General features: G+C 37.8%; 1 protein-coding gene across 2 annotated transcripts; it reads right to left on the bottom strand.

Annotated features, from left to right (window-relative positions):
• Nucleotides 1-28,134: 28,134 nt before the first annotated feature.
• On the bottom strand, nucleotides 28,135-63,156 carry ZNF366 (zinc finger protein 366). Of its 2 annotated transcripts, none has more exons than XM_066988094.1 (6): nucleotides 62,973-63,156; nucleotides 45,474-45,544; nucleotides 41,582-42,904; nucleotides 39,184-39,375; nucleotides 33,112-33,286; nucleotides 28,135-30,446 (listed from the first exon to the last, which is right to left on the bottom strand). In XM_066988094.1, the coding sequence occupies exons 3-6, from the start codon at nucleotides 42,878-42,880 to the stop codon at nucleotides 29,911-29,913; spliced, it is 2,202 nt and encodes a 733-aa protein (XP_066844195.1). In that variant the 5' UTR covers nucleotides 42,881-42,904; nucleotides 45,474-45,544; nucleotides 62,973-63,156; the 3' UTR covers nucleotides 28,135-29,910. The 2 variants fall into 2 exon arrangements, with proteins under 2 accessions (XP_066844195.1, XP_066844196.1); XM_066988095.1 differs by lacking the exon at nucleotides 62,973-63,156 and adding an exon at nucleotides 61,690-61,875.
• Nucleotides 63,157-64,287: the final 1,131 nt, after the last annotated feature.

Raw genomic sequence — 64,287 nt, 5'->3', positions numbered from 1 at the left:
AGTTTGCTCAGCCTTAAGGATTACCAGATGAAGCTAGGGTTGGTACAACAAGTGAGGTGGCCTGGGGAACCTAATAGTCAGCAAGGATCCAGTAGCCTTCCTGAATAGGCATGAATCATCTTTTCATTAGTTCTTTATAGAACTTTAGTTATATGATCAAATATTACTCTCTTTTGGTGGTAAACAACTCTTAAGACCAAATGCCCAAGATTCTCTTGGGTATTTGAAATGAGTTCAGGAACATTATCAGATTCTTTCTTTTACATTGGAACAGAAGTTTTTGTTCTGTTTCCACAATGAGTCTAATTCAGATTATAAAATCCAAGATTGAACAGGTTATTATCAACATTGTGTTGCTACTTGGATTGTTCTAGATATGACTATTGTCCTCAGCCTTTGATTCCTTAGTTGCCAGATTCTCCATTTAGATCCAGAATTATTGCTATTTCTCTGGTTTGTTTGAGTATGACATTGCTCCTAGTATTTTGGCTTGAGATGCTGGTACAAACATTTCACAGACAGCTCGTATATAATCTCTTCATTTCACTTATTATCAGCCTTTACTTGTCTTCTGAAACTTCAGAATTTGCCAGGGTAAAAAAAATATACATCTCCAGTGTGCCTTTCTTTGGTGCTTCAGTAAAAGCAGGCCATTAGAGCAGTGGTCTTAATGTTTCTTGCTATATTTGGAGTAATTTAAGGGGAAGACTACTTTTCACAGGCGATATCAAAGCAGATAACGATGTGGACTAATACCATATTACCAGCAATCTGTGCTTATTTTCTTACTAACTAGCCACAGCTCTATGTGCAAGTCACACTCTGTAACTGCTTCAGGAATGAGGCTGAATAAGTGCACTCACCTCCATTGAACACAAAGGTTTGACTTAGCTGCTTGGTAGCATGCTTGGACAGGCAACACAACTGCTGTTTGTCTGAAACAGCTGAAGTTTTTTGTTCCTGTTATCTCAAGGGGATGGGTGCTTGCAATGAATATAGAACATGCATTTTTCTACTCCAGAAGAAAAAATATCCTCTTAGTTCCCATTAAAGTGTGTTTTTTTGTTTTGTTTTTTTTTTTTCTCATGGCTTTGTACTGAAGGTAGATTGTAGGAAGTGCCCTTCATGTCCAATTTCCTAAATCCTGAACTGTTCTCTATTTTCAATTTCTATGCACTTAGAGGAAGTTTGTGGGTTCTCAGTCCCATTGGCCTTTATGAGATGCTTGAAGGAAGATTCAGACCTCAGCCATATCCAGCAGAAACTGCAACATCGAAATAAAATAGAAAATTACGCAGTTCCAGTCTTGCCTGTGCTAGGTAATTCAGGCTAAATACCATATAAGAAATTACCATATTTACTTTATGAACAGGAACTGTCTTGTATCAGGAGACTTGGCAGCAGCAATCTTAATGGAAAATTTTAGAAAAGAATAATGGAAAGGGTAACTTAATAGTAATATTTGGAGTATTTGAAAGTGCACTGTGAATTCCTAGCTAGCAACTTCTTGGAAATTCCTCAATGTATAACTACTTACCAGTGCTGCAGCACTTTAATCTTTATGTCAGAAAGTGGGCCCTGCTCTGGATGGCAGGATTTTAATAATGATTCTTTTCATGTCACTGGCTTAACTGTTAGAGAAAGGTCCTGCATTCCTTTGAGGCACCGGGTGCTACAGAAATGGTGCTAGTCCAGCATAGAATAGGAAAAGTAATCAGTTCACAATTTCATTTCATCTAATGCAAAAGCCCTAAATGTATCATTAAACATTACCAAAACTGCTTGAGAAACTTCTCCTCCCCATTCTCTATACCATCAGTAGGGGAGGGGTAAGAGGAAGGGAGGAAAAAAAGGAGAAATAGAAGGTAGAGGCATTGTCGAGAACTTCTTCTTTATGTTTGAAGTTTTATCAGTTCTCACATCAGAATGACAGAAAAAGAGAACTGTGATGGAGAAAGGATGATACATCTACAAAATTGCCCTAGTGGTTAAGTACTTTCAGGGGAAATTCAGACCACAGAATCTGCTCTGCAGCACTTTTACTACCCTTTGGAAGGGTTTAAGATTTGTAAGCACTGGCAAATGAAAGCTTTGAAGCTGTATGCCTCACAAAATGCAAAAGCAAGTACATGCTTGATTTTAGAAAAGAACCTGTGGTGGCTGTTACCCTCATACAGCTCTCTGTGGCCCGCCACACAGATGAAAAGATTAGCATGACTAATTTCTGGCCTGAAGGTTTACGTGCACCTTTTCGTGTCAGGCTACAAGGTCAGGCTACAAGGCACTTCTCCCTCAAGTTATTTTTGGACCTATCACTGTTGTGTCTGTGCAGACAAGGTATATTGTTAACTGGAAGAATGTGATGGAGTCTTGTCATATTTGCATTACCAAAACCATTTTTAGATTTTATTTTTCCTTACATATATTTGTAACCAGGTTACTGGCACCTATGTCTTGGGTTGATATTTTTATCTTGAAAACAAATCATGGAACCATAGAATAACTGTTTTTGGAAGGGGCTTCTGGAGGTCTTCTTGTCCCACTTCCATTACATATCAGCAGAGAATAGCACTGAAATGTTAAGTCAGAGAAAGGAAACCAAAATCCTTGCCTGTTTAACTGTGTAACTGTAGCCATATGGGTGAAGCTCCCTTTTTCTCCAGTGAAACCAAAACCATTCTTTCACTTTTTATTCACTTTTAGGAGCCATAAATTTTCACTGAATTGTCTTGTTTCATAAATGGTTATAGTTATCTCTTGTTCCTGTCTACTCCTAAAATGACTGCTTCAGACTCAGAAGAGTGTTTTAAGCACAGATTGAGAAACTCCCTGAATCAGGACCTGTACCAGTAGCTAGCTTTTATTATTTTCTTCCTAAGCAGAGGTGCATAAAAATGTTCTCTGATCTTCCAGAGACTGGAGCAAAGAAATGTTCTTCTATTGTCAGATCATTTGAAATATCTCACTGCTATGGCACTGCTTTTTTTCTGCCCAGTCCATTTCTTACCCGCTGGCTAGATATATTTGGTCATCTTCTACTACAAGGGAATCCTTCCTACCCATTAACATATGATTAAAAGTCCCATTTATTTCACTAACATTCTTTTTATATTTACAATGTTCTTTTAAATACTTTTTCTTTAGGGTCAGAGTGGACGTACAACTTCCTGAAGCAAATCAGCACTTCCCATGTCAGCTGTTTAATAGACTACCTATACAATTAGCCTGTAATTCCTAGGGATGGGGGTGCTAGTGAAATTTTTCCCAAGTACAGTTGTCTAAAGACCTCTTGCCAAATCCTGCTGACATACCTAAAAGAAGAAATGTCCATTTCCATGAAATGAAATCATGGAAATGGCTTGCATATTGCCAAAAGAGCAGCAATAAAACAATGTCCCAGTATGGCCATGATTATTCCTGTGTGAGATGTATGTTGAGTATAGGGCTTATGAGTGATAGGACTTGCTGTGCTGTCTGTTCTCCCTCACTCAGATTTGGATGTCAAACCCAAAGAAAAAGCTCTTTTCTTCCCAAAGTGACATTCAGCAGTCAGACGTTTTCTGTGGTCCTGAGATGATGTCACCATATGTTTCTTTTCCTTTGTTATGCACCTATATAGAGCCAGCTGTGGGGTTTTTGTTTGTTTGTTTGTTTTCCATTGTGTTCTGCTTGCTTCTATTCTTTACCTGTCATTTAGCAAGAGGTATAACATCTTGTGCTTGCTTTGCCAATGAGATTATCATACATGTTATTATAACGTTTTGCTTGCATAAATGCTAAGTCTTCCTGTTAGCTGCAGGGAATAATTTACATATGTGGTTTTTGTCTTATAAATATTCAAGGTCAGTCTTATAATACTGAGTCAGGCTATTAGTGTGTGTTTTGAGCAAGACTGCTCATTTAATTAGTCTGGACATTTATTCAGACATCCTGGGAGCTGCAAGTTATGGTAGTACTGTGCTGGTCTTCTGTTTTGTTTCGTGCATTTCTTTCCTTAAACTTGTACACCAGAAAGGAGACCCATGAAAATGGAGTGGCAGGGAAGAGGAAGTGAGAATTGCCTCTCTCTGTGTTGGAAAAAAATTACATCAGTGGGTGTGTTCACTTCACTGGAGCTGTTTTCCTATTCTGGAAGCAGCCACAATTCTTGATGTGAATTATGGCAAATCAGTGCAGAAACAAATCATCTGGTTGACAGGTATGCTGAGAATGTTACCTACTTGTTTCAATACCCATGATATCCTATTAAATAACTCATTATCCTTCTGGTTAGTGTATTCTTAAAGGAAAATTCATTGAAAATGAGTACTGCTGAGTAATTGATTCAGTTTCACTGGCAGTGTGATAGCTTAGAAAATTTGTTGTGAATGGCACAAGGTAGTGACATCTCTCTCTGATCCTTAGCATAAGTAAGGATATATCCCTTGTGTGCCACCGCTATCATAAACAACAATTTATGAGAAGAGAAATCTGTTCCTTAGGAGCACATGAGGGAATTCAGGTGACCTTTTTAATGTTTTGCTAACCAGAAAGACTGAGGGGCTAGTTAGTAACATTTATAATGGGATTATTCCATTTACTTTATAGACAGATACCTACTGATAACCAAATTTTGGTATTTGCCTCGGTTTTGGAGAGACTGTGTCTCTGGAAATGTTGGGACTAACCTTTCAGATGCTGTTCCACATGGATCATGTGCTGGCTGTCAGCTTGGAAGGTCAGGTGTAACGTAAGACATCCTAAAAAGGAGGCACCCCACACTGGATGTCTTTGTAAAAGTGCTGCTGACAGTTTCTGCAGGTAGTTACATGGAATCTGAGTGACTTTCAGCTGCCAGTAGGGTTTAATAGGGTGGTGAGGCACCGGAACAGGTTGCCCAGAGAGGTTGTGGTTGCCCCATCCCTGGAGGTGTTCAAGACCAGGTTAGATGAGGCCCTGAGCAACCTGATCTAGCGGATGGCATCCCTGCCTATGGCCAGGGCTGGAACTAGATGATCTTTAAGATTTCTTGCAAACTGAGCTATTCTGTGATTCTAATAGCTCCACGTGCCCACCACGTCCCCAGTCTAAATGTTTTTAACTATGCTATTTTACTTCCAAACCACTTCTCAGTGCCAGAAATAGAGATGCAGTTAGATGCTGGGCAGGTATGTGATCACGTAGTACATGACTACATGTGGTCATGCAGTTTTCCTACACTCCTTGCAAACCTAAAGATCCTGAAATCTTGACAGTTTCTAAATTCCAGCCCAATTTACCTGCAAACTTTGTAAAACCCAAGGTGTTGATTGTCTTGCAGTATAACTATTTTTGTGTTACAGCATCCCAACTGGCTTCATTCAGATATGTGAAGCTCACAGAATTCTGTAGAAACACAAGAAAATACAGAAGCTGAACCTCTTCTGGTGTAAATTGTTGCATATCACATTGCTTCAGTTGAGCTCTGCTTATTCTGCTACTAGAGGATTTTTCGTTAGGTTCCAACATCAAAAACTCAGTGTGTAGATTTTGTAAATGTGGTTAAAAGGGCAACTCAGAGAATGCTGTCGTTTAAACAATGAGCAGAAACATAATGAGAATGCTTCCTGTTTCCCTAAATGACCTTAAGGGAAAAAATGAAGGTATACATCAAAGAATATCAGGCATTTTAAGAAAGCACTTTTTTTTGGTAATACAGTCGAACTCAGCCCAGAAGTGTAGGAAAAACTAGTGGTAGATTTTCAGTTTATTACACAAAGCTAATTTTGGAACTAATTGAGCATTTTTTCTTCATTGTATAAGGGAATAAACTCCCAGATTTTTTGTATGATTTGTGCCTTATCATTAACAAGGTTATTTCAGTATTCCCTAGCCTGCAAGCAAGCCATTTTCCATTATTGATCTTAATCCGTGAAGGTAGTTTTCTCTTTCTCTGTTGGGCCAGTGTAACATAAACTTAATAAATAATAAATAAATATAAATATATTTACGTAATATATGAAATCCAGCTTTAAATTCATCATTCTACAGCAAAATGGTTGCAAAGATGCCTTGCCAAATCTGGACCCACGTACATCATGTTTGTGAATTGCAGTGAGACTGAATCTTTTTTACCGATGGATTCAAACATTCAACAACTATGAACTTGTAAGTAAGGCCAAAGGGCTTTCTGAGGAACAGAAATGTTCTCCTTGCATTCCCCACTGAAAGCCAGCTGGTGTTTTGTGCACTTCCTCTCTCTGATGATAGATGTGATACTGCACTTCTGGCATAAAACAACTTTTTGTGTGTGTAAACTATATATCATAGTTCTTTGCTATAAATTTCAGCAGCACAGACAGAAACTGGGCAAATACACAGAACACTATTTTGCTGTTTCATGGAACCAGCTAGTCACACATGTGCTTTAAGGCATGGGAGATGAAATAATATGAGATTGGCTCACAGTATTACAAAGCATTTACTGCTGGAATCAGACCTGATATTATAGATATCATCAAGTTGAATCAGCTACAGCCAAAGGCAAATGAAGGCAGGATGAAGTAAGAATTGTTAAAGCACTGAAAAAAAAAAAAGTATGTCAAATTCCCATATGTCAAATATACAGCCAAAATTTCAAGCAGGTTCTAGGTATGCAGCAGATATCTGCACCTCGGGATCCATAGAGCAAGAGAGAGTTTTCCTGGCTCCTCTTAATAATAATAATAATAACAATAATCTATGAAAATACTGCAAAAGGATTCAGTATATTGCTAGGAGACAGTGTTTCACCTAAGCAAGTTACTTAAAATTTACTGATCCCATAGTAATGGTACATGAAATAAACAAATTCCTTATGTGCTGTACATGTAAAGGACTAAACAGATAGTGTTTCTGATGTATTACGAGGACAGCTGCAAGTTTCTCATTGACTCCATAAGCACTGTTGCCTAAGTTTAACCACTTGCTGTATTTTAAATATTTTCAACATAGTTCTGTTCTGTGTTTTATATCTATATGAAAAAAATTGACAGATTCTTTGTAAGTGCATATGAGTTTCGATTCATATTGCATACCTGCTGAATTCTGTGCTAAGTGATATTCTATTATAGAACAGGCATCTACTGGCTACATTGACCTTGCAAATAGGAGATGCATTGCTTTTACATCACCACCATCTTTGCAACTTCAGTTGACTATAACCCTAGTTTCAACTATCAAAAGGCATAACACCGAGGGAATATCTTGTGTAAAAAGTTTTGTTCACAGAATTAAAATTTGTCTTACCATGACACTGCAACAATAAGAAATATGCCCTCTATCATTTTCAGCATGAGATACTAACTCTCAAGAGCTTCCCAAACTATACTTCTATCAAAGTGATTGTGTCTTTGGAATAGTTTCAAAGAGTAATGGAAGTAAAAAATAATGTCAAAGTTATTTATGTATGGTTTTAAGAAAACCCCAGAGATTGTAGTGACCTTCATCCATCCACATCTACACATAAAAGAACAATTAGAAGGACTTTGTGGTCAAAGATATTTTCTGATCTTGACTTACATATAATATATTGTTAAATCAAAACCAAATCACTAAATCAAAACCAAATATCCCATCATACTTACTGAACATGACGGACTTTTCTATTCTAAATATACATTTTGTTGCTTTATGTTGGTACTCAACTCTTTTCCAACACTTTTCCAGCATTTGTATCCCTGACTCTCAGTAGCTTGAATTGTAGTAATACGTAAACAACACTATATTTAGAAACAACTCCTGAAATGTGTGAAAAATGCCCACATTCTGCATCAAAGCATACCAGTGGAACACAACAGATACTTAGCTTAACTAAATGCTAAACCATGAAGTCAGTTACCTATTCTTGCACCCTGTCTCTGCATCTAAAAATCATGTCACTGTAGTTATGCAAGTTTAATCACTGAAAGTTTACTCTCTCCTTGTCTTCTCTCTGAGATCTTACATCATAGTATGAAAAGGTTATTTCCATTATGCTGCAGATGCTCCACCATGAGGGATGGTGTTGTGTGAAATGTGCATCTTGTCCCAGACAAGTGTTGGACTTCTCACATGTCACCACCTACAGCCGTGACTGCACAATAACGAGCTTAGCCATTCCAGCCATTTTTTACCAATACTCATCTTATGTATTGTGAACAAGGTAAGTAAATTTTGTCTTAAGTTGTCTGTGAGCCATGGAAAACTACAAAGTTGTATCACCTTGCCAAGGCCAGTAGCTATTTATTCTGAATCTCATCACATCTATATGCACTTTATTTATTTCTGTTATGTAATTGCTGAGTACTAAAATGACATTAAGGTAGGACGGAGTCTGGGAGACATAGAGCTAATGATTTTTTCTTTCTTTCAAGAAAGGAAGGTTATGTACTACTGAACAATAAGTGCAGTGAAGGATTTTGTTCAAATGAGGTAAGGTGATAAGGAAAACCCTTGTTTTTGGTGAAGACTGACCTTTCTTTGTGCTCATGCTTGACAATCTGAAATCACATGCCAGAAACATTATTTTTTTATTGCTCATTTGTCCATCTGAAATAAAGGTTTTCAAATGTGTCCTCTTAAAACTATTCCTCTGGAGCATGGTTTGGATGGAAGATGGTTTCACTGAAAATAAGCAGCTATGCAAAATAGGTGTCCTTTTCAAATTGGGGCAAATAGAGATAAAGACTTGTGGACTGAATGTTTCTGCTTGCCTCCGCAGCAGCAAATGATGGAATTTGTCATTATATCATAAACATCTTTAAGTAACCCTCATTATACTCCCAAACTTGTAATTTTCTGAGCTTTATTCTAGCATCAAGCTTTGCTGTTGGCTGTTTATCTATTATAATATTTGGTAAAGATCATTAAGAATAATATCAGTTCTTTTGTATCTAATCAATAACATTCTTCTCTAACATATCCTTCAGGTTTGGTTTTATTGATGGGGTTAAAGCAGACAAACTTCAGATCAATTTAGCTCACAGAAGTGAAGAAATATGGGCTGGAGGGGACTCTCAAGGGCCAGAGTTTTAGTCCAGTACCATACCTGAAGTAAGACTATTTTTATAAATCACATCAGCCACATTTTTTTCTAGCCTAGTCTTGAGAAACCTTAATGGACCAAGAGACCTCCATGGGCAACTTCTACTGATTTAAAGCTACTCCTATTCATGTGGTATATAATCACAGAATCATAGAATCATTTAGGTTGGAAAAGGCTTCCAAGATCACCAAGTCCAACCTTCAACTTAGCACTGCCAAGTCCATCATTAAACCATGCCACTAAGCTCTACATCTACAAGTTTTTTGGAGACCTCCAGGGATGGTGACTCAACTACTTCCCTGGACAGCTTGTTCGCATACTTCACAACACTTTCAGTGAATAAATGTTTCCTAACATCCAACCTAAACTTCCCCTGGTGCAACTTAAGGCCATTTCCTAGTGTGTTATCACTTAGTGCTTGGGAGAAGAGACCAGTCCTCACCTCACTATAGCTTCTTTTCAGGTAATTGTAGAGCATGGAAAGGTCTCCCCAGAGCCTCCTCTTCTCCAGACTAAACGACCCCAGTGCCCTCAGCTTCTCCTCATAAGGCTGGTTCTCCAGACTCCTTACCAACTTCGTAGCCCTTCTCTGGACAAGCTCCAGGGCCTCAATGTCCATCTTGTAGTGAGGGGCCCAAAGCTGAACACAGTACTCGAGGTGCTGACTCACCAGAGCTGAGTACAAGGGAGACAATCACTTCCCTGCTCCTGCTGCCCACGCTATTTCTGATACAAGTCAGGAGGATGCTGTTGGCCTTCTTGGTCACTGGGGTACACAGCTGGCTCATAACCAGCCAGCTATTGACCAATACCTCCAGGTCCCTTTCCACCTGGCAGCTTTCCAGCCACTCTTCCCCCAGCCTGTACGCTACATGGGGTTGTTGTGCCCCAGGTGCAGGACCCAGCACTTGGCCTTGTTGAACTTCATACAGTCGGCCTCGGCCCATCGGTCCAGCCTATCCAGATCCCTCTGCAGAGCCCTCTTACCTTCGAGCAGATCAACACTCACGCCTAACTTGGTGTCATCTGCAAACTTACTGAGGGTGCACTCAATCCCCTTGTTCATATAATTGATGAAGATATTGAAGAGAACTGGCCCCAATATGGAGCCCTGGGGGACACCTCTTCGGACTAGCCTCCACCTGGTTAACCCCATTCACCATGACCTTTTGGGCCTGGCCACACAGCAAGTTTATAACCTAGCTAAGTGTACACCCATCCAAGCCATGAGCAGACGGTTTCTAGAGGAGAATGCTGTGGGAAACAATGTCAAAATACACGGGGAGATTAAAAAAAATAAAAATTAAAAATTAAAAATTAAAAATTAAAAAAAAAAAAGGAAAGTACAAGTCATTTGTCCTCTTGCTCTTCACAGGTTTTGTCAGTGCTGGAGAAAGAAAACAAATTACCCAATTCCTGTTAAGCTATTGAGTGAAATAGGAATTGGATGTAGAGTACAGGCAAAAAAGAATAAATGCTTTTAATTTATAGGAAAAAAAAAAAAGGCTTTTGATACTAAGGGTTGGACTTTTTCTGTAGCAAACTCATGCACTTGCTAGCCCATTTATTACAAGTATGACTTTCCAATATATATTAATGTAATTTCCTTTACAGTTTGCACACTCTGGAACTCCTTTACTTTTCCTATATGGGAGAACAATACAAGGAAGGAGAAATATGTGTGGATTATTTAAACTGAGGAAGGGACAGGTGCAAAATTTAGTGACTTCTAGTTTAATAGCACAAAATGTTTACACAAATTCAGATGGGAACCACTACGATATCTGCTAGGAAGATATTTGCAAGAACTGATGTCATGCAAGGATAATGATACATGAGCTACTATTCTAACACTTTTACAGCAAGGTACAAGGAAGTAGTTACAATATCCTGACAAAGAATGTAATGGAGATTTGTTAAAGCACATCAGGCGTTTATGAGGTCACATGGATGTTGGGAACAGGAGAAAAAACTCTGAGGTCTGAAGAAGCAGAGATATTGGGCAACTATTTTATTGGGTTCCCCTAATATCACATGACCATTTTAACATTTGTAAATCTGTGCCGTTATCCTTCATTATTGGAATATTATAAGGAAAAAAAAAAAGACTATCCACACTATGCTACATATTTGGTATGAATAATAAATTGTGTCACCAAGATTGGTGTTGTTATGTGCATAGCTTAGGTATTCAAACATACATTTGAAATGTCCATATGAATAATTTCAACATATGTTTGAATAGAGGCTTGCAGGCAGGCATTTTATTCTTAGAGCAACTTGGGGGATTTTACAACAGGTATATATGTGTGTCATTAGTTCTGTCTTTTCTTTTAAATGACAGGGCTTAATTTTCAGCTAGGTTCCAGTGACTCACCACACCTACCCTGAGCTGACAGATTGGAAATATTTTCTAACCTGCTCTTCAGTAAAAAAACTAAGTTTTTGATTATTTTTTCTCCACAGATTTTTAGTTTATGATGAAAAAGAACAAACTTCTTTTTTTTTTCTTTTTTTTTTTCCAAATCATGGAATTCTTCTAAATCAATAAAGTTTTTTGTTTGTTTGTTTGTTTGTTTTTGTGACTGAAGTTTAATGTATTTCAAGTAATATTAAAGACTGTTTTTTCTGAATGCCTTCTTCACAAAGTGTTGTCTATCAGCAATGACTAAACTGCATCTTCTATCATACATTTTAGCTATGCAAGCACAATACGTAATCTTACTTTTCAGAGAAGGAGAAGATATAGTGCTTTCCCAGAGTCTTCAGCTAGCCAGGGATCTTGGCCAGTAGAGAAAAAAAAGCATTTTGTCTAAAAAATCTGGGTCAAACACAACCATGGTGTACGGCCTATCAGGAGACATAAGATTGTGCAGGTCTTCCTTCAAGGACTCCTATTCCCCGCTTCAATCATTTGACATGATCTTCAAGTTGTCAGACAGTACCAGGTCAACTGACAACAGAAAGAAAAATTAACTGAGTATTAATAACAGGGTCAGAATGACTGGATGAAAAGAAACAGTCAAAAATCAATGAATCTTTAGTAGCACAAAACTGGTTATGTGTGTTCCTCACAGACAAATAATAAGAACCATACTGTTTAACATCTTTGACAATGATCTGGATGATAGGAAGTTCACCCTCAGCAAGCCTGCAGTTAATACCAAACTGGTAGAGTGGTTGATATGCTGGAGGACATGCCGAGAAGTGCTAGAAATTCTCAACAGGCTGGAGAAATCCAATGAGTGAAATCTCTTGAAGGTTAACAAGGACAAGTTCAAAGTCCTAATACAGAATAACCTAATGCAACACTACAAAGTGACTAAAAATTAGATTTGCAGAGAATATCCTTGTACTGTCTGTGACTGCCTCACTTGGAAGATATAGAGAAGAGAGAGCCTGACTCCTCTTGGAAGTGCACAGTGACAGGACAGAAGGCAACAGAAACAAGCTGGAACATGGAAATAAGAAAAAATTTCATTGGTGGTCAATCACTGGAACAGGTTGCTCAGAGAGACTGTGGAGTCTTCATCCTTGGGATATACTCAGAACTTAAGCATTCAATGTACTGAGCAATTTGAAATAGTTGGACCCATTCTGAAGTGTGGTCTGGAGAAGATGACTTTCAGAAGTACCTTCCAACCTCAGTTATTTAACCATCTCTTGTTCTACTTTTATTGTGTCCTCTTCATCTGCTGAAATTAATACAACAAATCTATTTTCCTTTGTCAGTCACCCAAGTTGCAATTTCCATGGTAACAAGGGGAATTCCTCTGTCAATTTTTTGTACTTGTTAGAATAATTACCATACATTAAGAAGGAAGACTTAATTGAATATAGAGAAATTACGGATTACCAAGGGGTTATCTTTTTTTTTTTTCACCATACCATATTATTCAGTTACTCTATCAGACGGAGAAATTGGAAGACAACGTTCAGCAAGTTGTCTGCACAGTGATGGTTGCTGCCAGTAAAATATGTGGAGAGACGTTTCATCTGCATGGTGCTTATAGCACAGAAGTAGCCAAAGAAAAGCACTCTCAACTGCTTTACCAGTGTCTGATTAGCAGCTTCTCATGTCAGAACAGCCTGACTTCAAATGAGTTATTCCTGGTTTACACCATAAGAAAGCAATCAAGTTGTATTCCTGGGTTTTAAACAACTAATAACAACTGATAAATAGTTAAACATTTAAGACATCTTGCTGCGGAGAGGAGCAATTAGGTTTTAGACATCTACTGAAATCTCTTACCCTGTTGCTCTGACTTTGTCTTGCTTTCTAACTGACTTAAAGAGACACCCAATTTCAGTAGTGTCTGCTGTGCTGTAAAATGAAGGCTTCACTAACTGTTATTTACTTTAATAGTTTTCAGATTGCATCCCACATGGCTACAAAAAGGGAACCGTCAGCTATATTTACAATGTCAAGAAAGACAACTTTTTTTTTCATTAAGCTTTCATCTTGTTTGCTCCCTTAAAAACACTGAAAATGAATAGAAAAGAATTTCCTGGGGAAAACTCTGAAACACTTAGATAAAATAGAAGGAAATGACAGTGAAAGAGAATGACAGGCCTGTGTGTCATGGATGGGGGTGGGAAACTTCAAATTATGAAGCAGAGGGTAAGAAGCAAAGTGTTTCTTAGTAGTCAGTGTCTAAAAAGTCATGACATTATTAATCATTCGTATAGGACAAGAAATGTGCATGGCTCTGTACTGTGAAAGATAAACAAATAGATGGATCTGTCATGAGTTTACGTTTTAAAGGAAGGGGAAAAGTCAAAGGAACACAGTACAACACATATAACCATCTGAGCTTTCAAGTTTCAGAGAACAGTTAAAGTTTTTATTAGGCCAGAAGTGACTACAGTTGATAAAATTCCTGAATAACTTGTCAGAGAAATGTGTTTCAAATCAACCTATTTCTATCCTACAAAGCTGTATTGATTTCAATTAAATTTTTTGTAGTCAGAAATATTTTTACTTCAGAAAAGATGAAAATTTGTTTTTGTAATCTACTCTAAAAAAAAAAAACCAAACTATTGTTTGATATTATTAGATGATATTACATAAGTAATGTACATATGTACATTGTTCATTTTAGTGTTTCTGGGCACCTGTTACATTGTGCTTCTTGCCACCTCTTAGCTCTTAATTTTTCTAGAGTAAAACATGACTTAGGTTTTTCTTTATTTTTAAACGCTTTGGGGAAAGGAGGTTGTATTTATGCTACCTACCTTTATCCAGGTAAGTTAGCTGCTCGTTGGGAAGCCAGTTTCCTTGCATAGCCAGCGAAGAGATGTATGCGTATTTGTTTTCTTTGATGTCAATGGATGGTGATTCACAAGAACAGGAAGAATAAATTTGGAGGCTGAGACAATTACTGTCCTCCACCTGCTAAAAGGGGATCCCACAAAAGTGTGAGTGCAGAAAGGGCTTTTCTAAGGCAATTTTCAGTGACATAAACAGGGCTTGTTATCCTGTTGTTACTGATCATATCAGTACTGAGCAGACCTCATTCATTTTTAGACTGAAGACAGGGTATTTCACTAAAAATGATGTGAAAATACGTCAATGGAATCATCCATGAAGTGAATAAGTGTAAAAAAATATAATTATGAAGTAATTTCAGAAAAAATCAGAATCTGAAAAACATGGAAATGTTTTTGTTTGTTTGTTTGTTTGTTTTTCAGTACCAAGATTCCTAGGGTTTCTAATTCCACAAATATTCATTTTCCTTCAGATTAATAATAATAAAAATCAAATGATATTCCCATTAAACTGGATTTCTAAGCTTCAGCCAGCTTTAGGAACAATCAAGCAGCATGCTCATGCCACTTTCCCATTGATGAATTAAGCAAACTCTTTGATTCCTAAACTAGACTAGCTAGTGACGTGTCACCCTCCCAAGTGACAAAGCATTTACTAAATTGCAGTGCTCATGAGTTGTATCTATCAACCACTGCTGCTAAGAGCAAATTTGGCAGAGGGATTGTATTGTTAAACCCTTCTGTTCTGTATATCACCAGCTGGAGTTATTTTTCAGAACAATGCTGAGCGCATATTGCATATTGCTTCAAGCATGTCAGCACATATTAATATTACACTGACCAGTCGTATTTCATTTTCATGGATGTAATGAAAGGAGTCAGGGAGGTAATATTTATGTTTTTGACATGCAAGGTGACCCTCAAGGCTTTGAAACTAAATTAATTTTAAAGTAGATGAGTTAAACTGTGTTTTATTCCTATTTTTACATTGTTTTTCAGAATTAATTTTTCTGCATCTTAATTCAAATTCAAAGGGAAATTAATCAAATTCAAGCTATCTGACTACATAACAACCTAAAGCAGTAAAAGTGTTGCACTTTAAATGCACCTGTTTGGTTAATCCAGATCCCTCTTCTCAATTCTGATATTCAGCCTGTCAGTTGAGTTCCTGCGTACATTAAGTTGTTTTCTTACAATAAATACAACAACGTTAGACCGGAGGGTGCTGGGTGCTCCCAGAGCTCATAACTGAAATATTGATGGTCTCAGTTCTCAGGATAGCTGACTGACTGGCTAGTAGTCTCACATAAAGTCACTGAGAAAATAATCAAGTACTCTTTTGTTTAGCAAAAAATGAAACACTAGAAACTGCTACATGAATCAAAGCCAGCGAGGTTCTAAGGAAAAGCTGGACTATACCAGTCAAAAAGCTTTCTCTGGGACATTCTGCAAAAGTAGGTGATGTGTTCCATCTCAATTCAATTGCAAAGGTGCATAAGCGTGAGTGAGAAGTGAACGTAACAAAAAGGCAGTCAAAAAAAGCCAGAGCCAGCCAAGGAAGTACCAGTAACATGGACCTGGAAGAAATCCAAAGAGGGAGAGAAAGGACTAATTTTGGACAGAATGCTGGCATAAAACTGGTTTGATTTTCTGAACAAAGAAACTGCCTCTTGTTGTTTGTCTCTATCATATTCAAGGAGACAGAATTCTGCGTATGTTCTTTGTAAATAGAGCACAACACACCCTTAAATCCCCAGATCTCCCATTGTAATTTGTCTTACATCAAGAGTCCTGGCTGAATGCAGAAATATATGCCCAGGGTACTTGATATTCTCATCATAGCTACATTTTTTTCTAAAATCTGTTGCCTTCATTAACTCTACTCATCAGATTCTTTGCACAGATCCAAGCGATTATAGATCTTTCTCAGAAAAAAATGGTCTGTTAAGAATCTGAGCGCTGCTTGTTTTTCCTCCTAGCATATCCTGCATTGCTGTGAATAGCAAAATAGGTCACCGTATCTCATATCTTTCACTCCCTGTACAACTCTCGGGTGACATGGACCTCCCCTACAGAATAATGTGGTTAACACAAAGATCTCGCTTCTGGGAGAAGCTCCCCGTGTGCTGGCCTCTGTGACCTGGGCTCTTTTCAGCTGGTGTGAGCTAACATATTTCCATGAGCACAGCAGCTTTCAGAGCATGCTGCTTGCCTGAGCTCACCTCTCCATCTTCTGGGGAACTAAGGGAGATGATCAGCAAGAGGTGAAAGATGCTCATGGGAACCTGACTTAAAAACACCACCGTCACTATGATGAAGAATCTTGGGAGAAAAGTTACTGTATGAAGAACATTCTTCTATGAATACTCTTAAATTATTCCTGCTGTAGATTTCTTACCTGGCTGACTTAGAGAAATACTCTGTACACCACAGAGCATACAATCAGATAACAACCAAGCTTCAGTGCTTTTAATTTCCTTAAGCACTTCTACTAGGTCTTATCACTGACTTTGATTTCCCATTACTCAGCTTGCATTCAGGGGTTGGAATGTAAACCAGTCCTACAGATACATTTATGATACAATACTGTAACAAATAGAATGAGTAAAACTTATGGGAGCCTGATGATATGAGCTGTTAAAAAACATTCTTGTTTCAGTTAGGAACTAAAATACAGGATTCCCATTTCTTTCCTTCTACTCCAAGCCTTTCCTTTCCCCTTAAGATAAGGAGATAAGGAGAGCCTTATGTGGCTCTCTTGGAACAAAACTTACATTTGGTGCCTTGCTGTTTTTCCCTCTCCTCTCCTCTCCTCTCCTCTCCTCTCCTCTCCTCTCCTCTCCTCTCCTCTCCTCTCCTCTCCTCTCCTCTCCTCTCCTCTCCTCTCCTCTCCTCTCCTCTCCTCTCCTCTCCTCTCCTCTCCTCTCCTCTCCTCTCCTCTCCTCTCCTCTCCTCTCCTCTCCTCTCCTCTCCTCTCCTCTCCTCTCCTCTCCTCTCCTCTCCTCTCCTCTCCTCTCCTCTCCTCTCCTCTCCTCTCCTCTCCTCTCCTCTCCTCTCCTCTCCTCTCCTCTCCTCTCCTCTCCTCTCCTCTCCTCTCCTCTCCTCTCCTCTCCTCTCCTCTCCTCTCCTCTCCTCTCCTCTCCTCTCCTCTCCTCTCCTCTCCTCTCCTCTCCTCTCCAGCATGACGAGTTTCCATGAGGAGGGAAAGGGAGAAGAAAGTGATCTCACATTAGCAGCTTAATGCTCTGATGGTGAAGCCTTATCCAGTACATTAGTATTCTAGAAACAAGGTGAATGTAATCAAAGCTGCAGTAGCACCTTGAATTCTGATGGAGATTGCAGTGGCCCATTTCATTTACCAGGGATTTCTAGATCACACATTTACACCTGAGTGTGGGGTGAGCGCTGTTACAGAAGTTATAACAGAAATTCAAGTCCATTGCAAGGAAAAATGTTTTCTGTCTTTCCAGGATCTGCCATGAGTAATGATGGGTTTTGCTGCACAGTGAAGCTGAAGTACAGCCTTGGGTCAAGACCCATATCTTTACAGTCAAATTGCTCTTTATCTAACACAGCATCTTTGACTGCCTGCACTGCTGCTCAGACAGCAGAAGAAGGAAGTTTGCATGTCAGGAAGATTGCTTCCTATTGCAGCATGAATAACCCAACTGGTAGCAAATTGGCTGGGTGCCATTCAAAATTGAACAGCCAAGTCAAACTGGGTCAGGTTTGCACTTCACGGGGGTAATGCTGTCTGGTCACACACTGGCGCAGGAACGTTCTCAGATCAGAGCCTGTTCAGCTGTGGGAGGAGGAAGAGAGAGCAAAGGAAGTTTGGCTGTCAGAAACCTTGTTTTATCTTTTATTGTAAATAGCCAACTGGCAGCTGGTCAGCCATTCAAAGTTGAAAGGTCTAGTGACACCTGTTTTAGGTACATCCCTTCCTCAGTTAATGGGCTGAAAGAATAAGCACTGGGCAGCAGCCTGAACTGATAGCTAAAGGCATTTTCCATTTCAGCTGTGCAGTGGACTACATCGATCCATAAGATCTGCATGTATTTCTCATCTATGGGCGCACAGCTCAGGTTAGTATTGTCATCTCCAGCGGATGAAGCAACTGCTGTTCTAGCTGCCAGGCCTAATCCACTGCCCATTCAAGACAGGGAACAGATCTGGGATGCTGTTCATTCATGCTGAACTGTCTCGATGAAATTCTCTTTACCCTCAAATGTGTTAAAAATGGTTTGTGGTAAAGTGAAAAACGTTCCTGTGGATCATGGTTTTAAAACATACTTTTTTTAAAACAACAGCCCTAAGATGTCCAAAGATGAGAGAATATTTAAAGGTGGAAAGGATAATTGCATCCACCATAAATAAGAAGCAGCTATTATTTTCTTGCACAATGAACCCTAACATGCTTCAGCTGCATGGTTAGGGCAGCATGCAGTTTTGATCTCTATTTTCATCCAGCTTTAGAGTTTGACTTACATAACCACCTACTGATTCCTGCCTGAAGAGAGGATGTTGCAGTTGCCTCTGCCTAGAGGAAAGACAAATAAAGAAGTAAAGAGACGCCTTAGGAGGAGAGGACACGGATGCAGGGAAAGGGAGGTGTGGTTGCTCTTCTGCCTTGCATCTGAATCTATTCCTGCCTAGCTACTTCAGAAAGCTGTGGAAGGATCAGTAATATGAATATGCAATATAAAAACAAACAAACAAACAAAACAACAACAAACAAACAAAAAGAGTAAGGCTTGAAAAGCTACATATTTAATGAAATGCTTTTTAAGAGTCTACAGGTCTGAACAGTGTAGGATTAACTTATTCAGCAGCTAAGCCTTGTCTCCATTTTAATATCATAAAGCTCTAAAGCAAAAGAGATGTTAGAAATGTTTTATAAACAGTTTGGAAGGTGTTTAACGTTGGTAAGAAGGCCTATTTTTATCAACCTATATCTCTAAAATGTTTATGCTGTCTTCCCCACCCCCCAATATTTTTGTATGACTCACGGTTATTCAAATTGAGATTCTAAAGTCAAAAGTTAAAAACAGTTCAAAAAGTAAAATGGGGACAATTTTCTGATGTATAAGCAAACGCTTCTCTCCCTTTGACAAAACTGTTCTTGATGTTCTTGAGCTGCAGAAAAGATAAGGTGGCAGATTATTTTTGGCAAAAAGGTCTTTACCTGCGGAATCGCAAACCAACACGCACATTTGCACAACAGAAAATTTAAGTTTGCTGACTGTGTTGCTTTACAAAGCTGTTCTTTTGCTTTGATATGAACTGGATGATATCACCCTTCATAAACCTCATTGGCAGGATTTTATGGTTGTTGTCAATTCAAAGGGATTTTTTTGCTCTGGTCCCTTTGAAAAAATTCGTATATGGAAATAATTGCATTATAAATATATTCTGTCTGACTAGACTGTTAATTCACAGAATATAAACATGTAAAGATGAAAAAGATATTAACAATCTTTGTCCAGTATGTGTGTATTGATATGTTTCCCCTGTCTATTACTCAGACATTCAGTCTGTAATCTGGAAAACAAACTAACAAACCCACTGAGATCTCTCTTCTCTTCTCTCTTCTCTTCTCTTCTCCTCTTCTCTTCTCTTCTCTTCTCTTCTCTTCTCTTCTCTTCTCTTCTCTTCTCTTCTCTTCTCTTCTCTTCTCTTCTCTTCTCTTCTCTTCTCTTCTCTTCTCTTCTCTTCTCTTCTCTTCTCTTCTCTTCTCTTCTCTTCTCTTCTCTTCTCTTCTTCTTCTCTTCTCTTCTCTTCTCTTCTCTTCTCTTCTCTTCTCTTCTCTTCTCTTCTCTTCTCTTCTCTTCTCTTCTCTTCTCTTCTCTTCTCTTCTCTTCTCTTCTCTTCTCTTCTCTTCTCTTCTCTTCTCTTCTCTTCTCTTCTCAAAATACTTAAATCTGTTTAACAAGCCTAGAAGTTAGGACTAAATGCCATATCTGGCATTTGCAAATAATATGGACACCCAATTTTTGTCATTCTTTCTGCTTGCCAGTGATGCTGGGGTATTCTTTTTTTCTTTCAAGCGTTTCATAAGAATGGAAATGGCACTGCAGCAGTGGACTTAGACTAAGTCACTCTAAACAGTTAGGGTCTTTTGCAGAAAGCTGATCACTCTGTACTATACTCCTGAAGAGTTAACCAGAGAAAATAAAATGGAAAAAGGAAGAAACATTTTAAAAAATACAAAAGAAAAAGGAGAAGCATAAGAAAATATAATTTGCTTGTGACACCATCTGTCAAGAATGCATGCAAGTAATCACTTACACGTGATCTCCTCAGGATACACAGTATAATACATGTAAAATTGGTTCTACATGGAAAAACAAAACAAAACAAAAAGCAAACAAATAAATGAAGAACAACAACGACAACAGCAACAACAACAAAACAGTATTAGAGCCTTGGAAAAATTTACCTGGAAGCATGTGATTACAAGAAACTGAGGAAACAAATCAATTTATCTACAAGGTTATTAAACTCACACAGTGAGAATACTGGGACAATGGAAATGCAAAAGTCTTAAGAGTATGAGTAGCTGGGTGGGTTCATGCTGCAGAGGGTTTGGATCTGTTGCTACAGTTCAGATAGAAGGACCACTGACCACACTGCCGAAATCAAGAGTGTGAAGAGATGTCCTCGTCAGATGGTCATTGGTAAAGTCTTAGAATAAAACAAAAGCTTGGGTTGGGACGGACCTTAAAGATCATCTACTTTCAACACCTCTGCCCTGGGCAGGGATGCCACCCACTGGATCAGGCTGCTGAAAGCCCCATCCAGCCTGGCCTTGAACACCTCCAGGGGTGGGGCATCCACAGCTGCTCTGGGCAACCTGTTCCAGTGTCTCACCACGCTCTAAATGAAGAATTTCCTCCTCACATCTAATCTAAATCTCCCATCTTTTGGTTTAAAGCATTGTCCTTTGTTCTATCATTATCTGTCTGAGTAAAAAGTTGCTCTCCGTATTTTATATGTCTCCTTTAAGTACTAGAAGGTTACATTGTGGTCTGTCTGAAGCCTTGTTGTCTCCAGGCTGAATATCCACAGTTCTCTCAACCTTTCTGAGAGGTTTCTTAACCTTTTGTTGGCTCTCATTAGGTTCACATGGGCCCACTTATCTAGCTTGTCCAGAACCCTTTGGATGGCACACCTTTCTTCTGTTGTATCAACTGCACCACTTAGCTAGGTGTCATCTTGCTGAGAGTTCACTCGATCCCACTGTCTGCATCATTGATAAAGATATTGAACAGTACTGCTCCCAAGATGGACCCCTGAGGGACACCACGCATGGCTGGACTTCACCTGGACTTAGAGCCACTGACCACAACTCTCTGGCTGCAGCTATCTAAACAATTCCTTATCCACTAAATAGTCCACCCGTCAAATACATATCTCCCCAATTTGGAGATCAGGATGTACTGTGGAACTATGTCAAAGACCTTGCAGAATTCCAGGTAGATGACATCAGATGGTCTTCCCTTGTCTACTAAAGCAGTTACTTCATCATAGAAAGCCACTGTTTACCTATGGTGAAGCCATGCTGGCTGTCTTAGATCACCTCCTTGTCCTGCATGTGCCTTTACATTGCCTCCAGGAGGATCTGTTCCATGCTCTTGCCAGGCACAGAGGTGAGGCTCACTGGTCTGTAGTTCCCCATGTCTTCCTTTCTACCCTTTTTGAAAATGGGAGTGATGTTTCCCTTTTTCCAGTAACTGGGGACTTCATCTGACTGCCAGGACTTTTCAAATATGAAGGAGAGAGGCTTGGCAACTCCATCAGCCAGTTCCCTCAGGATCCTGGGATACCTGTCATTGGGTCCTGTACACTTTTACCTGTTCAGTTTCATCAGGTGGTCTCGAACCGTGTCTTCGCTTAGATTGGGTGCACCTATTTAAGTTGTATTTGTCCCTCAGCTACTTGTTACAGAAGAGTGAGCATAAAAGGCTACTTGAGGACTCCTCATCCCATTCAGAGTGAAATTAGGCAGTTTTGCATAATGTCGGGATGATATAATTTTAATTGGACTGATTGTACTGGAGTGGGTGACATTTGTACAATCCATTCACATGATTCATTCTGCTGGCTGGCTGTGGGGTTGTCACCTCCCACATGGTCATGGTAGCAAGCATGTATGAGCTACTGTTATCGTAAGCAATCCCAGCCATTTCTGTAGGAAATATTTGAGAGTGGCATTACTTTTGCCAGTGCCTACTTCCAACTGTTGGCTCATGTGAAGTCTGACTCATGCAGTCCTTGTAAGTACTTGCGATGTAGTTAATCTCAGTTTAATAAAAATTTTTATGAGGGGGTAGTTTTTAATTTTATATTTATTTTTTTCCTTAGTAAAATCACATTTATTTCCAAGCTACTTGGCAGTGTTTGCAAGTGTATTTTTCAGACCTACATTATCAAGGACTTTTCTGGTCTTAGTGCTACTCTCACAGACTTCCAGCTACTCTGCACAATCCTGTTTCAATTCTTGTGTAACTTTCTTTGCAGCAGGACTTCACCATTGTTATCAATTTTCATTATCCTCATGTGACTGGCAGGAGAGCTGATTCTCTCTCTTGTATAAATTCGTTACCTACTGGTTTCAAAAAATTCATCTTGGCCTGTGAAACAAATCAAAGAGATAAAGAGTTACATACTTCTAGGAAAGTCCTTTAATTTGTAGCATAATGTGGCAAGGTCTGTGAAGAATTAACCATCTTGCAGTTTTCCATGGCAAGATATCACTCTTGTACTTTTTTTTTTTTTACTTTTTTTTTTTAAGGTTTATATCAGCCTCTTATCTTGCTAAATTATCTATATTTCTTTTAGAATCATTTCTGTGATACCTTGTCTATCCTTTTTATGCTGTTTCCATCTTCACTATTTTATATAGTAGCTTTCCTTAGGGTAGGAACGCATTTCTTATTCTCATACAAATATATCATTCTCATTTAGCACACCTTGTCTTTTAACAGGTGAATTAGTGACTCGGTCCTAACTTATTCTTTAATGATTTTCCATTGAGAAAGATAAGGGTAGTAAAGTACTGAAATAAGTACAGTATAAGCAGAAAATCTCATTTCCAAAAACACAGGCAAACATTCTCCACCTAAGTAAATTGGCAGAGGCCTGCTGAAAAAAATGCTCACACTACAAGAGATGTGTCTATGCCAGAAGTAATTCACTGAAAGGGAATGATTTCTGGTTCTATTCAAACTAAATTATTTATAAGACTGGACTGGCTATACAATATTTTTTCAGACAGAGAAAAGAGAATGATAAGACATCAGAAAGTTTATTCACATAGTGGCTTTTCTCTGTTCAGTTGTGTTTTCTTTGTAGGTTGATCACTGGGAAAATTTATGGAATATGATCCAACACTGCATCATATCTGGGTACAGCATTACCAGTAATCCCTTCTTGTTTCAACATTTATAATTCTTGAAATGACTGGCACTCTGTATATGTTTTTGCATGGTCTGTATTTTGAAACGGTGTGCAAACACATTTAGCTGTACCAAACTACACAAGATGCAAAGTGTATGAGTGGGACAAGTTTGACAAGCAGTTCTGTATGCTGTCACAGTACTTAAACTAAAGTTTTAATCTGTTCAAGGTCTACCACCCTGCAACTTCATAGTGACTGTATTCATCGCTCCTGTCAGAGATATCCTATCTTATTGGCAGCTGTGTCAGGTTTTTTTCATTTTAATGGTTCATTAACTTATGTCATAATAGCTGTATTAATTTGTCTGTCTCCATAGCAATGCTTTAGATACACTGAGCTCTTCCCTACTTTTCACTAAGGCACAGAAATGACCTGGAAAAATCTCAAAGGCTCTCTTTCTCTTCTATTTCTTCTTGTTTGTTTGAAGACCCAAGTGAGCACAGTTAAGTTTTCAACAAAAATGAAAAGTAAGACTGTAAAAAGGACCAAATATACATCTTTTCTAAATTATATTGTTGCAACTGAAAAAGAGGAAACTGAGAATCTGTTATACTGAGTCACATGGGAATGAAGCAGGTCATTCCCCAGCTAAAGAAACATATCTTCCTCCTCATGTAGAACTAGTTTATAATCTTCATTGTGTTTATTAATTGCAATCAGAAAGAAAAAGAGAGGAGAGAACGGGAGGGAGGAAGAGAGAGAGATAGAGAGAAGAAAATAAGAAAGAAAAGGTTTATTTCTGTTTCATTTGGCCTCAATGTATTTCTGGTGTTTGTATGACTCTTCTGTGTTTTTTAAGATGAATTCCTCTTAGAATTGGAAACCGAATATCTCTATCTTCTTTATTACTTGAATTATTTCATAACCAGTATTCCAGTTGCTTTCTCTCTGTGTCCAAAAACAAATGTAAATGGTCCCTGTGAAGTCTGATAATGCTAATTCCATCCAGATCTCATTAAAAAAAACATATCCGATAATTTACTCATCACTTAGAAGTGATGTTTTCCATCAACAAAAGAAACTCCTAACCTCTGAGTTCTGAGTCTTCTGCTTATTCCTGAAATTTAAAGGAATTCCTAGTTCCTTAACTTCAATACTCTAACACATCTGTGTCTTGTTCTCTCTTTTTATAAGATGAATATCTTTGAAACGTCTTTAAGGTAAGGGTTACACCTTTCTTTTTTTAGCTTCTCTAATGCTAAATTAACAAATGTCATGATCATTCCAAAGTATTTTTGTGTTCTCCTTGCAGTCTGTAATAATAAAATGAATTTGCTGTCTCAAGGGACATGGCAACCCTTCTTTCCTTGTCTCCTAACTACTCTTCTGTCATTCTTTTAGGTTTCCCTTTAAAAGGACCACCCTTCAATGGTGCTGAGTGAAGTATGGCCTTGTGAGACCAACTCCATATGTTTACTGTATAAAATAGCTAGGGTGCCAAGAGCTCCAGATCAATTTCAATAGTACAGCAGCATCTCTGGTATATATTTATTTGTTTAAATTAATGCAATGCATCATATATTCTTTTACTATTGAGATGGAAAGAGAGAAAATAAATATTCACCAATAGTTGGTCCATATTTTGAGTTGGGCTTTTAAATTATAGCCCAGTGTTCTGTGTGAAATAAATATACACCACATTATCTGCAAAATCTGTTAGAAGTACTAAATGTTAGCTTTGATACATCTAGTTCAGCAAAGCAGACATGGTTTATTTTCAAAACTGTTAATAATTATGAAAAACTTCTTGGTTTAATAGCAATGGTACTTTTATTACTTCTTAACTGTACACTCATAACAACAGAGTCCAGCAGCACAATGTGAAGAGAGTAATCAAAGAATAGCCATGAGACCGAAACAGAGTTATAAAAAGGCAAGTATAACAGAATTAATTAGTCTTTCTGGTATCTTTCCAAGAGTGTGTTTTGCAATACACAGCACAGGATAAAATTATGTTATAAAATTAAAATAGAGAGTTTTATCGTTTGAGCTGCTGAGCACATTGCAGTTGTCTTTGCCATCACAGGCTAGAGGCTGCCCAGCAGCCAGGAGAACTCCAGTTCATACGGAGATAGCTGAGTCCAGGTAGCCACACACAAAACATCATTTCAGAGTTACCTACAACTCATCTTTCTCAGTAAATAGGTCATATTTCTTTATCCGTAAATTTTACTAACCCAACTTCTGATTTTTCATCCACCTATGCTGTTCTGCAGTGTCTTGCTGAGTTCTCCTTGCTCCTCTTAACAGCAGAAAAATCTCCAGCTTAACAATCTACATGCCTTCATTTACTCAAACTTATGGTGTTGTCCATTTACTTTTACTCAGTGGGGCTTCTTGAGCATCTGGTTTGTAACGTATCTCTGCTGTATTAGTTAGTGGTCATTCTTATTTGATCTGATGCGCTCTAAGAGAATGAAGTTAGGCTTCTTGTAGTAATGGAGGGAAGCAGTATGAACGTTATTTAATATAGATATTGTCGTGAAGACTGTTTTTCAATTTCATATGGTATCACAAGTTGAAAACTCAAATCACAAAGAAGAGTCAGATAGATGCATTTTGCCTACCATGCTGTAAGAAGAAGGTAGGTAGACTCAGATTAGGAAGGAGTAAAGAAAATAAATAAATAAATAAATAAAGATTGCCCCAAGGTCCAGGAGCAATGGCTCTACAGGACTTCTGGGCCTCTGTTCAAAGCAAAACAAGGAAGCTAATCCCTCAAAAATTAGAAATGGGAAGTAACTTCATTATGAGAGCAAATTTCAATAAAGCATTTTCAAAGCTATTAAAAAGCAAAGGCTGTTACTGTCTGTTCCCAAAATGGTGCCAATGTAAATAGTGTGAAAATAACTTATGTTTGGAAAGCAAGGTGCTTCACAATGAAGGCTGTTATTTCACTTTTAATGTGTCCCCCGGGGCCTCTGTATAACAAGTGTCATAAACTCAGCTGTATTATGTTCTGCAGTTGAGAGGACTATCATCTAATCCTTTTGCCTGGGTCACTTGACACTTGTCTCCTTATCTCAGTACCAATTTTGTCTGCAATTCTTCTTAGGCTTTTGGATGAGTTGTTTACTATTCTAATATGAATTAACCTTGGGTGCTTGTGAATTAGCTTAGTGTGACTATGTGACTGGGCACAGTCTCAAAGTCTTATTGTAATATAATATTCTCTGCTTTCTAGGAAAAATGTAAGAAAAGTGAAGCACATTACAAATTAGTCACAAATAGCACTGCTACTCTCCTGTCTACCTTCCTGTATGTATATGGTTGTCAATTGCTTTTGCTCCAGTGAGATGTGGAATTGGAGTAGATAAATTGGCTGCAGAGGAAGTTAGATTGAAAACGTGTGGGTTAATCATTCAGACAACCAGAATTTTTTCCAGTGATTTCCTTTCATGAGGACACCTCTGGCACTTCTCCTTATGGGGGAAATCCCTGTAGGGGTACTCTGGACTGTATACTTTTAGAATACATCATTTTCATGGTTAGGACGTTATCTGCTACAGATAGATTTTCCACGGAATTCAAGACCAACTCCTGTAATATACAGTACTTTCAACTACAGAGAGAGACTATTGAACTCCACTAGGCATTTCTGAAAACTCTACTCACTAGTTCACATAAGAAAATGGGAGTTGAACTCTGCTGAAAATGTCGTCTTTGTTCCATTTTTCTGGAATGGTCTTGATATGTAACCACTTGTTTCTTGATAAGGATTGTCTGCCTGTCCTGTAACATTCTCCATTTTATAAACAACAATGCTTTGCTATGAAAGGGTTGCATTTTTGCTCTACTCCCAGCAGAACTGCAGGGCCTTGCTCAGTTCAACTCATCTGCAATACAGAAATTACAGAAAATGCATTATAATATATATATATATATGTATATAGGTTCCAGATTTTGTTGCTTATTTGTTTTATCATAGGAACTAATATGGCTGTAAAGGTGGAGAGGACTGATCTTAAAAAGTGCAGAGCTGGGAACTACACCACCTTAAAGAGACATTTCTGAGAGTAAGTGGGATTTTTTTCTGGCAGAGGCAAGATAATTACAAGGAGGGTAAATGCAGGACTTCGTCCCATTTCTAAGAGACAATCTCATAGATCACGCTGAATATCTACTTGGTCTTTTCCCCTCTAGTCCTAGAAAGAATGCAGCTGAGCATATTACTCTAGAAAATTTTCTGATTCCTCTGCTCAACCAAGATTTCCTTGAAAGACAGCTCCTTTTTCAAATGAGTTATTATGCAGCAAAGAACAAGTTAAATGTATATAATAAAATAGCTCTTCACTGAAAACAATGGCCTGTGTACCTCTGAAATATACCTCATTTTGAAAGACATCATTCAGTTGTCCTGAATTCACTTACATTCCACATCAACTTGGTATAACCTCTTTATTTTAAAAAAAGTATGTACATCAGCTGTAGAGTTAATTACATGTAGAAGAGCAACCCGTACATTAAAGCTTCACACATCAACAGTTTTTTCTCCTTTTCATTCAGAGTCTTTATTATGCCAAGTTTAAATACTGAAAGAGGGAACCATCTCCTGCAAGCTCAGAGTGCACAAACACAGTTTTATATGATTGATTAGCTGGTAGGTGTGAGAATTGTTACTTCTGTAAGGTGAGAAGTTTCTTATAATGGTAGAGAGCTGCAGCAACAGGTTTCTAGCCTTAGCAAGCCATAAGAATATGACTTTATATTTAATTATAACTTACTGTATATTAAGCATTACAACAAGGTATTCTGAATCAAGAGCTTGGCAGGTAAGTGAAGAAGGTAGTAATATTTGGAAATGATGTACCATATATAGGGATTTAAACTATTGAGCTGTGATCTCAAAATTACATAGGAATAATTAAATGACTTATTAAATCTTTATTTCCTTATAAGCAATGGAATGGTTTGGGGCCATTTGTCTTATATCTTGAAGATGTGGGAATCAAGGTGCTAGTCAAACAACTCATGCAATTGATGGAGTGTACTTAATGAAATGTAATTTCAACATCTTTGTTATATTGCATGGGAATCACAGGATATAAAGCTGGGAATGACTCATTAAAAACAGCATGAGTGGAATTCTTCTGTAAGGCTTGGAGCTTACTGGTCAAGCTGTGTTAATGAGGGAAAAAATCTGACTCAGATAGGAGGAAATCTAAAAACTGTTTTTCTCTGTCAAGTATTGCTTGCCCTGTAAGGGCTCTTTTTTGGCATCCCTTCCAAAATAAAGTCTGATCAGACTTCGTAATTTCAAGCTTGCTAGCCAAGATAAACTGGAAGAGATAAATGGCAAAATTACATCATTTTCTCAATGAAATGACTCTCTTTGTTTTGTGTGTAATTACAGCAAGACTTGCAAATGCTACGTGCTACTGCTGCTCATTAAATGCATTGGTGTGAACAGACATTAGAATAAAATGTCAACATTGTCCATGCTATTTCACTTGAAGAATTGATGAATACTTCCATACTGACTGAAACATAGCAAAATACAAGCATCTTGTTTGCCAGAGGAAAAGCTTCTGCGACCATAACAAAAACCAAGTCTTTTCAAAGCCATAAAAAATTGCACTTCACTATCTCACCAAAAGTTAGTATTTCTTCTTAATTTGTTTCCCATTTTTCACTGTAAGTCGTTAAACTAACATACTCACTGCAGTAAATGAAAGTATGTGCATGTGTTAGTTCTGAAAGGGATAGCGCTTTCGTGCACTACATATTTAACAGTTCTCTTGCTTATGCTGTGAAATGTTTACTATTTTCAGATTTTTTGACAGCTATGGTTAGAAGTGTTCTTATATATTTTAAACAGATAATAAATCAAACACTAAAGTATGTTGCTTTTGATAAGTAGAAAATTGTGTATAAGTCTCTACCACCACAGAAAAAGGAAAATAAACTTTTGTACCCACCCCATTGTCTGTTTATACATCAAATGGATAAGTATAAAAATGTTATTCTTTAAAACCTAGTGCATTTCTTTATCCCCTTTAACTGCTTTATTGTTTTCATGTACATATTTTACCTTAATTTATTTTTATTGATTTAGCCTGTTGATTTCTAAAGACTACTACAAAATTTCAGGCTTTGGTAAATTACAGTTCATGCTAAAAGATATCTGTTTCTCGTTTTCCAGCTGTTTTAAAATGTCCATTTAAATGCCTATAAGCATTGTTTGTTTTTCCATTTTTCTTTCCAATAATTCTTTCAAACTTTTGTTCCTGTGCTTGAAATACAAGTAATCAGAGAGAGAATGGCCAAGTCTGGCCTTTTCGAAAGATCTAAAGCTCAGGTGTTCTTTATTGTTTGCAGTGTCTCTCTCTCCTTGGCTCTCCTGGTTGTCTGAATCCCCTATTCTTTTCTCCAGTCCTCCCTCACTTAACATTTCTTCATTCTCATTGCAGTAGGACTCTCTGAAGCCCTTCATCATGCAGTCTGGTTTGCCAGACAGATCTTGAGGTGTATATAGCTTGTTGCTGTCATGATGATACATGCCAGGGCTGTACTGCTCTGCTTCATAGCAGTTGTCTTCCTCTTCTTCCTGGCATGAGCTTCCCTTGGCACTCTCGCCATCTGAATGAAATGAGATTCCTTTCCCTTGGCTCTTCTGGGAAAGATCAAAGGGCTCTTCCTGTTCCAAGCTTCTCAAGACATTTGTCTGGGACAGAGCAATTCTTCCTCTTCCAAAACCTTGTAGTGTTAAGAGGGGGGAGAAAAGGAACAATTTATATATAGCAAATGGTACTATGTGATACATGGTTAAAACAGAAAATTTGAGGTGGCCTTCTATTTGATATTCTACCTCTGTCTTCCACTCAGCTATCTCCAAACACTTTAATGTTTACATCTCATGACATCCCCTTTGAGATGCTGTTAAAAGAAATGCTATTGGATTCACCTCACAACCAGGTCAAGACACACAAAACATTCTGCTGTTCATGCCAGACATTTGGCGAGAGAGCTAGGAATAAAAGTGAAGTGTCTGGCCTCTTGTAAACTATTTTTGCCCATGAACCTACCCACTTCCTTCTTCCTATTTTTTTTAGTGAACACTTTGATCTAAACCATCACATGCCAAAATCAAAGTTCTAGTTTTTGCACACTCTTTTCCAGAGGAGTGGGAGAGATTAAAAATGTGTTAATATGTTTGTTCTGTGGACACTCCAGTTCAAAGTTACTACACTAAAATGAAAACACAATCCTGTCTTATCAGTCCACTACGTCCACTCTCCTCAACTTTTTTGCTCTCATCCAGTGCCACTGAAAAGCTTCATGATATAGTTAGTGCTTCAGCTTGAGGAAAACATCATAGCCAAATGAATATTTTGAACTGCACTGTATAAAACTGCGTGTGGTCCTGGGTCTGTTTTGTCTTAGTATTTGTCAAAGCATCTCCTCTCTGTTCTTGCTAGAAACCGAGTCATTGCCACCAGGATGCAGAGAAGATTCAGATATTACAGGTACAGTCTGCCTTAACTTAAAAAATGGTGACACAACTGGGATGAGGATTTCACTCAGCAGCAAAAATCTATAGCAGAAATTATTTTACTTGCTTAGCTTTTTTTTTTTTTTTTTTTCTTCTCAGTAATTTGATCCATTGTCTGCAGGATTTATACAGCCTCCAGCCTCTCTAGATACAGCTGTTACTTTGCAACTGTGTTGTGTTTGTTAAAACGGCTCGTGAGCAGGTGGCAGCCTTTGCAAATTTTCTTGTGTCTGATGAGCCTAAAGGACTGAAGAATTGCTGTACACTGAAAAGCACTTAGGCTGTCTTCAATTACAAGTAATCATGTAACTAGCATGGTGTGGTAGGAGAGGGGGGGGGAAGAAAAAAAAGAAAAAAGAGATATTTACAGCATTACTTGTTAGGATCTTTGTAAATTTTGTCCCAAATGTCATTACAAGACGTGTTTTCCATACACATTAGGATGCATTAAAGCCTAAATTTTAGGCTGCAATAATTATTACCCTCAAGAGAGTTATTTATTCAGACAGTCTAAACAAACAAAATACCTTGGATACTCAAATGCTCAAAACAATCCTCCCTAGTATCCTAACTTCTCTAGATAGCATGTGTGCACATGATTTTAGGAAGTGTATGTGTTGGGTCAGAGGTAGGAAATACTTTGCCGGATACCCTGAACTGTCAAAAGCCCATAAACTTTGAGATGAGGGAGGATTGCCTTCCTCCATTCACATGTGTCTCTGTAAATTGGATACGAACTTACAGTCTTTGATTAATGTCAGATGCATCGATATGGCACAGAATAAATGCATCTTGAACAGAAAGGCTCCTGTACATAGAGCTATTCAGGCTTCCATTCCAATCTGGAATTCAATAAGCAATGAGAAAGACCAGTGAAAGTTTCCAGACTTTTTTCTTCTGTCAGCTTTGAATGGATTTTTGATTTATTCTCATGTTAAAAACATGTGGATGTACCTCAAGCATGAGAGAAATACTATAAATTCCTAACCAGATATGTCTGAGGAATAATGTGTTCTTGTCAATGGTTGCTAGGGTGTGGTCTGTCAGCATTCAGGAGTCAAACTGGTCCAAAACTGAAAAATTTATTCAGAAATGATGGAACTACACCTTCAGTCAGGAATGTAGTTGAGTCATCCCAGGGAAGTGGTTAAGTCCCTATCCCTGGAGGTATTCAAAAGACATGCAGGTGTGATGTTTAGGGATATGATCTAGTGGTAGACTTGGCAGTGCTAGGTTAACAGTTGGACTTGATGATTTTAGAGGGTCTTTTCTAACCTAAATGATTCTACGGTCAATGCATTTTTAGCTACATCCTCCAAGCATACCCTTGGCCAGCTACATGTGCTAGTCTCACCAAGGATGAGACTCCACCAGCTCACTGTCATTTGTGTGTCAGGGGTACCCACATGCTAGAAGAAGCTCTGCAGTGCTGTGGATATTGCACCATCCCCACAGTGATGAAGACGGGGAGCCCTCTACTTAAGTACAAGAACATTTGGTGTGGCTTCATAAATACTGTGCTTTAGCACTACTGACTGTATTCTCCCTAACACCTGAAAATGGCAATATAGTGTGCTGAAATGACTTCCTTTGTGCTCACAAGTGCCGTCTCATTTTTTCTCCGACTATTACTCCATCTCAGTCTGCATCTCTGTCTCATTAGAAATCTAGTTTGATGTGTACCTCTGATCTGTAGCACTGCAGTAATATGGATAGTTAATGATAACCTCCCAGGCATCAGATTTCAATCTCTTCCAATAGCATTGGATCTATGATATAAGATTGTAGATCTGTGGTACAAAGCCTTTTCAGACTTACTGATATGTGTTTTCAAACCTCTTAGAGAACAAGTTTGCTGATAAATATTACCTTGAGAATGAAATCCTCTTTCCATGACCCCATGTTTGACTTTCATGTGCCTTGTTAGGTTCCCCTTCAAGGTGAATTTGCTGGGACAGTAGAGGCACTTGAAAGGCTTACTGTCTGAGTGCAAGTGCATGTGTCCCATTAAATTGTGCATTCTGTTAAACTCCTTTCCACACAGCTGTCAAAAATAGTAAAAATAAAAATGGTTAGTTTTTGTAGGAGTATTTCCAAGGGAGAATATTTTAAAGGCAAATGTAACCTATCCTTCTCAGCTTGAGCCTTAGCTGCTTCTGGCTGCATCTTGTTTTTTCAAAGACACAAGTGAAACCATAAAGACAAGAATATGTGGTTGAGTTTGATTCATCTAGGGCTTTCTGCAGTGCTGCCATTTTAAAAATTTGATGACTAGGAGAGACACATGGTCAAATATTCCCTAAAACCAGGGAGTGTTGTTTTAAGGAGGGGGGAGACTTCAGTACGTAACCTGAAAAGCTCTTAACTTGAATGAAATTCAGTTTAACTTTCTGTCTCAGTGAGCTATTTGGTTTGTAGTCTGTAAATCTGGCCTGTAATCAAGAAGAATGTCAGACAAAGATGGAGATACAAGATAAAATGAAAGGTTTTTATGAAACAGTCAAGCAGAATATCACTTCTCCTTTAGTGTAATGGAAATGACTGCACATTTTGCTTAAAGCTAGAAAAAGCAATTCCTTTTTTTTCTTTGCTTCTTGCTCCCCACATTCTTCTCATCTTCTGTTTACCAGCTTTTATGTTTTGGTGTCTCTGGTGAGTAAGCTGGAATTTAAACAGTCATGGAGCCGCAAGAATGAATCAGCTTTCCCTGAAACACATTCCTGACAGCTTGAGACATTGATCCTTCAGGTTTCCCTTTGATGAAACAATAAGTATTATCTTCTTTGTTGTTATTTTTCTAGATGGGTCCTTTTGTAGTCTCCTTCCTTATAAATCAAATGTACTCAAGACATGGAATTTTGACATCACTATTATAAGCTTCTAGTCTTACTTGTCTTCTGGTCTTTCCTTATCAGGATTTATAATTTTATTCATATTCAAGTGGCTGTTTCCATCCCATGTAAACTTCTGTGTTTGCTTTCTACTTTTACCCCTTTTTTGGATTGATTTTAGATAAATAGTCATACCATCAAAGTCATCTTGTTACCATCCCTGTTACTATGTAAGCCAAAATCCCTGAGTAACAGATTAATTTATTTTATTTTAATTTTCAAGGAGTGTACTCTTCTGGGAGAAAATGATTAAAAAGTGGTTACTGAGGTTCCACCAAATTTTGGTCTAATCTGACCAAATTTTGACTCAATTTATTTTGGCAGTAGAGAAGGTCAGGCATAGTACTTTTTGATTCGAATTCACACAGCCATCAGCTGCAATATCTGAATGAAACCTAAGTAGTGAAATGAACCTAGGTGAAGTAGTATTGAATCATTTGCTCTTGAAACCAAAATGGAAAAACAGCTAGCTAATAAAAAAAAAAAATCAGGGGTATTATTTTTAAATAAAAACTAGAACTGAATGAATGCTTCAGAGAGAAAATTTCTGGAAATACTCACTTGCTTAAAAATATTTTTTCTAGAGCTGCATTATTTCTGTAATTTTCTCTCTGTGATTTTGCTAAAATGAATGTTCTAGCAAACAAATTTATCAGCAAAGTATTCACAGAGAAAGTGGGGAAAAAAATAGCCACTGAAAATGAGTTAGTAATCTATGAAAATAAGATGTCAGATTCCAAGAGTCATCCATCCACTCAGGAAAGAGAACTGTCTCTCCTTTGCATTCAAAGAGAGCTGATGACTTATATTCAGTGAAAAGAATGCACCAAAAATCTTCTGAAAGTGCTGTGAGGAAACAAAGAGAAGAAGCACTGAGGAGCACAGAAAAATCACAAGGAAGAAGAGCAGCTGATTGGATCTTGACAGCTGCTTAAACTGTATTCAATGTGTCAATATTTCTCTGTCTATAAGAATGTCAATAATAATACTTCTCTACAACCTCTTAGCAGAAGGCTTCTTGTTACCTGCTTGTATTGTGGCTGACCTGCATTCTCACTAGCTTTTGCTTTCTGATAGCTAGGTCTTCACTTCTTCATCTATATTGTTAAGAAAGGAAAATCCGATTGAACAGGTGAAGGGCTAGAGTACTTCATGAAAACCTATTTTTCACATAAAAATACTTTATGAAGTATTAAGTTTGGTCTAGTAGGAGCAAATTTATATTTTTTTTCTGGATAATCAACATTTATTCCTCTTTCTTTATAAAAAAAATAGAGGGGACCTCCTAAAGGATAGATCCTTACAGCATAATGTTTTTTTGTGTCTGAATAAAGAGGGTAGGCTTTCCATTTCCCAAAGTCATGCACTGTCTTAGAGACACATAATGTGTTACCGTCCTGCAGTGTCCTCTGGGGACATGAGGAAATGGTGCCAGAGTAGAGAGGTGTGGCAGGAAAATGAAAGAAATGCAGATATGGGAATTGTTTTCAGAATGATGGTTCTATGTGACATGGTATCTGGGTAAGATGTCCCTTTCAAAAGGCACAAGATGAGTTTCGGATGAATGTCCATGATTTAGAGGGTGAAGGGAGCTGTTCTGAAGCTCACATGCTGGAAGACAGCAACTCAGAGCTAGCTGAAATTCACAGCCAGTTCTTAAACAACTGCCTGAATCTGAACACCAAACTAGGAAGGGGAAAATGTTTTCTTCCTCTCTGATGGGACAGGGTTGGGACCACTGGTGAGCAATGTGAAAGATGACCCAGAGCCATGGGAGAGATCTCCAGAAGTCACCACAGAGCATCTTAGCACTCAGAGGGATGTAACGTTCATGCAAGAGAGCTTGGAATAGCAGAAACAACGTAGTTGCTTGTGGACCTTAGGCTTTCCAGTAAAGACAAAATAAAATTCACATCCTGAAGAGAAAAACCTCAGCTGTAAATCTTCTGAACACACTTTGATGCACTGGCTGGTGAAACAGACTTCAGTATATTTTGCAAGAAATGCTGGATTAGTCCAACAGTAGACTTCGTCTTCTTAAACTGCTGCATGGAGTATCACCCTGCTACTTTTGCCAGTCTTGTTTTGTTTCTTCCAAAAGTACTTATAGCTCATATTTTCTTTGGGTTTAACTCCTGATCTAAACCCACAATTTTATGAGCAATGGGCAGAAGTGGTATGGACTGGAACTTCTGAAAAAACATTACCAAATGGGAATGAAGATGGAATATGCCTCATACTACCTTGCTTCAACACCGGAGCAGAGCCCAATTCATCTGAAATATGTAAGCAACTTCCTACTTGGCAAAGAAGATATTTTGACCTGTAACCATAAACCAGAATTGTTTAGGCTCACCTTTAACTACATATTTACAGTAGTAGAAAGAGATTTCAAAAATTCTGCTGCGAAGTGCATTTGGCTGGCTGCACTGGAGAAAGCTTGATTACATTCTTTATTATGTGTCTGGAACATTACTGACTGTATCGCTTAAAGCAACTGTTAATTTCAGAGGAGCTTCCTTTACAAATCAGAATTAGCAATTCTGAACCATTTGGTACAACTCTTTCAGAAGTAGTGATTTTGTTTAAAACAAAAATAAAGAAGGAAGCACGGACTCAGGCCTTTAAGAGCTAAAGAGATGTTCACTCTTCAGAGAAAAATCAAACACAGATCCAGGCTGCAGCTGGATGCGGAAACAGAAGGGAGAGCTCTTTGCTACTCCCTCATTTCAGATAGTCTGTGCTTAGCTGTGATTAGACACATAGGAATGCCTCCTTTTTTTTTTTTTTTTTCCTTTCTTTTTTTTCCTTCTGTGAGAAAAAGGTAAAGAAAACCATTGCATGTGGTGAAGTAGAAAGACTACTGCTGTGCTCTCTTTCCCTTGCATTCTTTTTTTTTTTTTTTTTCTTTCTTCATAAGAAGGGTGTTCCTTTCCTCAAAGAGAGAGGGAGAGGGAGAAAGACTGTAAACTGTCCAAAAGGACCGTGAGAAAACAGGAAGCTTTGAAAAGTACAAGAGAAAGCAAGATGAAATCTATTTGCAGGCGGTTCCCCGGGGACATGTGAGCCATTGTTAAGCAGGCTGTTCATACAGCTATATCCTTCCTTCTGCCGAGGAGGAGCTTGGTGCCAAAAGGCTGCTATCTGGTCATTGCCTTAACCCTCTGAATACCAGCCAGAAATACTTGTGAGACTTTCAAGGGCTCTGACAGGGAGGCAAGGGATGTTCCTAATGCCATAGAGCAAACCCTGGTTCTCCTTTTTCTTATTGGCAAGATCTTCACTAAGTTCAGGGACACTAATGTTGATTCATAAACCAACAGCCACAGATGAAGCTGGTTCACTGTGCTTACTTGTTTCTTCTCTCCTAGGAACATTGGGTGGGGACAAAGAATTAAAAAATGTATAAGAAAAACAGGTGTTCCGCAAAAGCTTTTGTTACTGGCTGGAAAACATACTGTTGGTACTCCAGTTCCTGACTCACACTGTTGACATCTCCAAGTTTTAATAGCCTGTCATCATCAAATCCTAGCATGAACACAAACTTCCAGCTAACTGACACATTTCTCAGAAATAACATGGATTCTAATGATTCTGTGAAGATACTACATCCAGAAAAGCTTATCAAACAATAGATTTTCTTTTCCGAAATGTGCAGGGTCAGAGGATGAGTGACCAAAAAGGAAAAAAGCCATAGGGTTACAGGTGTATTTAAAGAATGAAAGTCTCCAGCAGACTCGGCATGGAACTACCCAAGTATTTCAGCAACAAAAATTATTTTATCTATATAGAATAAGTGTTAGTATAGAAAATAACATTTTAATAGGATATAAATTTAAATGAAAAAATGGTAAAGTTGAAAGGCTTTGTTTTTACTTTTTTTCAAAGTGAAACACTTCAATGTTATCAAAGCAAAATGAAGAATTCAGAAATACTAATTCTGATATTTTTCTATTAAAACTACTGCTGGAAGCAGTATTTTCCTATGACATTTTGAAGGTCTATAGTTTTCAAGAGAGAATTGTTCCATTACAAATTCTTCGTCCTCCTTTGCTTCTAAATGAAAGACTCAATTTAAGAAAATATTTAATTCCATAAAGATGTTGGATGAAAAAGTTCTAGAAATGGCTTCCAGACCAATCTTCTGTTACTTAGGTGTAAACAGAGTAATATGCTCCTCTCCATATTTACAGCCCTCTTAGAGCAGATAAAAGTGGGAATAAAACTCACAGTCTTTGGCTTCGCAAGGTATGATTACAGTAATGAACCAGAAAGACAGAAAGGAGAACAGATGTAGTGTCCAATACTGAGTAAGAAAATAAACATGAATAATTCATAAGGAAGAGATTAGAGATGACACAGTCAAGAAAACCAAGGCCTCCAAAGTTTATTGGGATGAGAGGCAAGAGGGGATGGAAAGGGAATGTCATCCTCCAAAGTGCTGGAGGAATGTAGCAATCTGGCATTTCCAGACGGTCTTAGAGGCTGATTTGTTATGATACTGATGTCCTGCCTTGAATTTTAGTCAGGTAATTACATTTGGCCCATTCTGCAGTTCTGTTTTGCTGTGGTTTTCTTTGAGTCTTTTCCTGAACTGTTGCATAGCATCACTGTGTGAAGTGCTGGCTGCTGCTTTTCCATGGTCCTCTGTGGGGTGCAGGATCTATGTGTTTAGTCAGTGTTTCAAGCTATTAAGCACTTAAAGTTCTGTTTGGGTGGCTGTACTAGGCAAATGTCAGATATGTTTTTTGTCCTCAAACCTCAGTGGCATTTAAATGCTCACTAAGTGGAAAAAAAAGTACTACAGGACGAAAGTTACTGATATTGAAGGGGAAGGGAGTAAATCACAGATATTTAACTCCATTTTTTTGTGCTACCTAAGCAGAACCTGGATCAAGAAAGGAAACTGGACTATTTTATGCTAATTTAAATATAGCCATAGAATGTGTTAGTGAGTCTTGTTTTTCTAATTCTTTCATATCACAAGGTGGTAAAATTCCAGAAACATTCAGTGAGTTTATGCCTCTGCCATCAAAGGAGATACATTTACCTTGCATTTAAAAGGCTTGACATCAGAGTGAACAATCATATGTGCCTTGAGAGTCTGCTTTTGCACAAAGCTCTTGAAGCACAAATGACATTGATATGCTCTGATATTGGTGTGGATCAGGACATGTCGCTTCATGTTGGCCAGCAGAGTAAATTCCCGGCCACAGATTCCACATTTGTGCTCTTTCACACCCTGTAACAGGAAAAAAAAAAAAGAAAAAGAAAAAAAAAAAGGACTAGTTTGTAGATTACATTTTCAGTATGGCAATATATGAATTGTTCATTCTGCATTAGCAAAGCAGGTAAGCAATTATTTTGCCTTTAACATCATTTGCTCTAGTAATGGACATATTTTTTTTCTTGGCAAGTTCTTACAAGAGTCTGAGAAGCAGAGAAGGAAAACAAAATCTAAGCTTAATGAAATAAGGAGTTTTGTTTCCATTGCTAAATTTACAAATCCATGAGACATAGTCAATAGCACAGCTTCTCTTTCCTTCTCTACAGCTTATGTAAGGTACTGGTCAAATGTGAACACTTGTGGACCAAGAATAAAAGTTAGCCAGTTAAGAGACTGAAGAAGTGCCTGACTATGGTAGTTTAACATCACTGGCTTCTAACAAAGATTTATCCCTGTTTTGAAGAAACAATTCAATAATCAGAGATAGCTGAGAAGTAGTTAAGCAATATCACCAAATAATGATCTACATATTATATTCACTGAAGAGAAAATAATTTTTACTCTTTGCGGGACTTGCATTAACCATAACGGAGTGACCTGTTTTATCTGGTGTTTACAGGATGTTTCTGTCCTGTTTTATGTGGTGTTTACAGAATGTTTCTGTCACTCTCTTTACCATACAATCAGTTTGCCAATAAACAGATAAGTATTCTTGGTCATACTTATATGGTCTAACTGCCAACTTCTCAGAGTCATTCACATGCTACAAAAATCAATGAATTTTCCACTAAACCTTTTAGGAATTCGAGTATAACTTGCTGCAAGTAGTCAAGATTTACCAGTGAAGTGCCAAGAGCAATTATTCATCCTGTAGGCCGCATTTACAAAGAAGACATGAAATGCCAGTCTCTTTTGTGCCAGTCAGTGGTTTTTATAGAGTTAATTGCAGATCTGAAACTGTGAACACCCACAGCGACTCTCAGCATCCAGCTATCTGATTTGAGGCTGCATTTGGGCAGCTAAGTACTGTTAATTATGTTCACAGCTGAATCCACCTGCAGCTGTGGACAAAGAAGGAGAAGCTCTCTAAAGGCTCAAGGACATTGCATTTCCTATGACAAAAAACTACGATGTTTTAAATTAATAGAATTTTGTATGGTAAATCCAAAGACCAGGGAATCTCCAAAGAGGGCAGAAATGGTAATAGCATAGTAAAGAAGAAAAAGCAAATGTGGAAGTAGAGGTTGTTCAAAAGAAAATGTGCCTGTAAGACTGAAATGCTGTAGCTTTCTGTATTTTTAATGTTTTTCATATAAATCTAAAATGGGTGTTAAAGGAAAAACATACTCAAAACTAGAAACAATTTTTATAAAATATGTCATTTTTATGCATTTATCACATTTTTATAATGGTGGATAATAATTTCAGACATTCTTGAATGGAGCATTTATATTTTCACATTTTTTTAGGTGGTGTTTTCTGGATGTGTTCCAAAGCCTACTCCTAGTCAAAACTGACATAGCTGTCATTACTGACAGCCATGGTAAGACTGCCACTTAATACAAATTGGCTGGGATTACGGTCCTATTTGTCCACTTCCATTAACTGGCATTTAGAATAATTTCTACACAAACAGGAATTTTTCTTAGGTTATTTTTTTCCCCCTAAATGTCTCATTATAATGATTCTTCAAAATCTGATGAGTAATAATATGCTTTCTTCTGCTGCGTACATACAGCCTACTGCATACCACCTACTTCCCAATTAAGGGAAGCAAAAGAATACATATATATTTCAGAAGAAAATTTCTGTTAAAACTTTTAGGAGTTAGACAGCTCTGCAAAATCAAATTATTTCACAGAAGGTCATTCTGAAAATAAATCCCAGAAACAGAGATGTGAACGCAATTATGGGAAGCAATACAGGTGGTTTAATTGAAGTCCTGTTTATAACAAAATGTTTTTGCATTTTTACTTTTATAAAGTAAACTTACTTTTACTTTTCTGTTTTTACTTAAGATTTTCAGAGACATCTAGGTTCCACTGTTGTCAGTACTGCTAAGACTTCTGCTCTGCACAAAATCCTACTGCCAGCAAATGGCCAGCATGAGGCTTTATAGACTGGTCACCTTCCCTCTGTGGAGGTAGGTGGATCTTTAGCATTCTGTAATCTTTGTGCTACTGTCTGATACAAGGTGAGAAGACAACATGTGATGGCTTACCTTGTGAGTTAGGGAGTGCTGTTTGAGGTGGTGGGGCTGCACAAACTCCATGCCACATTCAGTGCAGATATAGGGACGGATGTCTTTGTGCTTCATCATGTGGTTTTGCAGCTGACTTGGGTACTGGAAGGTCTTATCACATTCAGTGCAATTGTACTGTATTGGGCCACGGTGGGTTGTTAAGTGTCTCTTCAGCTGGGCCAGGGTGGGGAAGTCCAGACCGCACTCCACACAAATGTTCTCTCGGCCACTCTCATGCTTGGACTCGTGTGCTTTCAGCTCGCTGGGATAGGCAAAACCTCTGCCACAGATCCTGCAGTTGTAAGGCTTGATATCACTGTGTTGCATCATGTGTCTCTTAAGGTGACTGGTTTGAGTGAAAGCCTTGTGGCACACCTGGCATTTGTGTGGCCTCGTGCCCTGGTGTGTAAGCATATGAGTGTGCAAGTGGCTCAGCTGCTTGAAAAGCTTGCCACATCGGGAGCAAGCATGTGGCTTAATGCCGCTGTGCCCCAAGATATGGGTGACCAAATTGTACTTGGATGTGTAGGACTTCTCACACATGGGACATTGCCAGCGTTTCTGTTCACCCCCAACATCAACGTAGTAGCTGTCATCTATCTGAAGGTTGACATCTACTCTTTCCACTTTCTGTTTATTTTCACCACTTTCTCTCACTTCTGCCCTCCTGAAGGGTGGCTCTGGAGGCCTTTTCATTTGAATGGGGTTCCTGAAGTGAAGGTTTGGGGGCACAATAAAAGGAAACATTAAGCCAGGATGGACTTTAGGATAATAAGGGTAAGGAGCCTGCATGAATGCTGGACTACTGGGCCATGCCATGTTAGGCTTTACTGGTTCTTGCTTAATGGGCTTGGCTCCAAAATGCTCCAGAGTTCTGTAGAACTGAAAACCAAAGTTGCAGAGGTCAATCATCTGGGAACTGTACTTGGGCTGTACTGGCTGTTGAAACACCAAGGGAAGACTGGAAGACCCTATATCATTTTGATCTTCAGGTCTGTGGGGTGGTGATGAGGAACCCTCAAGAGCAATAGAAGGCGGCATTTTTGTTGGCATGCTCTTGCGTTTCCGAGACCCTCCTTCCAAGGACCCCTGAAAACTTTCCATGTCTCCAATAGGAGGAGGGCCATAGCGGAAATGTGAGAGGTGCTGTCTGAATTCTTCACCAAATGGTGTCGTTCTGTGTGGCTTTGTAACAGGGCTCAGTGGCGGCAGGCAACGGGAAAAGGGAGAGGCTTGTGTATTGTCCACATTAAAACCTGTGTCTTCGTTCTTCAACATATTTCTTTCTTTCTTTTTTTTTTTTTCTTAAAAAAAAACAAACAGACAAACAAATATATTTATTTCTTCCTGTTCTCCTGGGGTTAACAATTTATTGTCTAGTTCATTGGTTTGGAGGTTGCATTTTTTTTTTAATTAAATAAAACTGAGCATGTCCTGCTTAGGCCCATATAAGATGAAGAACATTTAAAGCAGAATTAAATTGTCTAGTGGAGAAAAAAGAATCTTTGGTCTTCCTGTGGTGCTAATGGTGGTTTAAATCAGGTTTGACTCATACAACATCTTTGAAACATAAACATGTTGTAACATGACACTCTACTTAGCAGCTGATTCTGTGTGGCAACGTTTCTGATTAATTTAATTTAGCCAAGCTATTTGTGGGCAAAGTCCTGTCCTTGGCTGTACATGCACAGGCTCTAGAAATTGGCGGTGCATCTAAAGGATATGGCAATACAAACAATAATGTGCACATTTATTATGGTTGTGACATGAAAAATCAAAGCCAAAAACTTTAAACTTCTTTGTATCATTAGCATGTGCTGCTGTGAGAGAAAACAATGGCCAAGTGATCTAAGGACACTGTGTACCATCAGGTTTTGTGCCGTGTTTCCTGGCTTCTCTCACTTTGTATTGTAATAAGAAGGTGGAGATTAATTTATTTTCTTTGTTTTAATCCCAGCGATATTTACCTGGCAGATTTAGGGGAGGAAAGCCTCTGACCACTGTCTGAACTGCATTATGGACATAATCTAAGTTTTTTTATTTGTTTGTTTTTTTTGATTCTTAGCAGGAGCACAAATTTCAACAATTACTGAGGTTTCCAGAATAACTGACACCTCAGAATGCTCAGATACTTTCTAATGTTACAGTGTGACAAAGATTAATAATTGTCCTCTGACAAAAATTATGTATTCCACTGATTGTATAGAAAGCTTCTTCTGAATTTGGAGTTAATCTAAAATACTAGTTTTGAATTTTGCTTCATCTTAAACAAGGCTGCTACCTTTTGCCTTGGCTCTGTAGCGGTGGTCTTATCCAAATGTGTATGTGTATATGCCTGTGTCTATGTACATGCATCTGTCAAACCAAGCAGGGGTTACTTTGGAAAAGTAGACATATTTTCCCTCTATCACTTGTGTCATGTTGATGCAATTTATAGCACCATTCTTGGCAATGTTGGGTGGAGAGTATGAAGGTGTTTAGAGTAATAAAAACACTCATGTTTCGTTTTTGGGAAGATCCATGCTGGATAAACTGGCTCCTAAAGATAGATAAAAGAACATCTCTGTGACCTAGTTAGGCTGTAGACAACAGAAGGCATCTTAAAAACCTGTTTGCAAACAGAGTACTTCTATTTAATAGAGTAGATTTTCAAACTATCTTTGAAATACTGTGTGAAACCAAGATTCAGTGTCAAAACTTTAAGATGGAAACTTTAGACAAAGGGATCAATTAATGCACAGAAAAGGAACAAAGAAGGGAAAATTGTAGGATCTCTAAATTGATGATTATTAAAACATTTGGGATAGAAGGCAAGGCAAGGCAAGGCAAGGCAAGGCAAGGCAAGGCAAGGCAAGGCAAGGCAAGGCAAGGCAAGGCAAGGCAAGGCAAGGCAAGGCAAGGCAAGGCAAGGCAAGGCAAGGCAAGGCAAGGCAAGGAAAGGAAAGGAAAGGAAAGGAAAGGAAAGGAAAGGAAAGGAAAGGAAAGGAAAGGAAAGGAAAGGAAAGGAAAGGAAAGGAAAGGAAAGGAAAGGAAAGGAAAGGAAAGGAAAGGAAAGGAAAGGAAAAAGACCAATTAAGCCTAGGGTCAACTAAAGCTAAGGTAACTATGTAATAACTGTGCCAAGATGTGACTTTCTGTCCCTAGATCATTGAATTTCAACATATGTATGTGTACACACTATATATATACACATATATGTGTGTGTGTTTGCACATGCATATTTAATATATATAAATGTGTGTATGTGTATATGCACATTTCATAACAGTGAGGACTGTTAGGGAGTATGCATTCAGATATGTTTCTTTGTCACTCTAACTCCCTAGGCAGAATAAGGAACAGGTAGATCTTGACGATTCTTTAGATACAAAGGCTTGACTTATTTAAAAGGGAGAAGTGGAAAGAAATCCTCTGAATACCAAAAAAGATTCCACTTCTTTCCAAAATGGAAAAGTATTTTTTCAAATTTCATTATACGCAATATTAAACTCACACAGTTTGAACATAAAATATACCTGTAGATCAAAATCTCCCCTTCAAAGTATGGGCTTGTCCCTCAAATGTCTTTCATCTTGTGTTTCTGATTCTTTAGCAGCAAAATGAGTATAAAACACTTCAGAAAGCTCACAGCAATTGAGAACCCAGCTATGTTATTTACTGGCTTTGTTAGGTTATTGAAATGCTGCCAAAAATACACAGAAGTGACAGTGAGTTCTGTCTAATTGCTCTCTTGTCTCTTGGCTGCCAGTTCCTCCTTTATTCCACAGTCTATTTTATGCAAAATTTCAATCTATCTGGAACACAGAGTTATGGCAAAAGCTGTAGAACTGCTTGCAGTTTCTAGAAAGTAGTAATTTCCATGCACTACTAACCTTTGGTGGCTTTCACTGAGTGTATGGTTTTATTCTGCTGTCCATGGCTACACACATTGTGGGACCAAGCCTACAAATGAAAGTTTTTAAAGTTAGTGATTAGTACAGTCGGAGTGGTTATGTATAATCAGACAAAAGTGTATCCAGGAGGGGGGGAAATGTACAGATTTACAGTCTAAAAACATATTATCTTGCTGCTTTTATTTTTACCTCCAAAATGCCAAGCCCCATGTCGTAGAAATCCTCTGAGAAAAGAGTAAATCTGGCCTGTCATTTCATCTCCTTTTCTGTTGGTAGCAAACCTTTGCTGATTTAAATTTGAGACCCGATCTTCACTGTGATCAGAATTTAATATCATAAAAATGTGAGTCCTGAGGAAACGCCAGAGACTGCAGATTTGACCACCATGCAATAAATAGTTCTCTCATACATAAAGAGTCCTAAATGACTACTGTACAGAACTTTAAGCTCTTAATAGTACTTTTACCATTATTTTTGTTTTATCTGATTCTGGAGTAGCCGATCTCATGTTAGTACTTAATGATAAGTAAGGGAGTAGGAAGTGATGAATTTTTGTGTTAAATATCTCCTAGGGACATTTTTATTTATTTTTTTATTTATTTATTCCTATATAAGCACTTTAAGGCATTGAATCATTTAGGTTGGAAAAGACCTCCAAGATCATGAAGTCCAACCATTAACTTCAAAAGTCTTTCCTTGCTCAACACGTAGTTATTTAGGATGGAATGCTATGTAGAACAGTGTCGTGATTCTAAACGATGAGTTCAGTTTAAATATGGATAACATTAAACATTCTAACTTTTATGAGCAGTATCCCAGCTTTTCAGTTTTGAAAATTTGGTGTGGAAAGTTCCCTGAGACAAAAGTTTCCATGCAATGTTGGCAGTCAAACATTTAAAAAGCCTAAACCTAACTCTCCAGAGCAAAGGGATAATTTCTTCAGAACAGACAGGCACACTCACACGTCTTTATGTCTACATAAGTAAGTGTATTTTGAAATACATTATTTTGAAAAATAGAGCCACAAATAAGCTTTTTTCTATGACCTTTCAGAAAAGAAGGTCTACAGAGAGTTCAGATAGTTGTGGAGGTATTTCCAAATTAGTCTATCTATGCAGCAGCTAATAATGTTAACTTCCCTGAAAGAGGAAGAGATTTTAACACAGAATATGAATCACCATTTACTTTCTCATTTCCAGCCATCGTATTTCTAAAGACAAAGGATAACAAAACAAAACAAAACAAAGTGTGTAAACCATGCTATTCACTCTGCAAGTACACTCATTGTTATAGTCCATAGTTAATATTCCCTACTGAAGTCAACAGTAAAATTTCTTTAGACTTCAGGAGAACCAAGATTCTGCTTCCTGTATGAAAGTGCCTTCTATCTATAGAATAATAATAAGCCCAGTAATACAAATGTGAGGCTATGAAGCTGCTCCAGCTTAAATACAGATTACTACTATTCTGATTTTTTTTTCTTGGGCAGTGGAATTGTTAAAAAAAAAAAAAAAGGGAGACCAAGATGTGTGAGAGTGATATGTACCTTCTAACAAGGGGAAACAGGTTAATTAGTACAAGGTTTGGATTTGTATTTGCTATTTCAAATGAAGGTGAAAGAGAAGAGTTTGTAAGAAGTTTAAAGGTGGCTGAACAGGCCAGTTTCTCTAAGCTGGAAGAGATATTCTGTGTTTGATGAACATCTATGACTGTAGTTTCCTCTTGGGGCCTGAAAGATTGGCATCTATAAGAAAAGAATGAAATCTAACATCTGTTCCTGTATAGGATGTGGTGAGGATCACTGACAAATAACACTCTATTAGATTCCTTGGGCCAAAGTTGATCAGTCGAAGAGCTTGAGCCTCCTTGAGCAACCATATTATTTTTTTTTTTTCAAAAAAATAACTGTTATTACAGAGATGATTACGGTTGGCTTAATAGGTTTTATGGGATCTCCTTCATTTGGTTCACCCTTCAGTCTAGTTTTTGTTTTTAAATGTGTTCAGTCATACAGTTGTTCAATTAAACACCAGTCTTTACTTACTTTTCACTCACGTGTTATTTATGCAAAACTTACATCAGTCTCCAGATCTGACTAATGGGGCTTTACTATGCTGAAATTAATCTCATTTCAGCAGCGAAGCAGTGTCCCCTACCAAATCTATACTTCTTTGAGCTATTTGTCAGACTTTGAAAATCCCAGGAATACCTATACAAATGTGAATATATCCATTACTGGTAATCAGGTAATATTTAGTTGGTACACATCTGATCACGCCTTAAGATTTTCCCTGTTACTTTCCTTCAACGGCAACATGAACCTTCCATAAGCCCCTTTTTTCTTTCCCTTTTTCTTGTTCTCATATCTTCTTTCGTGCTGCTTTGTGTGTATGAGTGAAGTCCCACAATAACGTTGCCGTTCCCCATTTCCTTTTCTTTTGGGAGTTTCATAATTTCAGAGTTGGAAAATAATGAAGTGGATTTTTTAACCTTTAGTTTTCAAGTGTCTCTTATCTGTTTTGCTGTTTTTATGGCCTGTGTTGAGTAAATAGTTGGATTAGATTACGATATTTTTCTGTATCTGTAAAATCCATGCATCTGCTTGTCACTTGTACAATCAGATTGTTATTTGTAGGTACTGCCTCCGTGAACAATGCAAAAGCTGTAAACATGCTCAAAAGATTTAGAGTTATTTCTATACTAAGCTTTCTAGATATTGGTTCAAACTATCACTGTTCTTTGATAACTGGTTATTTGTACAGCTTTTTTCAAATAAAGGCATTTTATTTACTCTAGGCTTTAGTGATTGTACTTACTAGAGGAAGGCCAGAGGTAAAAGATCGTGATCAAATCTAAACCAGAATTTCTCTAAAATCAGAGCCAACCTTACACTCTTAATCATTAAAGAAGTCCATGGAAAATTTGTTTTTCATCTATCTTTTCTGGCTTCAATGTCCACATTTTCTTGCACACAAATTGGAAAAATGTGTTCCATTAACATATACTAAGTATATAGTAATATATTCAAAGTGAGTACACAAGCTGAGTATACGTTATATCCAGATTGACTGTATGTTAATATACAAATCAGCCCTGAAGTCCTTATGCTGTATTATTTGAAGCTAATGTAGAAGATCATCTACATTTTAAAATATGAGAACACTTTTTGTGCCACAAAGTGTAGCAGGGAGGAGGCAAAATTTTGGACTACCTTGCAAAAATAAACATGAATTTAGGGAAAGTATCCAAAATCAATGAGTGCAGATACTGATTAGGGACACACAAATATTGGGGAAGCCTTAAAATAATAGGCTTGAACTTGGAATAATAGACTTTGTGGAGTTTGGTCAACTCTTTTTCAATACCATTTCTACAAATATTTGTTTTCTCTCTCACATTCAAGTAGATCTGGTGTCAGATTAAGTCCATGGTTTAATCATCATCTTAATTGTATTCTGAGATAAGGTTTCTTGTTCCACACCTTTTATGAGACAGATATGTCTGCTTAAATGGAGAACTCTATCAAGATGAAGGTATTGCCATATATATTTCTCTTCACCTTTTGTATTGCCATCATTAATACAATTGGAATTGGGAGCAAGTAAACAATTGTTCGTGAAAATGGTCTGGAATAACTGAAAATGAGAAGTGGATGAGATCAGTTTTTTTCTTCCTACATTAATATGATAGTACTAAGGAGCTCAGTGTCTTTTCACTTCTCCCTGGGAAATTACCTTCATCTGCTGATATCAAGCTTCAGGATAAAACTTCTTCTTTCCAGCAAAAACATATTTGTCTCAGTAAATGCTTAGCAAATTAAAACTAATAGCTTTGGTAGCTCTTAATAGGACGTAATTCAGAGCTCAGTATAGTTTATGGCAAGATTTCCAATGAACTCTGAAAATGATCAATCATGATTTTCCATGCAATTTGTTACGGATTTTGTTGTACGATGGGATATGGAGTCATCTACACCATGACCAAAACTTGATACTTTTGGTAAATGCAGTGTATACATATGAAAAGTAATACCTGCCATCCTGAGACAGTGTGTTAACAGACAGAAACCTTTTCAAACAAAAAATGGAAATCATACAATTACACACCTAAGAAGTTTAACTGATTTAAAAAATCTGACACATTTAAAGTGCTGAACATGACACAGTAAACAGCTGCAACAAAAAGTGAACTTTCAAAGATATCTCATATATATTATATTATCCTTAATTATTATTTTTTTCCTTCAGTGATTCTGTTCTGGCGTATCTTCCTGGCTTCTTGTTCGAGGTTTGATCATTTTAGATACTCTGTCTGCTTTAGGAGCTCCTATAGCCACATACCTGCATTTTTGTAGTCTAGGAGATCATGCAAATGTAAAGAAATGGGTCTCTCAGCAAGGTGTGCAAGAGCTCCCTGCTTTGTTTGAATTTCATCTTTGTTATTCCCAAATTTTAACATTTTAATTTACATCGTTTTTCTTTATTTTAGCTTAGAAATACAAATGTTTGGGAAACATCTTGCCTGCACTTCTGCTAGAGCGGCTTTTGGAATCATCTTAGGTATATGTGCAACTTATTTTTCTACTCAGTTTTCAGGGAGCAAGATGTTATAAGCAATTTTACAGGAGTATAGTTACTTTGGTATCTCTTATAGTAGATAAAAGGCATAAAACAGTATAAAAATAAATGCATCTTTTTTTTCTTTCTTTTTTTTTTGTAACTTACATATCATTTTTTTGTTTTGATAATAAATTGAAAATATTAAATTAGATTTGAGATTTCCTTTGCTGAAAATCTGGAACAATCCTACCACCTACCCTGCCAAAAGCCAGGGCACTACCGGTGGCATCAGATATGTCTATTGAGTGGTATTATTGCACAGGGTAGTATATTGCATAATTTGCTTTTCAGTGGTGACATTGATTATATTCAAAGAAAATTGCCAGGTGCATTAGGGAGGTAGCCATAGGTATTTTTCTTCCATCCAATATGAGTGGTCTGTTCTCAACGCAAAAGTTTAGCAAAATATTTTGCTTTCACTCTTATTGCTCTTACTTATGTTTTGTCCTCAGTTTAGCCAAACTTTTGCTATCATTCTCATCTTTTTGTTGCTTTTCAGTTGCCTAACAAGACAGTTGGGTGGAGGTCACAGAGCAGTATGACTGGGTTAACCACTGAACATCGGCAATATTGTATTATTGGTAATGACCCTAGCATCCTAGCAGTACTTTACCCTCATGGATCATCTTTAATCACTTCAGTATCCATAAGAAGTGACTTTTGAATACAGTTTAGGCTTGCTGCTCTTTTGGCTTTTATTTCTCTTTTCCTTATCCTCCTTTCTCTCGTTTTTTTTTTTCTTCCTCTTTGTGAGTTTTCTTAGTTCTTCTCTTATGTTTCCTTCCCTCATCACTTCTCTGTTCCATCTGTGGTTCACACCCTCTCTGCTTCTCTATTCTATCTACTAAAATGGCCAGTAACACATAGATAACCTGGATAATGAAGTGGATGTTAAGTTCACAGGCTTCGAAATGTTAGCTGGTTACATCACCCCAAACCACAAGTATGTATGGTGTGATCCTGCAAGGTACGGAAGATTATGAAGTCTAAAAATGTCTAAAGGGACAAAGATCATATGTCCTCAGCTGAACACCTTAATCTCCCCAATTCTCTGCTACCAACAGAGCATTCAAGGCTATGTTTGGGTGGGGAGGGAGGGAACAGCCATTTGCTGGCAGATGTCTAGCTCTAGACCCACAGCACAGCCATGCCCCACCTCTGCCTACAGCAGGGCAAATTCTGGCCCAAATTCTTGCTTTTCTTTTTCCCTCCACAGATATCTGTTCAGTGTAGCCTAAAATTTAGATGTTGTTGAGATGCAAGAGGATGTAAAAACAGCCATATCAGCTCTGGGTAGTAAAGTAGCTAAACCAAGGTCTTGTGAAGAATATAAGAAACAGGAAAAGGTACAGTGACAACTTCCCAGCATGGTCGTTGGGCCTCCAGCTCTCTGTGGATCAGAAGTTCCCTGACCTAAGAATGGTGTCTTCAGATTTATTTTTTTCTTCTTCCATGAAGGGTGGATTTGGACTAAAGGTACTTAGTATAAAAATGTAAGGCTTTTTTTTTTTTCTTTTTTTTTTCTTTTTTTCTGGTGGGCTGAGGGATGTACAGAGATAAGGAGCAGAGGTAAGTGTCCTGGAGAAGTGAGGTATCTTTGACAGCTTTGATGGAGTGTCTTGTGCCTTCAGAGATTCAGGGAAGTGTCAGGACAGTGAGAGCTGCACTGTGCAGGAGGAGAGGGTGTAGACATGTCCACTTGCACTCTTCCTAATGTACATCTCTCTGAAACAGTTCTATTTCTTCTCCTTAAAGACCCGTGAAGCCCGTGGATACTGCAAGTCACTCCATTCGTGCCCCACTTTCCATCTCCCAACCACCCCCAAACATCACACCTCTTTCAGTTTCTCCCATCTTTAGAAACTGATCTTTTGCCACTGTACAGCTGGATCATTTTTGTTGATAACTATTGAACTGCATAGTCTGTATTGGTTAGCATTTTTCAATGTGCAAAGCCTGTTTTGTTGTTGTTTTTTTTTTCAAGAAAACAAGAAAGCTAAATATATTCATACTGTGACTGAAGGTCACGAGGTTACCTAGTGGTGAACTACTGCCTCAAAAACACTAACAAGCGTGTGGCTCTCAGCTATTTTTGAAGGCATGCACGTGCTTAGGTCAAGAAGAATTGTCTTAGGTACCCCAGGCTAATTTTGTCTATTTTAAAAAGAAAACAAAAAAGCAAGGGCATATTTTCTGAGAGAGTGAATCCAGCAAGGGTGAGTCCTGGAGATGAGGATAAATCAGTCTTTATACTGAAAATGTTTCAGTCCAAGAAAAGTACCTTAGCGAATTGTGCTCAACCACACCAGTCAACCTGAATGACTTCTCCATTGAGAAGAAAAAAAAAAAAAAGAAAGAAAAAAAAAAAAAGGAAGCTGAATATGTAGCCAAGCAATAAGTGCAATCACCCAGTAGGGCGAAGTACCTCAAACTTCCAAGTTTTCAATAGACCTCCTCCGGAAGAGACACATGGAGGAGTGTCCAGAGCTATCTCTAGAGAGGATGGAGTCTATAGCCCATAACTACCCTTCCTGACTTCTCTCTACTCCCTGTCAGTTGGCATTTGCATTTTTGACTGTGTAATGGACAATGGCGTTAGAGCATCCTCCTATAGCCAACAAAGAGCAGGGTTAGCCTCACAGCCTTGGGCTCTAGTCAGAGTGCTCCCTTAAGAGGTTAGGGATGGGAGTCCAAATCCTTCATGGGGGAGGAGGAAAATGAATCAAAGTCTCTCACTTCATCGTCGTTATATTTTGCACTGTATTTGATGCCACGGTTCTATCTTTAGCTTCATATAAATATTTTTGAAGGACTGGGTCCCCAAAAGCTTTTGGGCATAGGCATACTGAATTTCCAGACCCTGTGCAAACTTCAGGGCTGGCAAGAAACGATTGGGCAGGACAGTGGCATCAGGAGCACATACGCTAGAAGAGCTTCAGTTGTGCAAAGCTTAACCTGTGCCAGCAGACTGTGTGGAAATGTAACTTGATTCTACTATCACTAGAAAGAATGACAGGTTGGCCAGCTGGTTTAACTTCTCACAGAATCACAGAATCACAGAATCACAGAATCACAGAATCACAGAATCACAGAATCACAGAATCACAGAATCACAGAATCACAGAATCACAGAATGGTTGAGGCTGGAAGGGACCTCTGAAGATGATCTAATTCTTCCTAAGTAACTCTCCTAATTTTTTCCCTGGTCTCATTCATGTCATACTGAAATCTTTATGGAAAAAAACGGTGAGTAGCTGAGAACAGGATCTGGGATTTGGCTACTATATAGTGATGTCAATAAGATATATTTCTTCCTTTTTTTAACTTGATAAAGAGTTCTCATGTTAGAGGCTGGAACCATGGATCTGCCTCTGCCTTTATAAAGTATGCGAAGTCACTTTAATCACTGTTTATGGAAGTCCTATCAATTCATCCCTGTTTCCTATCTACTTCCATATCTGCCATTGCAAATTAAAATTGTGCATTTTGGCTGATGACAGGGATCCTAAGTATTAAATAGTTTTTCCTCTGGAAAGTTATCAAATTGCACTAATGAAGTTTTAGGATTTTTTTTTTTTCTGAATATCAGATATTATGAGACAGGGTGAACTGAATAACAAATACATAATATAAGCATAAAGAGAGATCTGCTGGTAAAATAGTAATATTGAACAAAGTGCTGAGTTCTTGAAAGCATAGTTTGGACAGAATCTTTCCACCTACAAAGCACAACCGTTATGTATGGTAGAGTGAAGCTGAGAAGAGAGAGCTTTACTGTAGTATTACCTCAAAACAAATAATGGATCTATGCAGAACACTCAAAATAAGAATGATCAAAAAAGTATGCCCTTCCATAACCCTCATGCTGTTGTGCTAGGGGTGTTGTTTTGAAAATAAACCTTTCACTAGCATTTATGACCTTTAAAAAGGAAATAGATTGAGCTTTCCTTCCTACTGGAGTCCCAGTGTTGTTATCACCTCTATGGAGGCCAGAGAGATGGTCTGGTCTCCTCCCACCTCTTTGTTATCTTGAAGGGTAGCTGAGGGGCACTTTCAGTACTGGTTCTTCAAGCCAGCCCACTGGCATGCTTCCATGTCACTAGCAGTTAATGTATGAGAAAGCATCGGCACCTTCTGAATTCTGCACGTCATATGTGTAAAGCAACAGATACCTCAAAAAAGAAAGTAGCAGGTAAAATGTGTGCATATGCTTGGATAAAGGCAGAGGAAAAGCGTATAATATAGGAGAGCTTTCATACAAAGTTTCCAAAACAGGTTATATTTTTAATGAAAACTAGTTTTAATTAAACTTGGAGAATGTTGTTAGTCATCAGCAGGACCAAGATATTTTTATATTTATTTTTCTTTCAATTTGTTTCACACAGATCAAAATTCATAGTGAAACTGAAGGTTGATAAAGCAGTAATTATTGTGTGTTCCAGTAAGACACGCTTTATCCTACAAAAACTGAAAGAAGAGGATTTCATCCAGAAATTGACAGATATAGGAAAAATGTGTCTGCTACCAAACACTTCCCTTGGTGTCCAGTTCCTTAAAAGTAATTTCCCGATGATGCTTTCCTAGTCATTTAGTATAAATAGATTTGGTTTCAGTTGAAGTTCGAACAGACTTCTTGCTGGAAAAGCTGCTTTGTTGGGAAAAAAAAATATATTAATCTCTATTAAACTCTGCTAGATACTTCCAGTTAAGGTGGCTCAGTAGAGACTTAGCAATTTCCATCTGAACAGAAGTTTCAAGGAAATACAGCAAAAGAATTAGAGATGTGAGTGTCATTCCTAGGACACCATTGAGTTTATTCCATTGATACCCAAATAATAGTAGAGAACCCAAGAACCGTGGGCAATGAGACAGAGTTCAATATTATTCTTAAGGCAAATTACTGGGGCACTGGGAGGAAACTACTTGTGATATGTCTCCACTGTGATTAAGGAGCATTGTTTTCCAAATCTGTGTTAAAGCATTCAAACCATGCAGAACTAAAATATGTATTTATTGGTCAGAAAAAATCATCGTCATGTACATCTCACAATTGCATTCAAATGAGGGTTCATTATTTAAAATCAATTAAAATCAATTAAAAATCAATTTATTTTATTTTGTTTAATGAGCATTGTTCTTAGTTCTCAGTACAAAATTATATTTTTGACTATCATATGCCTCCAAGGAAGTAATTTAAGGTAACATCCCCTCTGGCTTTCCCTTCATCTGTGATGCTAAACTTGAATCTTCTCATTGCAAGAAGCAAATAGCAAGAAGCAAATGCTTTTTCCCTCTGATCCCCCAAAATTCATCCAGCATATAGCACTTAATTATTCTGTTAACTTTGAGAACATTTTAAAAATAAGAGCTAGTTTGTTGCCACATCTAAAGGAGATCTGAAATTTAAAACAAATTTTGTATAGCTTCTGTGATTTTGATCACTTGGAAAACAAGCCCCTGTGTAAATCAACTAAAAGGGAGAAATTCTTGAGGTTAATTATTTTAAACTGAAACAGATTTAAAATGCCAGTTTTACTGAATTCAATAAACTAGCATACGGAGTGGGAATGGCAGCTCAGACGTAGCCAAATGTCATCAGCAGATACTGGAACAGAGACTTGAGCTACAAACAAATAAAAAATTACTTTTTGCCAAAAAAAAAAAAAAAGTCAACACTGATATTTGAAATGAACACTGAAGTCTGAGATATGAAATTTCCACTTTAACATTAATCCTTCACCATTCGTGATGACAAAGGCTTATTTTGGTTACCAACTCAATTCAGATTTTCATCACGAGAAAAAAAGAAACCAAAAATCCATTACACCAAAGTGACTCCAATATAACTCTCTCAATCCCTTCCTTGACATAAGCTTGAAACAAATCATTATATTCAGAACTCTTATTCTTGAAAATCAAGCCAAGTGCCATGTACAAAAAGCAGAAGATTTGAGAGGAACTTTTGTTGTATTTTAGTAGGAATGGCAAGTGAGTTCATTCTTACTAAATGTCAGGCAATGGGACAGGTACTGTGGGACAGTACCCAAGGGTAAACATTTATATGAACCATGTTGTGACTTGCTGGCCCAATCACGTTCAGTGCCTTCCACTGAGTGCTTGTGCATGTTTGTTTGTTTTTTTTCTGTGTTTGATAGCAAACAAGCTAGTGAAAATCTCTGTAGTTGTTAAAGGGAATCCTGAGTCCTGATCACTTGCCTACAGAATCCAGCAGATTCTACTCAGTGACATTTCTTTATCTGTGGGTAGTGTTAGAAGGGTTTTCCTTTTTGTGGAACAGGAAAAAAGAAATTAACGTTTTTGAGATCAAAAGGCTTTGATTGCCTTTTTTTTTTTTTTTTTTGGCACAGAGTATAGGAGATCTGGAGGAGGGGTCATCCAGCACCAATTCTCTAATGCAAGTGACTGCTTCCATAGCACCTTGACAAAACGCTACCAACAGACATATAACATCTCTGGGAACCTTGATGACTTCATAAACAGACATATAACTCTTCTGGGAACCTTGGTGACTTCATATTGTGAATGGAGCACTACACAGAAGATCGGTTTTATCTAATATTCACACTGGTGCTATTTCTTGCTGTGATGTTACAGGAAAATAGTATTTTCCTGCACATTTACTAATGGATAATTTTAGTTACAGATAACGTTATTTTAGTTACAGATAACGTTAAGAGCACATTTTGGTCTACTTATTTTTCCAGCAGTTTCTCTGTAGCTTTCTATAATTCCTATTACAAGACAACAGCAAATAGTAAACTCAGCCTAAAACAACATTGGGTCTTGAATAAAATCATATAATAACTTAAGTTGAAAGGGAACCAAAAGGATCATTTATTCCAACTCCTGGCTCCAGACAGAACCACCCAAAAATCAGACCATGTGTCTGAGAGCGTTGTCCAAATGCTTCTTGAAGTCTGGCAGGCTCGGTGCTGTGACCACTGCCCTGGGGAGCCTGTCCCAGTGCCCGACCACCCTCCAGGTGCAGAACCTTTCCCTAACACCCAGCCTGACCCTCCCCTGTCCCAGCTCCATGCCGTTCCCTCGGGTCCTGTCGCTGTCCCAGAGAGCAGAGCTCAGCGCCTGCCCCTCCACTCACCCTATCAATTTGGACTAATATAGGATGCTCTTCATGTCTTCTGAAATCTGCACCAGGGAAACAACCCAGCCTGGGCTTCAGCGTATCAGACAGTTCAAACAAGTTCTGCTGTTCCCTGGAAGCTGATGGATGCTCTAGAAACATGTCATCTCTTTTCTTTTCATTTCCTGATTTATTTTTTTAATTACACTTATTTCTAAATTCTTGTAAGAAAAAGTAGACAGGTAGAAAAATATTCCTCTACCTGGAATTGTTAAATGAAAGACACTCCCTTTTCAAACAGCAGTTTCAAATAATTTTCATCTGGAGGTGAAACAACAAGGGGATACTTGCTTTAGAAAGCACCTTAGAGAGACGACTAAACCTGAAATAGTAATTATAATCCACAATGTGTTCTTCCCAGATATCATTAGAGTGGGCTTATTTAAATTTGGTTTAAAATTAGCATATTGGATGTTATTAAGAGCACAGATTCTTTCCAGTTTCAAAAACCTTGTGAAATGTTTGTTTTTCAATCACGTATTTCCAAGAGGAATAGTAGCATATTCAGCATAGAGACTTCCACAAAGCAGAACGATTTTCATCACAGTAAAAGGAGTCTGAGTTACATTGCAATTCTGTCCGCAGAAGGCAAAAGTGTAAGTGGCTTTTGCACAGCTAGGAAATAGCAAGGAACTGGTGAATGTCACTCCCAGCCAACACACTTGTGGCTTTTCTGAGCACCTAGTACCTGGCCCAGGAAGAATAAGCTGCTCCCTGATAAGAGGTGTAGACGTCTGATCCCATCCTAGAGACACTACACCTGCTTCTCTTAGCTCCTCCACCCTGTAAACACCATCCTGTGAAGTTCTGTCTATGCAGAGAAATTAAGTGGTTGCTATTCTTCACCAGGCCTCCAAACAGAGGAGTGAATAATTAATGCCTGCTTGCTGCACATTCACATCTCTCATAGTAAAACACCTAAAAATAACAGGTGGAAATGTATGACCCTGCTCATATTGCTTTTAACTTCAGTTCAGTTGTACCTTTCCCTAATTCATTACAGAAAAGCAATGTTATCAAAGTCTGAGACTCAGTTTACCTTGTAGCTTTTTGTAATTAAATTAACCTTCAAATTCAACAAACATTTTCTTTTCTCGGTGTTCACTGATTTCTCATGTTTCTAAAAGGTATGAGGAACTGGAAAGCTGGATGCTTGCAGGTTTACTTTTTATGAATATTATACGTTTTCAGGAAACACACTTTTTGTCCTAAGTTGTTTCTTTTAAATCAAACCAAAATTCATACGCATGAATTCATGCAAATCCACCAAGTAGAAGGAAAATGTTTCTGTGCTTTTGCTTTCATAGTAGAAAAAGGAGGGGAGAGAAAGCAAGAATAATAGCTTTTTCTTTCTTTGATTCAAATAATTAATAGTGTGCCTTTCTAACATACAAAGCAAGAAACAAGGAATGAAAGTAAAAAAAAAAAAAAGGTATTCGTATAATTTCTTTCCATAACTTTCAAAGCATGAAAATATTTTCTTTTCATATCTGATTACTTAGCTTAACTGCTTCCAGTGTCATTGAAATTCTTTACAACACATTAAGTGTTGTTAGTTCAGAAGGAAAATGTATGCCTTATCAGGGTCAAGGTAACACCAGTATAAAACCATTCATTTTAGAAAAACAAGTCACAAAAATATTAATCTTAGTAGGAACTGAAACAAAGATTAAATAATATTTCTTACTGGGTCACTAGCATTTTATAAGCTAGGTAACAAGGTATGGTGCCTGTCATACCTTGCCCTTACCAAAAAAACAAACAAACAAGCAAAAAAACAGATATCCATCATGAAATTCAATGTATTTTTTAAGTAACAGATATTAACTTTATTAACTTAGACCTCTTCTTTGGGTGAATGTCTAAACATCATGCTTAAAATTCCACTGAAACTTTTACAGTGTTGGAGAACTGCAGTCTTAGTTTCAGAATATCAGTTTTCCAACAAGAAAGAGGATAGCCCTGAGTCACCTTAAATCTTCACATTGTCTCTATAATTCTTTCTTCCCCAAGTTCATTTTCAGTGGTCTTTGTGAATGTTAAAGTAAAATGGGGAAAAAACTGCATTTAGGAAGAAAATGTTCTTTTGCTTTTAATAGCTGGTATATTGAAAACATTTATTGAGGCATAAAATCAGTCCATCAGACTATAGTGGTCTACACAGCAGTTGTAAGATCTGTTTGAAAGAGTAGTTTGTCTTGTTAGATCTATTACTACTGAGGGACAGGCGTTAGTGCTGAGAAAGTATGAATCATTTCTGACCAACTAATAAGAGACATTTCCTTACAATTTGATTGACATGTATCCTTAAATCATCATCACACAAAAACCCTATTATCTTACGCAGCTTTTACTGCTTTTATCTGTCAGGGTAATATTCTACTGACATATCTGTGTGAGTGGAGTGCTCCATTCAGATAGAGATGCCTTTCTGCTTCCTTGAGGCTTTGTAATATCAAAGATTAGAAACAGCAAGTGCTGTCTGGGGTAATCCATACCCTTCCACCTCTGTATACAAGGCTTGTTTTGGGTTGCTACCGTGATTCATCTCTCTGTGGCTCTTCCATTCTAAATAATGCATGTCTGTCTGCCCTAAAAGAATCACCTAAAAGACATGCCAATAAGTGCATCTGTAGGATGTACGTGGTGCCTCTCTGTCCAGCTGTATCTGACAGACACTGTTACAGCTTTTACCTGTGTGTTTGTTTGAAAGAATGAGAAATCAGTAAAAAATCATTAAAATTCAAAGATTAAAAACCTCCAGGTCAAAAATCTGTATTGGAGACTCCAAAATGTTACTGTGAGAGTAATTCAATGTCAGTATTCTGCATCCAAAACACAAAGTCTCAACGTTTTTCACCATTCAATAATCTGTCCTAACTATAAGAGGAAAATTGATTTACTGAAAGGCTTCTCTCAGTTTCTGTGCTTTTCACATCAGACCTGTTAACTTGGGATTTCCGTAGGCTAAAAATTCTTACCTTATCATTGCTGCCATCATTGATATAATAATTTTTTTTTTACTTATTTCTCAGAACAAACAAAAATCTGCCTATATTTCCTTATAGTTGAGAAAAAATGATCTGGAAATAATGGTTTTATATAAGTATACGAGAAAATATTAAACAATAAGACATGCATACACTGAGTGACTTCTTACTTTTGTGTGCTATCTGTATAGATATGGGTCTTAGCAATAGCAGTAATAAGATTTTAAGTAAAATAAACAAGAACATCTCTATTTTTATTCTTGGTTTATTGCTTCAATTAATTTTATTCTTTTTAATAGCATTGAGGTGAGTAACCAAAATTTCACAAACATTTCATTTGTACTAAGCTGGTGGTGGATCGTTACTCAAACTAGGCTCAGAATATACCCTTCTATGCTTGTAAATATCTGGAACATGTGGGATAAGGATAACACACCAGTCAAAAGTCTCTCTTCCTGACCCATCCAGAAAGATAGTAGCAGTACAAACTACCATTATACTAAACCACGTTACAGTTATCCTAACAATAAAATACATAACACACAAGCAAATAAGCTCCAAATGACTGAAGAAAAAGTATTATTTGAAGGAAAAAGAAACCTGAAAGATGAAATCTAAGAATGAACTTAAAAGATCAGGGTTGATCTTCATTATCAAATTATTTATCTTTCCTATTAAAATGATCTTTCTGTATATTTATTTTTAGGGAATGGGCTTAGAAATGACATTATCTGCTCTTGCCCTCCTAATACAAACATGATTTAATGTATTTTATATACTTCAGACAATCTCCTCCTTTTTACAGCCTCTCAGAGAATAAATGTATCATATGCATGGTCCTAATAAAGAATATATTAATGTTTCATATCTTCAAAACCAACATCTGTACCTAAATGCAGCAACTGGCTCTTACCTACAATGTAAACTGAACTTCTGAACTAATCAAATCAACACATAGAGCTGATTGCAATCTAGAGTAACACTCTGCAGTTTGAGGAAAACACAACAGAGTAACACAGTGATTTCCAAATACAGAGCCTATATATTTTTGAATGTTTTGGCGATTATTCTATTTGCCACTGGAATTAAAAAGTGGGTGTCCAGGTGTTTGACATGTAACTGTCAAAACATCTGTCAATGCCCTCTACTTGATATGAATCAATACTAGCCAGGTAAAGCATAATCCCAGGCATGCTAAGGAGCAGATGTGGCAAGCGGTTTTCATGGCAAGATGTGGCATTTTCTTGCTATTAGCAGAGAATTCTCTGTGGGCTAAGTATCATCCAGTAAGCCTAACAACTGGTGCCAAAATAGTCCGAGCGAGACCAAATGCTGAGCTACCGCATTCGAGAAACAAATTATTTACACCTCCTGTGGCCGGATCCATCTAATGCTCCTAGAGTGAAGAGAATCTACAACTTACCCAGGAATCGGGCTGAATTTGGGGTAGATCATTCCTTCCTATGGAAAAACTCGCAGACAGACAGAGGGGGAAGAAAGTCTGTTCCACTCATTTGTTGAGCTAGGGGTGAGAGCAGAGGGCTGTCCCAGGATGGAAGCGCAGCCCAGGTGTCCCGGTGGGAGCAGGACCAGGTCCAGGACCAGCACCAGGAGCGGAACTGGGGCCGCTCAGGATGCCTGCCAGCCCTCTGCGATGCCTGCCCACCCTCTGTGATGCCTGCCCACCATTTGGGGCTGCGCTGTCTGGGTTCTGGGCATTCTGTGGAGGATCCTGCACTTCAGAGAGCTTGGGTCAGAAGATGACCAAGCTCTCCCTTCTGCAGAGAAATGATCACCTGTCCCTGTTCTCTCCCCACCACTGCATTCTGCATTTATAAAAGCATGGGGAGAGGATTTTCTCGTCCAGTACTTGAAACATACTCTTGCATTCAATCACTCATTTTATGCTCTGCTTCTGATAGTTCTGCTACATTTATGCCTGACAAGAAAAACAAAAACAAAAACAAAAACCACCTATTTGTATCTACAACAATACAGATGACAAATAAGCAGACAACACCCGAATCCATTCTATTACTGATGCTAGCGATCAGCCTTGATGTTGTTACATACTGTGCAACATGAACTTTTTTTTTTTTATGTGAGAACCTGAAACTGTCTTAGCACATCTGAAATGTCACTGTTTCTAGACTATTCATATAGACGGATGAGTAGAGATAAACACATGGAATCATAAACACAATATATCTGAAGGAGAAAAAAAAAAACTACTCTCACTGTAGCACAGGTTGGTAGGTTGGCGCAGACTTCAGGAGTGGCAGATGATATATGAAATACATCAATCTGCATGTGACACAGCTTCTCTTGTTATTCTAGCAATGGCCCAGTGAAGCTTGCTGAAACAGTCAGGGTAAAGTGAGTGAAGCCTGTAACAAGATTCTACTAGGAGAAGTCCTACATACAAAATACACAGCAGATTATATTATGAATATTATCAGCCTCACTGGAAAACATTTTCTTCCCTGCACTGATTAAAATGCATGTTATTATGACCAGTATCTAAAAAAACAGACTATAGACATATGTAGAATTACTATATTGCTTGTCAATGCATATGATTATTATCTTCTTATCAGTTAAAGGTGTATATGATAAATGTCTTTTCTTATAAAAAGAAAAAAAATTATATATATATATATCTCACTTCTAAAGAGTTAACCATAAAAGCATTTTTACTTAACTTACCAGTTGTTGAAGCTGGAAGGAATCTTACCCTAAATCTAAACTCTCTACCTGCTCTCATGTTGGTAATCTCTCTCTCTCTCTCTCTCTCCCTCTCCCCCCCTGTGCAGAGATTGCAGTAACTTAGAAAACTAGCAGGGACAGTGTTTCAAATGACTTAAGAAAGAGAACAGGAACAATCATTTCGTTCTCTTTTTTTCAGATGAGTACAGTACCTTCAGAAAGAAGGAAGGAAGGGAGGGGAGAGGAAGTCAACAACCCTTTGCTTTCCTGCAAAAAAAATAAGGAAACAGCAGATAGCAATCTCATTTTCTCTCAAACAAAATGTTTGGAAAAATAAATACAACCAAACCAAAAGGAATTCCTCAAGTATTATATCTGCATTATTGGCTTCATAAAACCTACTTTACAGCTTGTTATGTGCAACTGCATTAAAACAAATGAATTTCCGAAGTAGTGTCTAGGAATAAGATGCCCATATCTTACGCAGAACAACCAGTCTTAAGTTTGCATAGACAATTCAGGCTTTTGCTTTAGACAAGGAGTGATCATACATGGAGCGATCATACGTGTATACACATATCTTGTTTTCACAGAGATATAAGTACAGATTTCCTAAATCCCCTCTTTACTGTGCTTGTAAGAAAATAGCAGGTTGAGTATTTACAGAACGCTGTCAGTTAAAATGGAAGATGGAGGGGACTGTGAAAATGGTACAAATCATAGCTTGCTATTGGAGTTGTAGTAACAGGTAATTTATCTCAAAGATTTGCAGTATATAGAAGGAATCCTGATTTATAAAAAACCAACAAAACAGTATGTGCTGTGTTCTAGAACACATTTTTACTTTGCTTTGTTTTTTTCTTTCCCCATTAAACATATTTTGACAACCAGATACTGGCCAGCTGGCTGGAGTTATACTTGGGATAAGTTTAATCCATTATGTGGTTTTGTTTGTTTGTTTTCCCCCAGCTTTATCTATCATTTGAAATCCACTGGTAGGGAATAGATGTTCCCTTTTTCCCCTAATAATTTGTTGTCATTCTACTGTTCTTGCCATTAAACACCTTCACATTGTTGCCAGGACTCTGTTTTCAATTGGCATTGCAATGCAATACCTAAGACAGTGCTGTTCATGAACGAGAAGCTCAGTGCTGAGTTCTGTGAAAGACGGTGAAACAAAAGGAAGGCCATTTCAAATGGCCCTCTCTTATAAATTGTGCATCCGGACTTCACTGTATGTTTAAAAGCTAGAGGAATGCTACTGAAGCAAACTGAGTTACAGCTGTAAATCTATGTTAATGGGAGGACAAGTTGG

Source organism: Anser cygnoides, chromosome Z, assembly GCF_040182565.1.
Source record: "Anser cygnoides isolate HZ-2024a breed goose chromosome Z, Taihu_goose_T2T_genome, whole genome shotgun sequence".
NCBI classification, from domain to species: Eukaryota; Metazoa; Chordata; class Aves; order Anseriformes; family Anatidae; genus Anser; species Anser cygnoides.
This window is presented reverse-complemented; position numbering and strand designations above follow the sequence as displayed.

Bases quoted from the DNA above. Each gene is read 5' to 3' on its own strand.
- ZNF366 (XM_066988094.1), bottom strand. From the start codon at position 42,880: ATGTTGAAGAACGAAGACACAGGTTTTAATGTGGACAATACACAAGCC. The intron at 33,287-39,183 runs GTAAATGTATCT...TATTTTTGACAG, and splicing joins TCAAGCCTTTTAAATGCAAG to CTGTGTGGAAAGGAGTTTAA. The intron at 30,447-33,111 runs GTAATATTTATC...TAACACTACAAG, and splicing joins AAGAGGATTTCATTCTCAAG to GTTTTGGAAGAGGAAGAATT.